This window comes from Aquarana catesbeiana, linkage group LG10, assembly GCF_042186555.1.
Source record: "Aquarana catesbeiana isolate 2022-GZ linkage group LG10, ASM4218655v1, whole genome shotgun sequence".
Classification (NCBI taxonomy): domain Eukaryota; kingdom Metazoa; phylum Chordata; class Amphibia; order Anura; family Ranidae; genus Aquarana; species Aquarana catesbeiana.
In genome coordinates this window covers 32546381-32608622 of record NC_133333.1, presented here as the reverse complement: position 1 = coordinate 32608622, position 62242 = coordinate 32546381, and the positions used below count along the sequence as shown (strand labels likewise).

The window sequence follows — 62242 nt, the reverse complement described above, 5'->3', positions numbered from 1 at the left end:
GTGGGAGAAGCCTCTACCCCTGACCCCTGGCCCTAAGCTCAATGGTCCTTCCTGCTGCCTGGACCAATACTTTGGCTGTGCTGACCATATTGCTGCCTGTAATGACCCAGGATATTATGAACCATGTTTCTTCCTGCTGCTTGGACCAATGCTTTGGCTGTTTTGACCATATATCTGCCTGCTGCCTCTACTGGCTATGGACAGTATTTCTGCCTGGACACCTCTGTCTGCTACCTGGAGCAATGCATTGGCTGTGCTTTGACTGTGCTGACAGTATGTCTGTCTGTGCAAACTATGGACAGTATTCCTGCCTGCTGCCTAGACGATTGCTTGTGCTTTCGCTGACCACATCCCTGCCTGCTGCCTGGACCGATGCTCTCCTCTGTGGGCCACTTCACTACTAAAACCACAGGTAATCTTTTGTTATTTGGTATGTACCTGCTATGTGTTATGCCGCGTACACACGAGCGGACTTTACAGCAGATTTTGCCCGGCGGACGGGATTTCGTCAGACAATTCGATCGTGTGTGGGCTCCAGCGGAGTTTGTTTTCTCAAAAGTTGGACGGACTTAGATTTGAAACATGTTTTAAATGAATCCGTCGAAATCGAGTTCCGGTCGAAAAGTCCGCTCGTCTGTATGCTAGTTCGACGGACAAAAAGCCATGCTAGGGCGGCTATTGGCTATTGGCTATGAACTTCCTTGTTTTAGTCCGGTCGTACGTCATCACGTACGAATTCGACAGACTTTGGTGGACTGTGTGTAGGCAAGTCCGTTCATTCAGAAAGTCCGTCGTAAAGCACGTCGAAAAGTCCGCCGAGCAAAGTCTGCCGTAAAGTCCGCTCGTGTGTACGCGGCATTAGAAATATAAAGGGCCTTCAAAAATGTAATCAGAGTGTAAAAGTCTCAAACATGTGGTATCACCATACTCAGGAGGAGTAGCAGAATGTATTTTGGGGTGTCATTTTTGTTATGTACATGCTATGTGTTAGAAATATTTTATAAATGCACAACTTTGTGTAAAAAAATCATTCATTCATTTTTTTTTCCACTTTTTCCAAAAACTTCTGGAAAAAAATGAATCGTTCAAAAGGCTTATTATGCCTCATAGATTGTATGTTGGGGTGTTTGCTTTCCAAAATGGGAACTGGTGCTCCAGGGCCTTCAAAAGTGTCATAGGTGGTTTAGAAAATGTGATGTGCAATTTACACACGTAGAACGCCTAAAGGTGTTACTTCAATGTTGGGCCTCTGTATGTGGCCAGGATGTGTAAAAGTCTCACACATGTGGTATTGCCATACTCAGGAGGAGTAGCAGAATGTATTGGCTGCACTGTATTATATACTGTGTACACCGCCTGGAGTGTATTAGAAACTATACACACTGTATTATATACTGTGTATACCGCCTGCACTGTATTATGTACTGTACACACTGTATTATATATTGAGTACACCGCCTGCACTGTATACATAGTCTACACTGAATGCACTATATATATATATATATATATATATATATATATATATAATAAAATATATATATATATATATATATATATATATATATATATAGAAGACCGCCTGCGCTTTATATATATATTAATACACTGCCTTAAGTGTATTATATACTGTACACTGCCGAATGCACTGTATATATAGTCTACACTGAATGCAGAGGATATATATATATATATATATATATATATATATATATATATATATATACATACCAGACTGCATATGTATATTAATACACCGCCAGAAGTGTATTATATACTGTACACTAGACATGTGCATTCGTTATCGTCCGAGTGCATTTTTGTAGAATTTCTGGGATTTTCGTGTTTGTTTTAACAAAATGATAACGAATACGCAGAATCCGAAATCCAAAAGATCCAATATAAAAAAATGCGAATGTGCCTAACCTAACTCTATTAGTCCAAGATTATTGGACATAGAGAGAAAAGATTCAACATTATAGAGGCAATAGTAAAAGAGCTGTTAGTGGTTGCTGCTGGAATGGGTGGGGGAAGTAAAATGATGATGATGATAAATGTTATTGGCTGATCAAAAATATGTACAGTATAATACCGCTCGACATGAAGATTCGACGAATCAGTTAAAAACATACGATCGCCGCAAGCGGACATTTACGGTCAAATGCTCCGCCCATAGGCTATAGAAGAATTCTAATGTTGTTTGACTAGTAATAATAATTAATAATTATAATTAGTACTAGTCAAACTACATTAGAATTCTACTATAGCTTGTGGGCTGAGAATTTGACCGGAAATGTACGATCGCGGCATCGTACAGTTTAACTGCTTCGTCAAATCTTTTTAGAACATTTGACAGACACCATAAGCCTGCAATTGACAGATTCAACCTTAATTAATTCGGATTTTCGTACGAATGCATTTTTAAATGAAACAAAATAAATAAAAACGAATTTCGGGAGTAACAAAATAAATGTATTTTTTGGACGAAACTGAAATTCTGAAACAAAATATTTCAGTGTGCACATGTCTACTGTACACTGTCGAATGTGCACTGTATATATAGTCTACACTGAATGCAGAATATATATATATATATATATATATATATATATATATATATATATATATATATATAATATATATATATATATATATATATATATATATATATATATATATACATATATATATATATATATATATATATATATTATGGCTCTCTCAGCAGAGCACAATGTGATTGGCCAAGGCATGCAGGTCAGGTGCATGCTTTGGCCAATCATCAGACGTCGAGATCGCAGTGCATTATGGGGCATTCCGTGGTGCTTGAATTTGCCATGAACGCCCCATAATGTTCGGTATTTGGCGAACAGGCGAACACCCGATGTTTGAGTCGAATTTACGTTTGACTCGAACATCGGGCCCATCCCTAGTTATTAATAAAAAACACTTACAGACACACTCACATTAGTTGGAACTGTCTTCAGTGCATATAAAGAGTAATAAAATACAAGGTGATCACACACCATACGTCAAGAGAGCTTTAGGTGATGTAATCACCTAAGGATTCCTCCCGTCCTGGGCTGGACTTTGTCTGCCATAGATTTGCAAATTTTCTTCTGAGTGCACCGATTTTCTCCTATTACCCCCTAAAATGAACTGCTACCAGTTTGCTTTCATACTCATGAGAGCATGGCCACATGTTCAGGAGTGATAGCCCCTTTTGCTCTTTGACCAGAGAAGCAAAACTGTAGTGCAGGGAATTTTGGGTTGCAAGGTTATCATGTCTTTTTTCAAAAAACGTTTTTTTCCAAGCACATCTCACCCAAGCAGCTTAATTACCATATATACTTGAGTATAGGTGGCCCTATCGAGGCCCTAATTTGCCACAAAAAATGGGAAAAACTTACTGACCCGAGTATAAGAGGGTGTGAAATGCAGCAGCTACTGTAAGTGGAAAAAGAGGGTCAACAATGCCCATCTGCAGCTGTATACCTCCCTGTGTCCTGTGCATGTGTCCTGTGTATATGTGTCATGTGTCCTGTGTATATGTGCATGTGTCATTTTGTATATGTGTATGTGTCCTGTACCTGTGTATGTGTCCTGTGTATATGTGCATGTGTCATGTGTCCTGTGTATATGTGCATGTGTCATGTCTCCTGTGTATATGTGCATGTGCTGTGTGTCCTGTGTATATGTGCATGTGTCATGTCTCCTGTGTATATGTGCATGTGCTGTGTGTCCTGTGTATATGTGCATGTGTCCTGTACCTGTGTCCTGTGTATGTGCCCTGTGTACGTGTCCTGTGTATGTGTGCATGTGTCTGTGTCTGTGTCCTGTGTATGTGTGCATCCTACTTGTGTCCTGTGCATGCCTCTGTGTGCCGCTCTGCACCGATCAGCGTGTGCTATTACTTTTTGGCGGCCATTCACTGTTCAAAAGCCGCGCCTCCTCCTCGTCTGTGATAGGCAGAAAACTCCATTTCCCAGCAGTCAGCCTATCACGGACATTCTCTCATCCTCATACCACAGACGAGGATGAGAGAATGTCCGTGATAGGCTGTACACTGGTTGCTGGGAAATGGAGTTTTCTGCCTATCACAGGCGAGGATGAGGCACGGCTTCTGAACAGTGAATGGCCGCCGAATAGTAAAAGCACACGCTTGCCGCCGTCTGCCTGCATGACACGCTGATCATGTAGGCAGACGGCGGTGACTTGAGTATAAGTCGAGGGGGGCACTTTCAGCCCAAAAAAAGGGCTGAAAATCTCGACTTATACTCGAGTATATACGGTAGGCAAAACTAAAAGTTTCCATTTTGTCAAAATTTTGTGGCAAAATCACTCAGCTTACCCCTATTAGGTGGGAGTTACACTGTATCTAAGCACCACAAACCAAAAATGCTATTTATTTCATTTTTAATACCCAAAGCAAGCTCACCCATCCATCCATGTCTCCATGATGTATTTTGTTGAGAAATAACTGGAGCCGCTAAGATTACTTTTACAGGTGGTGGAAGAGGGCTCTCCCGAGTGATCAGGAAGCCTGGTAAGGTTGCAACCGGCAGCATCCGGTTCCTGGGAGACAGTGAGAGGAACTGATGTTGTTCCTCCCATTCTGTGACTTCAGCGACAAGGATTTCATCCCTTCTACTTTAGTTTTTTTTGGCTTACCTGGCCATTACCGGCCAGTGAAGCAGCCTATCAGACAGGTCTATGTCAAAATGGCTGCATTGGAGGCCGAAAAAGAGATTGCACCCTAAAAATCCCATCCTACACTATTTGGTTTGTTGAATACGAATTTGGGATGTGGTGCAATTATAATTCTATACCGTCAGCGTTCAGGTCTTTTTTCACTATAATACAAGTTATAAAAAAAAAAATGTATACTTTTTATCTACAGTAATTCATTTCTAAAAATAACACTGATCAAAGTAAGTTAAAATGTGTGTTTTTTTTATGTTATGTTATTTTTTTTGATCTTTGGATTGTATAAAAATAAAATCACTTTTGCAAGGCAAGATCACCAAATGGAAGCCTTTTCTATCCTAATAAAAATAATACTGGTATTACGTTGTTATTTTAACCACTTCAATGCCGGGCACTTTCACCCCTTTCTACCCAGGCCAATTTTCAGCTTTCAGAGCTGTCACATTTTGGGTGACAATTGCACAGTCATGCTACACTGTACCCAAATGAAATTTGTATAAATAAGACAGATAGAGCTTTCTTTTGGTGGCTTTTAATTACCACTGAGGTTTTTAGTTTTTGCTAAACAAATGAAAAAAGGCTGAAAAGGAAAAAAAAAAACATTTTCTTTCTTTCTGTTATAAAATTAAGTATTTTTTCTCCATCACTGATGTGCGCTGATGAGGTAGCACTGATGGGCACTGATGGGCAGCCTTTATGAGCAATGATAGCTGGCACTGACATGCAGTACTGATCGCCACTGATAGGTGGCACTGATGGGCACTGATAGTCGGCACTGATGGGCACTGATATGCAGCATTGATGGGCACTGATAGGTGGCACTGATGGGCACTGATAGGCGGCACTGATGGGCACTAAAATTTAAAAAATACTCTGGTCCATGGGGGGCGGAGTTGTACAGATGTAAGAGCTGAAATGGTTAATGACTCGTTAGGTGGATCCTATAACTAAGCCCCGCTGTACAAGGCTAAACACGTCAGTGGGCGTGGTTTCTTGGCAGGGACCTGTAGGCTGAAGCCGTTCCTTGTTGTGTCATGGTGGCTGATCAGAAGAGTGGCGCCTTCTTTCATTGATTGCACGCACTGCTCCAGATGAGCACATCGGCATGCTTGAACCCCTTTTAATCCTGTGGATAATGGGAGCAGAGTTCATGGCTTTGAGTATAAGTATATGCTTAGCTGAAGCTGTGTTCAGATTTGAGAGATCCAATCATGATCAGGGTATTAGCTGTTATAATTGTAGTGAAAGTAAACTCTAGGAGAAACTTAAAGCTGTATTAAACCCAAAACCAAAAATGTAACACATTGCAGCTTAGATGTGGTGGCTGTATTCCTTTTCTTTTTTACATTTTTCCCTCTGTTTTCAACTGTTGATCTGACCAGTAACACACCTCCTGTGTGAGAGTGCCCCCACTCTGGATGAAGGAGCCCAGGGGGCGCCTTTGGACAGCAGCATTATCAGTCGGGGGGGGGGGGGGGAATGTTAGAACTTTAAACACCCTAACAAATTGAATCCAAACCCCAGCTAAAACTTTATAAGTAGCCTCAGGTAAGATCAGTGTTCATGATTCAACAATAAGAAAGAGACTGGGCAAACATGTCATCCATGGGATAGTTCCAAGGCCAAAGCCACTGCTGACCAAAAAGAACACAAAGGCTTGTCTCACATTTACCTAAAAAAAAAAAATCTTAATTATCCCCAAGTCTTTTATTCTGTGGACTGATGAGACAAAAATGTAACTTTTTGGAAGCAGGGCTGGACTGGGACAAAAATTTGGCCCTGGACTTCATCCAGACTGGCCCACTTTGACAGGTCTCTCCCATGCCGGCTTGCCACCCAAGCCCCTGGGGCAAAGAATCAGCTTGGCGCCCCCCCCCCCAATGGGACAAGATTAGGCAGGAAAGTGAGGCCGCCCTCCTTCCAGATCGTATGATGAGCTTCTCAGTGTTGACTCCTGAGCATCATGTCTGTATTCAGGCGCACTGCGTAACTAGCCAGGGAGAGGAGGTGAGCACTGCGGGGGGGGGGGGGCAGAGGACCGGAGGGAGGCAGCGGTCCACTGTCACTGAAATCGGCCCACTGAGCCATCGGCCCACCGGGAAACTCCCTGTAGTCCCAATGGCCAGTACATGCCTGTTTGGAAGGTGTGCATTCCGTTACATCTGGCATAAAACTAATACAGCGTTTCATAACAAGAATATCATACCAACAGTCAGACATGGTGGTGGTAGTGTGATGGTCTGGGGCTGCTTTACAGCTTCAGGACCTGGACGACTTACCATAATTATTGGAACCATGAATTCTGAGCTCTACAAGAAAATCCTAAAGGAGAATGTCTGGCCATCAGTTTGGTTCAAACAAAGCAAAATTTAGGTTTTGGAGTGGCCTAGTGAAAGCCCGGACTTAAATCCAATTGGGATGCTGTATCATGACCTTACACAGGCCGTTCATGCTGGAAAACCCTCCAAGGTGGCTGAATTAAAACAATTCTGCAAAGAAGAGTGGGGCAAAATTGCTCCACAGCAATGTAAAAGACTCATTGCCAGTTATCGCAAACGCTTGATTGCAGTTGTTACCGCCAAGGGTGGCACAACCAGTTATTAGGTTTAGGGGGCAATTACTTTTTCAACTAAAGCCAGGCAGGTTTGGACAGCTTTTTTGCCTAAATAATTGAAACCATCATTTAGAAACTGCATTTTGTATTTACTCAGGTTATCTTTGTGTAATAATAAAATTTATATAAAATAATAACATTTGTTTGATGAGTTATTTAAGTGTGACAAATATGCAAAAAAAATAAAAAATTAGAAAGGGGGAAATACTTTTTCACAGCATTGTACCTATTCCATGGGGTCAGTGGCTTCAGCAGTATCATATTTTAACACTAGATGGCGACATTGTAAAACATTGTCTTCATGCTAGAAAATCGTTATAATGTAACATGTACAGTAATAAGTTTATCTGTCGTAAAGAAATGTAATCTACTAACCCCTCTGCAATAATAAGACACATCTTATTCCTTCACAGTAAGGGCCCATTTACAACAGAAAATGTACGTTTGGTATGTGTTTTTGCATGCGTGTCGACGTGCAGTTTTACACACATTTGCATGTGTTTGCGCTGCACTTTTCCTATGCTGGCATTTCCTTTAAGGTTACTTCTGTCTTCTTTCTTCTTTGGGCCTTTATGTGTACTGCACTGTGTTTTTTTCACATTTATGTGAATTTTTGCGCATTGGGGGTGCGGGAAAATGCAACTTGCCTTACCCTTTTTTTATTGCACTGTAATGGTGTGAACTATGCCCATAGGATACTGTAACTGGTCTGGTGACTGTCCATGCAACAGGAATGCATTCAAAACCACAATCTTCTGCATCTGGTGTGAATGGACTCTAATTGTTTACATTTATTTTTTCTTCTTTAAGCACTTCCGGACCAGCCGCCGCAGTTTTACTGCGGCAGGTTGGCCCACCTGAGCGAACCATCGTACCTCTACTTTGCCCCTTTAAGATGCTGTAGGAGGCTCAGCGTGTGCCCGGAGCCAATGCGAGTGCCTGGTGAGTGATAGAGCGAGAACCGGGATCTGTGTGTGTAAACACACACAGATCCGGTTCTCTCAGGGGAGAGGAGAGAGATCGTATGTTCATACTAAGTATAAACACTGATCTCTCTCTCCTCCCCTAATCAGTGCCATCCTCCCTAGTTAGAACACATCTAGGAAACACAGTTAACCCCTTGATCGCCCCCCTAGTGTTAACCCCTTCCCTGCCAGTGACATTTATACAGTAATCAGTGCATTTTTTAAGCACCGACCGCTGTAAAATTGTCAGTGGTCTCAAAAATGTGTCAAAAGTGTCCAATTTGTCCGCAGCAATATCGCAGTCCCATTAAAAATCGCAGATCACCGCCATTACTAGTAAAAAATATATATATAATAATAAAAATGCCATAAATCTATCACCTATTTTATAGACGCAAACCAATCAATATACGTTTATTGCGTTTTTTTTACCAAAAATATGTAGAAGAATACATATCGGCCTAAACTGAGGAAAAAATGTGTTTTTGTTTTTTTAAATTTGGGATATTTATTATAGCAAAAAGTAAAAAATATTGGGGTTGATTTACTAAAGCTGGAGAGTGCAAAATCTGGTGCAGCTGTACACGGTAGCCAATCAGTTTCTAACTTCAGCTTGTTCAATTAAGCTTTGACAATAAAACCTGAAAGCTGATTGGTTTCTATGCAGAGCTACGCCAGATTTTGCACTCTCCAGCTTTAGTAAATCAACCCCATTGTGTTTTTGTTTTTCAAAATTGTCACTCCTCTTTTGTTTATAGCGCAAAAAATAAAAACCGCTGAGGTGATCAAATACCACCAAAAGAAAGCTCTATTTGTGGGAAAAAAAAGAACATCAATTTTGTTTGGGAACAGCGTCGCACGACTGCGCAATTATCAGTTAAAGTGACGCAGTGCCGTATTGCAAAAAATGGCCTGGACATTGAGCAGCCAAATCTTCTGGGGCTAAAGTGGTTAAATCAAAGTACCAACATAGTGGATTGAAAAATCAGTCAGTATTCAACCCCAAGAAGTCATCGAATCATTTCCTGGAGACGTTTAAAAGCATGGTTGAGCAAGATATTAGGCTCCTCAAAACCAAAAAAGGGAAAAAGAAGGTTAACATACAAAAAGGTAGAGAGGCACTTGAGAAAAGGAAGAACATTGCTATCCGCAAAGCGGATAAAGGGGGGGGGGGGGAAGTAGTCTTAAATAGAGATGACTACACAAAAGAACTTAATAGGTTGGTAGGTGACACTATGACATATAAAAAAATCAAGGGTGATCCCACCAACAAACTCAAAACCCTAGTAAAGGATAGTGTACGTAAAGCTAAAGAAGTAGGAATCCTAAATAAGAAAGAAGCCAGATATCTTGTCCCTGATGCACCTAGACTCCCCATAATTTATCAATTGCCCAAGGTACATAAGAATTCCCAATGCCCACCCGGAAGACCTATTATCAGTGGCATAAACTCAATTTTTTCCAGATTACGTGAATATGTTGATTATTTTTTGCAGCCCATTGTTCAATCTTACCCCTCATATTTGCGAGACAGTAAACATCTTATAAACTTGCTTAAGGATAACCCGGTTCAGGATGACACAATCGTCATTACGATTGATGTTGAATCGCTTTATACTAACCTTGTTCAGAAAGATGTTTTAAGAACCACAAGGAGGGCTCTTGATTCCAAGTCCAGTCTCAAAACCGAACAGAAAGAATTTCTGATTGAGATTTTAGAGTTAGCTATGTCTAACAATTACTTTTGGCACAAGGGGTCTTGTTATAGGCAGGTCAAAGGGGTGGCGGTGGGAGCCAAGTATGCTCCTAGTGAGGCAAATATACTCCTGAGTCTCTGGGAGGACCACAGCATATTTGGAGCCCACATACCTAAGATCTGTCTGTACAAACGGTACATTGATGATATTATGATTCTGTGGAACGGCACAGTGGAGGCATTGGAAATGTTCCTAAATAACACCAATCAGAATTGCTATGGACTAAGGTTCACAGGCAATTGGAGCACAAGTGAGATCAGTTTCCTTGACTTAACTTTGTATAAGAACAATGGGAAAATTCTGACTAATACCCATTTCAGGGCACTGATAGAAATTTATATATCCACGGCCTGCTGCCATCACCCCAACTGGCTCAAAGGGATACCTATGGGCCAACAACTGAGGATTAGACGTAATTGTGATTCTACATCAGATTACATGTCTCAATCCAATCTATTGGTTGATAGATTTAAAGAGAAAGGGTATCGGGAAAATGACCTTAGGCCCACTCAATCACTCATTCTACAAATGAATAGAGACATACTTTTGAAGGATAACATCAAGGAAAAATGTGAGTTGAACTATGTTCCTTTCTTGACTAATTTTAATAGGGACTATAAAAGTGTTGAAAAAATCTTCCTAAAACATTGGCCAGTTTTGTTGAGCGACAAGACCTTGTCCAGATTATTACCGGAACGCCCCAAATTCATATATCGGCGTGCACCAAATTTGCAAAACAAACTGGCCCCGAATGTACTCAACCCCCCCAAGAAAGTTACTACTTTCTTGGACCTTAAAGGGTTCTTTTATTGTAGGAAGTGTAAGGCCTGCAAATTAACTCGGAATAACATGAGAAAAGTGGAAAACTTTTCATCCTTTAGCACGGGCAAAGATTACAAGGTAGATAAATTTATTATATGTAAATCCACCCATGTCACATACCTTATCGCTTGCCCGTGTGGGTTACAGTACGTTGGACGTACTAAGAGAAATCGCTGCACACATATCAATGAACACCTTACAGATATAAAAAATGTTTTTTCCGAAACACAGTCTCTCTAACCATTTCAGAATCCACCACCGTCAGGATCCCAGCTTGGCCCAATTTTTTTGGATAGACAAACTGCATGTTGACTGGAGGGGAGGAAATATGGTTCAGAGAATATAAAAAACGAAACGGAATGGATATATAGATTGAATACACTTACTCCAGCAGGTATTAACGTTGACATCGACTTAAATTGTTATCTGTCCAATTACTGATTTGTATTGTGAAAGGGTAATCCATTTCAGTCTCATCTCTTATTTAAATATTTTTCACAATTTTAACTCATCAATCTTCTAAGATTGAGAATTTAATTCCATCCCAAAATCTTATTTTTCATTTTTTTGTTTTTCATATTTTTGTACATTTTATTTTTATTTCAATTTATCTCCTTTTTCCCCAAAAAGTTTTCAATTATTTTATTAAATTGTGTATTTGGTATTTATCCACAAGATGGCAGTCTAGATGTTTCACTATATATCTGACTTCTGGCCACAAGATGGCAGCCTTTATTAATTTACTGAATGGTTTTCTTCCAGCTTATTCTAATCATAGTAAATTTCCTAATTAAGTGGGATGGCACTGGATTGGATACTCTCCAATGGCGATTGTATTTTAAGGAAGCGACGTGTCCGTCTGTACGACCCCTGATTACGTCAGAATGCACTGATGAAACCGGTCGGATTTACCAAACATGACACGCCACTTCCGCTTGTTGCGCAGCCTTGTAGCTGCATTCCTTGTTTGATTGTCCGCATAGACCCACATGTGGCTCATGCGTTTTTTTAGCCTGTTTTTTAGCCTGTTTTAATACATTTTTGGCTTATTTCACGATGGGAGCCTTCCATTTATTTTCTTCCCATTTATGGCACTAATGGTCTGTAATGACCAATTTCCATCCGAGGGTTCATCTAAACCCATCCAGTGTCCATGCAGTCACAGTGTCCTGATTTCCAGCACCTGGACCAAGCTGTGATCGTGTGAACCTTTCTGGCATGTCTATGAAGCGCTTTTGACTCCTGTAATGGGAGTCACCACAATCTGGTAAGTAGACTGTGTGGCCGGTGATGGTGTTGGATTTCTGTTGCCTTGATGCTTGCCGAATATTAGGAGGATTTATCCAGAAGCTTTTAGAATTTACATCAATTTTTGAACACTATTTGTTTTCAAATTTTTTATTTTTTTGTCTTCACTGCTTGATATTTCAACACTTTGATGCTTTCTGATGTTTTTTGATTAGACTCTAGCCGAAAGCTATCTATGGTTGTCACTATTGACACAATATTTCCTACATCTTTGTAATTACTATTATTTTTTACTTGCATTTTTCACTTGCAATTTTTGTGATTGTTATTTATTTATTTGCACTTGCACTCTAAAGAGAGCGGTTTGTAATTAACTTGTTAATTATTCTCTTTTAATTTACTTTTATAACGTGCTGATCCTAAAATAATTTAAATTTACCAGTTTCCACCTGCACGGGTTGGTGTTTTTTTAACCATTTATAATATATTATCTGAAGTGGTTAAAGTCTGATGTCTGATGAATTTCATTAGAACTATGACCATAAATTCTCAGAATGAAAGCTGTTCCTGATATATATATATATATATATATATATATATATATATATATATATATATATATATATATATATATATATATATATACACACAGTATATATATTTATTGTTTTTTTTTCTAATTTAATTTATTTATTTTGTGTGTTATATTTACTTTTTGTTACCTAAAAATTCATAAAGTCGTCTAGCTATGTATCTATAAGACTAAATAACAATAAATAAATAACCTATATTTTAAAACTATCTTGTTTCTTCCTTAAGAATTATTAAGAATTGATTTAGGCAAGTTGTGATTTGATTTGTCATTTCTTTCTGGGTAAAGGTTAAAACCCATTGTTTATTATAATACGATCCATCAGAATGCTATAGTGCAATGGGGAGAAGTAGACAAGCAGGTTTTTTTGTGAATTGTATTCTTTTAACTTTCATTTTAAAACAAATAATATACCACAACAAAATTGGATTAAAAAAAGAGCTTGAAAAGGAGCATTAGCTTGAAACCAGTTGCTATATTACTTTAATGTGATATGTGTATTTTTTTGCACTTGGATATAAAAGTAAAGAGAGCATGTATTATTTTTGGACTCTACATTCCTTGTTGTGTATATATATATATATATATATATATATATATATATATATATACATATATATATACCGTATTTATCGGCATATAACACGCACTTTTTTCCCCTTAAAATCAGGGGAAAATCGCGGGTGCGTGTTATCCGCTGATCCCCTGCGATCCCCCGCTGACTGAGCGGAGCGATCGCCGACCGCAATTTGAAAATGGCGCCGCCGGCGCCAAAATACACAGAGCCGGTCCTCGGCTCTTCTCAGCCACTTTCGGCTTCACTCGAGCACCGCCCGAACCCAGCCGAGTGTACTCTGCTAGGTTCGGCTAGCTCCGCTCATAGTCACGCCCATCCCGGGCGGGACTACGAGTAGAGCCGAAAGTGGCCGAAAGTGATCGAGAGCCGCCGAGAAGAGCCGAGGACTGGCTCTGTGTATTTCGGCGCTGGCGGCGCCATTTTCAAACTGCAGTGACACTGACATGTCACTGCAGTTTAACTGCAGCCTGGGCAAGGCTTCAAAAGGACTCAGACAAAGCTGCAGATCGGCACTGGCAAAGCTGCAAGGCTGCAAATGGACACTGATAAGGCTGCAAATGACACCAAGGCTGCTGACTGCAAGGCTGCAAATGACTGCAAGACTGCAAATGACACTGGACAAGCATGCAGATGGACGCTGTGCAAGGCTGCATTGATGGGCATTTAAATGTAAGTTTTTTCCTTAAAACATTTTTTTCCTTATAATTCCCTCCTAAACTTGGGGTGCGTGTTATACGCCGGCGCATGTTATACGCCGATAAATACGGTATGTATATATATGTATATATACATACAATATATACAATATGTCAAAAAAGTGAGTACGCCACTCATATTTTTGTAAATATTTTATTTTACCTTTTCATGTGACAGCACTGAAGAAATGACACTTTGCTACAATGTAAATTATTGAGAGTACAGCTTGTATAACAGTGTAAATTTGCCATCCCCTCAAGACAAGGGTGTACTTACTTTTGTTGCCTGTGGTTTAGACATTAATGGCTGTGTGTTGAGTTATTTTGAGGGGACAGCAAATTTACACTGTTATACAAGCTGTACACTCACTACTTTACATTGTAGCAAAGTGTCATTTCTTCAGTGTTGTTCAGAATAAAATATTTTCAAAAATGTGAGGGGTGTACTCACTTTTGTGAGATACTGTATATATATATATATATATATATATATATATATATATATATATATATATATATGTATACACAGTAAGCCTGTTGGGTTGTTTTTGAAAAGCACAAGCTCTCCAGCAGAATGTATCAGTTTTCATGGACGAGACAAACCATTTCCCAAAAGATTAAAAAAAAACGCTGTAACTGATTATAAAGTGTGAGCTGGAGTTTGGCTTCAATTTCTCAGCGTATCTAAATCTGCTTATACGTTTAACACTCCCCTGTCCCTCGACTGACAATGCTCTGCGTTATGTCCCTCCTGTGCTCATTCCTCCAGAGTTGTGTCTCACTAATACAAGAGCTGCGTTACTGGCCAGATCGAGTGAAAAAAACCCTAAAAAAGAAAACGAATGCAGCCGCCACATCTAATGATTGGTAGGCTGTGATATATTACATTTTTGGTTTTGGGTTTAATACAGCTCTAACGGAGGTTCTCTACTCTATCCAATGGCTCTTTAAGGAACAACTCTTCTAGTGACATATGTGAGTTGCTGCAGTGGATTACACAAAACTAAGAGTACTGATAACTAAGTGCACCCCCTGACTTTAGCACAATTGCCTTCATTGTTGGTAACCATCAGTAGCTCAATGATTCTCTTGTCTTCTTACTGGAAATTTTTCTGGCAGAGTTTGGTGTCACTTTGCATAATGTTCTAAAATACTGAGTCATTTTAGTTTAGTCTGTCATTCCTAATTGTATATAAGTCTTTGGCTAATAGTGGAATGGTCCTTCTATAAGACAGGTTAGTAATTTTATAGAGACAGAAAGAAGGTTTATGGAAGGGACTTTTGGAAAGGCACCACTATGACAAATATGTAAAAAATACAAATATAGTTTTTATTAAATACAATCATAGGACAATAATAAAATACATGCAACAGTGAATGCAAATTTTGCACAGAATAATAAGACTTTCTTCATAACAAGAAATGTCTCTAGATCCCAAAAAAGAATTGTGGGTAACCCTACGCGTTTCAACTCAAGGGTTTTCATTTTCATCCCTTCCATAAACCTTATTTCTGTATCTACTTACCGGGATGTGGCACCATCATAGCTACCAAACTGGGTATTCAGATAAGAATTTTTGATTAGTCACTTTTAGAGCTCTAAAGTTGATCTTGATAATTACATAAAGTTTTGTATCTGTGAGGAACAAATAATAAACATTTGCTCTATCTCTGGACAAGGGAGACACCACCATGAAAGAATAGCTTAATGCATAATTTCATTTCAGTTCATTTTTTTTAAATACATTGGCAGAAAATCAATTTGATATACGTAAGAAGGATAAAAACGATTCTAATAAAAAAAGCAAATAAAAAGAAAAAAACTGTAAACACAACCACCCAAAAGACTATGCTTATAATATTAGAGAAATAAAAGAGTAATTTTTTTTTCCCAAGGAGCGATGTACTGATTTAAAAAAAAAAAATCTTTGAAAAGATCTTTATTATCTTCCCCCAAAGTCTTCAACGACTGTTTTTCTTTTTCTGTAAAAATCAAAATAATGAAAAATACTTTAAAATGTGTAAACTTTGATAAATAAAAGTGTAAATAGTATCAAGGTACTTTTTTTTATCATGTTTCAGAAATATTTTTCAAAAATGTTCAGTGGCATTCAGTTAGCAGGCCATAGATTTTTACCAGAGATTGAATGCCATACTACATACAGTATGTATATAAAATAATACAATTCTTCAGAAATATAAAAGTTGTTATTATTAATATTATTACTATTAATATTAATAATATAATATTAATAATATTAAAAATTGCTATTCTGAAATTAAAAAATATAACTAGAGCCCACTACAACCATATTGTTGTTTAAATATAACAAGTATCTCAAACTTAATTCAGGGTTTGTTAATACAATTATATGCACAACATGTAAATCTCTGCAATGTTTAAAATACATCTCTATTTTACTTAAAAAGTTCTTTCCAGATGTAAAATGTATTACAATTCCATCCTATGTAAATGGTAATAATATTACAATGGAATGTTGTATATTTTTTATAATATAAAAAAAAATTGCAACCTCTAAACCTTATTTTTTTTATAATTTTTACAATTTTTATTACATTTTCATCAGAAAAGAGAGACATTTTTTCACAATCTCTCACAAGCTACCTTAAAATACAATTTACACATCTTATAAACCTTTGTTTTGCTGGAAGTGAGGAAATATAATTCCTCCGCATGCCACCCCACAACCCAACAACCCCTGGTCCGCAGCAATCCCATAACCAATCCCATATTTAACACAGCTCTCTGAATTTAGAAGATGCAATTTGAAATTCTATTTCTAATTACTGAGCCTAGCATATACCAAAGAGTTTACATTTCACCAAAATATTGTTCAAAATGTAGAAGATTTTAGAAAAAATTCTCTAATTTGGTAAATGCATAGGAGCAATGGAAATGCAACTGAAAAGGGAAAAATAAATTATAATTAAAACCCCAATTTATTTTCAGTTGTGAGGGGCTACCACCTCTTTCTGGTTTGTGTTGCTGTCTGTTTCTCCCCCGTTAGTGAGATTTATTCTCTCTATTTGTTATGGTGGCCAGGTGCATGAAAATCCAAAATTTTGAGTTGCCCCAGGAACAGCAGTAGAGATGAAATCTTACAATGGGAACCCTTGTTCTAGCGATTACTAAAGGGACATTTCATTTACTTTGGAGATATTTCATCATTTCCTGTTGTGTCTACAGGATGGTAAGTGATTGAAAATTTTGAATTTCTGCTTCACCGGAATTTTGCCCATGCTGAAATTGGTAGTTTGGCAGCACAACAATTTTGCTGATATCATTATGCTTATCCTTACTTTAAACTAAAGGCTTATATTTTTTGAAAACACATCATTCAAAAACACAAGGGTCAAAACTGTATTTTTTAAAAATAATTGCATAGGTGCAGTTTCAAACATTGGGAACAAGGTTTGGGCAACGAAAGGCCAAAATATGCACCATGTCCCAATTTTAAACAAATATGGAGATACAAAAGGTGGCACTTTAAAGGTGCCAAGAAGGAATCTACAACATGATCATATAAAGTAAAAATACATCTTTTATTAAATGTCGAAAATATTAAAAATGTAAAATATTACAATAACATGCAATTCATACAACTGTGTAGCCACTTCTGCTCTACATGTTTTGCCCAAAAGAGCTTCCTCGGGAGACTTAAGAGTGCTATAAGTGAGAAAGACATGAATTCAATACACTTTGTATAATTATTTACGTAAAAACCAAGCTCAAATGACAAAAAAAAAAAATTTATATAATACAAAAATATTTATATAATACAAATGATTGTAAATATTTATAAATGTCTGTCTTTCTCACTTGTAGCATCAACTTTATGCAGCACTCTTAAGTCTCCTGAGGAAGCTCTTTCGGGCAAAACATGTAGAGCAGAAGTGGCTGCACAGTTGTATGAAGTGCATGTTATTGTAATATTTTTAATTTTTTATAATTTCGACATTTAATAAAAGATGTATTTTTACTTTATGATCATGTTGTAGATTCCTTCTTGGCACCTTTAAAGTCCCACCTTTTGTATCTCTGTATTTGCAGTTACAAACATGTCTTAAAATGTATATAAGCTCAAATTCTAACATTGTATCATTAATGTTTTTGTCGCGTAAATGTAGTCATACATTTTTTTTTAAGGTGTGCTTAAATGGCAGGATGAACCAGTAATAAAATGTTCCGTCGGGGGTTCCGGAAAACAAAAACAATCGTGTAAATGCTAATGACTGACTGCGTCATACTGTATGTGCCATTTTTTATTTTGTTCATAATCTCACTTTAAGTGCAGAATTTTAAATAGGCCAATGTCATTCTAAATTAAAATCTTAAAATAAAAAAGGTTAAATCCGGCAAACAAATAGTATTTTCTTCAGATTTTAAAATTGTATTGTATATTATCCTAAAATACTTGTGTGGATTTAAAAATATTCTAATAATTTGAGTCAACAGCACCTAGTCAAAATAGAAAAAAAAAGTGCAAACTTTATATTGATATGTAAATATTTGTTAATGGAAAGACGATAGTCCACTCCCTACATTTCTTCAGGTTGATCAGTACACAAAGTCCCAAAAACCCACACTGCTATATTAGTTCATTTTTTATTAAAATTCTACAAAATATACACCAAAAAAGAAACCATTTTATGTAAACTTGTACGCATGATGGCATTATACACTAAAGTGCTGGATTTTGGATATTTAATTAGGACCAATAAGAAGAATACAAGATCCTTTTTTATATATCATAAAGTGATTTAAAATAAATATAATCATGATAATATTGTGATAAATGAAGGAGAAACATAAGGCATAAGTATAAAATTGTTAAAAAAATAATAATATGATAACAAGATTTGGCCAATCACAATTAGGATCTTATCTTTTGGGGTGCATTAAACTTACATATGCTTAAATCTTATTGGTTACTTATGGCTTCTTCTTTGTTCACTGCCTTTTTTGCTACTTTTAAATGGAAATATAATAATAAATGATGCCAATAAAAATATTTTAGGGCCAGTTTACACCGAAACATGCTGTGGGAGATAATGTTTTCATGTGCATTTCCCACACTAGACATGTTTTGTTTGTTTCTTATCGAATTATCGAATTAATATTCGGACAAATTTTAGTTTTTTGGAAATTCAGACTTATCTGAATTAGAATAGTACCGAATTTTAACGATTCCGAAATAATGAAAAAAGCTAATTTGGACGAAATTTGAATTCAAATCATTTTCAAGTCGTTCTCGAATCATTTTCGAATTAAAATAGTTTGCAAATACTTTTCTGGAAGGCCCAAAAACATTTGCATTTGAATGCCCAGATTTTACTGTGAACCAGCCCTTAGAGGACAAATGCATATTTATTAGTAACAGCAGCTAGGTAGAAATGGCGAGAGGGGGGATGCTAGGTTAGTTAAAGACTAACCCACCTCACTAGCAAGGGTGGACTACTATAATTTTTACTACAAGTGCACTCAACGCCAGGGCGAGGATGCGGAATTGCACCCCCTTTACAGCTGTTGATGCGTGAAGTAGAATAAATGTACCACCCTGTGCCCATTCTCCATTCCCTTGCTCCAGATGCCCATGGCTGGCAAGGAGTGTGCACTGTGCTTGTGTGGCCCATCCCTTGCTTTCTAACAGCTTAAAGGTGGTTGCGCATGCACGCTGTGTTTTTGGCGTCACTTGTAGGTGGCTGGACAGAGAGTAGTCATGTTGGAACGTGATGTGAGCAGTAGCTGTCAGAGCAGACATGAAACATCCCACTGGTTTCCAGCCACTGATCTAGAGTGTGGGTGAGGTCAGGGGATCATGGCTGGATGCATGGTGCTCCTCCTTGCCTCTGAGACCTTTCTGCATCCATGGCCACTGCCCCTCCTGCCCACCCCTTGTCCAGGGCTTGAGTGCACTAGTTCTTTGATATTAGTGGTGGCTGGTGCTCAATATATTTTTGGGAAGGACAGCAAACAAACCTGCCCCCCTGGAAGCTGTCCCTCTGCCCCTCTGCCCCTCTGCCCCTCCACCTACTGCAGCTTGCCGAGGGAAGAGCCAGGACGTTGCTTCTCCTCCCAGCCGAACAGGAAGTGGGTCCTGATACCCGAGAGTCCTAAGACTCCCTGGCCAGATCGGGTCTCAGGACCCACTTCCTGATTGGCCGAGAGAAGCGGGAAGACATTAGCGAATATTAATTCGCTAATGTCACACAACTGGGTGGGCTCAGGGCGCAGTGCTCTGCGCCCTGATCCCACCCTTTTTTGAAGCCAATTAGAGCCTCAGGCTCGAATCATGTGCTCCTAAAACTAAAAAAAAAAAAACCTCACTGAAATCCATGCGTCTGGTGCCCTACATGAAGAACAGGGGCGCATGGACAGAGGGGGGCAGCGCCCTTGCGCTCCTAATGGAGCGGCTGCCACTGTTTGATATAAAAAAAATGTAAACTGTGCATAAGAACAACCTCGAGCATCCACTCTTGTTAAAAATTACGCATTATTTAATCTTATTTAAGTTATATAAATGTTATCAAGCTTTTTATGGAAAAGTTATTTTTGAAGTGCCAGGAAAAGACTTTTTAATTTATAAGTTTTTTTAGGGTCATAATGACAACTAAGCTGATAGAGAAGGCAGAGTAATGAGTTGGGCATCCATTACAGACACATCTTGTGGTAGCAGCTATTTCGCGAGTGGTCGTATGAATGGCAGTGGGCGTGAAAGTAATACGGGTCGTATAATGGGTGGAATTGGAATTATTTGGTGTTGGATTGACAATGTCTGTGGTGACATGGCTATTGGGTACATCACTTGTGTGACTGTTAGCTGCTGTACTCCTAGTGGTTAACTCAGTACTGAAATATTTACTGGTCTCATGAGGGCTACCTGTCAGTGACTTAGTAGTTTCCCCATGGCTAGTGCTGGTGGCTAGCAAGGACTTAGTGGTTTCTGTTTGCTTTGTCTCTTGAGGGCTACTTGTCAGTGACTTAGTAGTTTCCCCATGGCTAGTGCTGATGGCTAGCGAGGACTTAGTGGTTTCTGTTTGCTTTGTCTCATGAGGGATACTTGTTAGTGACTTCGTAGTTTCTATATGGCTAGTGCTGGTGGCTAGTGAGGACTTAGTGGTTTCTGTTTGCTTTGTCTCATGAGGGCTAGTTGTCTGTGACTTAGTAGTTTCCCCATGGCTAGTGCTAGTAGCTAGCGAGGACTTAGTAGTTTCTGTTTGCTTTGTCTCATGAGGGGTGCTTTTTTCTATTGGACTGCTAGTATGTACGGAAGTTGTAATGGTAGTAGTAGTGGTAGGACTGACAGCTTTGTCACATGTGATATTTATCCTGAGCTTCCCGAGAGTGCTGGTCGATGTGGTCCCATTATAGTTTGCGCAGAGGTTTTGCGTGGCACATCCTTCCATGGCCATGTAGGGTTTTGAAGGCACTGCAGAAAGGAACACAAAATTAGGAAATGTATTTTTCAAGCCAACTTCTTCTTTTTCTTTTTTTACATTAAGCCCTGGTTCACACTGCCGCAACTTGTCATGCGGCTTAAGAGTTCAAAGTATACATGTGCAGAACGGAAAAATTTGTTTAGTTTAGTTTCGGATAGATTCGTTATGTAACTAATTTCAATTTGTTATGGAATTTGTTTAGCTTGGTTTCGGTATTAGTTTGGTTTAGTTTTCGTTAAATTTAGTTAAAATTAGTTTCACTTATTAGTTTTCTAACGAATTCCAACTTTTCAGAATGATTAGAATTCGGATTGGTTGAAAAACCCCATACCCATTCACATGGGGGGTGGGTGGGATCTGGGGGACCCCTTGTTAAAGGGGGCTTCCAGATTCCGATAAGCCCCCCGCCCACAGACACCCACAACCACAGCCCAGGGTTGTCTGGAAGAGGCCCTTGTCCCCATCAACAGAGTCCCCCCGCCCCAAAGCACCCACCCCCCCATGTTGAGGGCATGTGGCTTTGTATGGTTCAGGAGGGGGGGAGCTCACTTGTCCTCCTCCTTTCCCGACCTGCCAGGCTGCATGCGCGGATAAGTCTGGAATGGATATTGGGGGGACCCCACACCGTTTTTTTTTTTTTTTATTATTCTGGCGTGGGGTTCCCCTTATGCCCCGTACACACGGTCGGACATTGATCGGACATTCCGACAAAAAAATCCTAGGATTTTTTCCGACGGATGTTGGCTCAAACTTGTCTTGCATACACACGGTCACAGTTGTAGGAAAATCCGATCATTCTGAACGCGGTGACGTAAAACACGTACGCCGGGACTATAAACGGGGCAGTAGCCAATAGCTTTCATCTCTTTATTTATTCTGAGCATACATGGCACTTTGTGCTTCGGATTTGTGTACACACGATCGGAAATTCCGACAACGGATTTTGTTGTCGGAAAATTTTATAGCCTGCTCTCAAACTTTGTGTGTCGGAAAATCCGATGGAAAATGTGTGATGGAGCCTACACACGGTCGGAATTTCCGACAACAAGGTCCTATCACACATTTTCCGTTGGAAAATCCGACCATGTGTACGGGGCATTACAATCCGTACAAGACCCGAAGGGCCTGGTATGGACTGGGGGGGGGGGAACCTTACTCCATTTTCATAACATTTTTCTATTGCTGGGCAATTGCTGGCATTCTTTATCTTTATATTCATCTGTCAGTGGGGAAGCGCTGCTTAACAGCCAGCTATTTTGACCTTGTTTTTTCGACCTATATGAATTCTAATTGTTCTGAAAAGTTGGAATTCGTTATAAAACAAATAAACAAAACGAATTTTAACGGATTTCACCTAAATTCGTTACTATTCGTTTCTATTTCATTTTGAGATTCGGATACATTCGATCCTCCAAATAACCAAAAATTTGTCCGAATTTTGTATTCTGACCCAAACTAATTGCACATGTCTAGTTCAAAGTGGCAAAACAAGTCGCACCCCATTAGCTGCAATGGAAACATTCTAATAGGTGCGACTTGAGTTGGTTGCTGTACTACTTCTGGTCTGACTTCAATACGACTTGCATTGATTTCTGTTAACCACGTGCCGACCACCTCACGCCGATGTACGTCGGCAGAATAGAATGGGCAGGCAAAAGGGTGTACCTGTAAATCGCTTTGAATTTGCCACCTAGCGGGTGCACGCACACACACCTGCCGAGCGCCACGGGAGCGTGCCAGCGGGTCCCGCAAACTCGATGCTCCATGCCAGAAGGCGACTGCGGTGAGGAGAGGCAGAATGGGGAGATGCCAATGTAAACTAGGCATTTTCCTGTTCGTAGCAACATGACAGGGATCTACTGCTCTCTGTCATCGGAAGCAGTGATCTCTGTCATGTTGTAGTGAGCCCATTCCCCCTTCAGTCAGAACACATCCAGGGAACACACTTAACCCCTTGATCGTCCCCAAGTGTTTAACCCCTTCCCTGCCAGTGTCATTTATACAGTAATCAGTGGCTATTTGTAGCTCTGATCCCTGTATAAATGTCAATGGTCCCAAAATAGTGTTAAAAGAGTCCAATCTGCCCCGATAAAAATCGCAGATTGCCGCCATTACTAGTAAATAAATAATAATAATAAAAATGCTATAAATCTATCCCCTATTTTGTAGACGCTATAACTTTTGCGCAAACCAATCAAGATACACTTATTGCATTTTTTTTACCAAAAATATGTAGAAGAATACATATCGGCCTAAACTGAGGAAGGAATTTGTTTTTTATATATTTTTGAGGATATTTATTATAGCAAAAAGTAAAAAATATTGCTTTTTTTCAAAATTGTCGCTCTTTTTTTTGTTTATAGCGCAAAAAATAAAAACCGCAGAGGTGATGAAATACCACCAAAGGAAAGCTCTATTTGTGGGAAAAAAAGGAAATCAATTTTGTTTTGGTACAACATCGCACGACTGTGCAATTGGCAGCTAAAGCGATGCAGTGCTGAATCGCAAAAAATGTCCTGGTCAGGAAGGGGGTAAATCCTTCTGGGGCTGAAGCGGTTAAAGAAGTCATATGCAAGCTGCAATGAAGTCTCACTGCCATGTCGGATTCTAAGTGTGAACTGGGGCTAGTGTTTTTTTTTCTTAACCATATTATTCATTCTGGAAGCCTAAAGTGTTACTAAAGTCAGATTAAAAAAAAAAAAGTGAGTACACCCCTCACATACTGTATTTGTGAATATTTTATTATATCTTTTCATGTGACAACACTGAAGAAATGACACTTTGCTACAATGTAAAGTAGTGAGTGTACAGCTTGTATAACAGTGTAAATTTGCTGTCCTCTCAAAATAACTCAACACACAGCCATTAATGTCTAAACCGCTGGCAACAAAAGTGAGTACACCCCTAAGTGAAAATGTCCAAATTGGACCCAAAGTGTCAATATATTGTGTGGCCACCATTATTTTCCAGCACTGCCTTAACCCTCTTGGGCATGGAGTTCACTAGAGCTTCACAGGTTGCCACTGGAGTCCTCTTCCACTCCTCCATGACGACATCACGGAGCTGGTGGATGTTAGAGACCTTGCGCTCCTCCACCTTCCGTTTGAGGATGTCCCACAGATGCTCAATAGGGTTTAGGTCTGGAGACATGCTTGGCCAGTCCATCAGCTTCTTTAGCAAGGCAATGGTCGTCTTGGAGGTGTGTGTGGGGTTGTTATCATGTTGGAATACTGCCCTCAATGAACTGTAGCTCCCCAGTGCCGGGAGCACTCATGCAGCCCCAGACCATGACACTCCAACCACCATGCTTGACTGTAGGCAAGACACACTTGTCTTTGTAATCCTCACTTGGTTGCCACCACACACGCTTGACACCATCTGAACCAAATAAGTTCATCTTGGTCTCATTGGACCACAGGACATGGTTCCAGATCCATGTCCATAGTCTGCTTGTCTTCAGCAAATGGTTTGCAGGCTTTCTTGTTCATCATCTTTAGAAGAGGCTTCCTTCTGGATCGACAGCCATGCAGACCAGTTTGTATGGTCTGACCACTGACAGGCTGACCCCCCCACCCCTTCAACCTCTGCAGCAATGCTGGCAGCACTCATACGTCTGTTTCCCAAAGACAACCTCTGGATATGGAGCTGAGCATGTGCACTCAACTTCTTTTGGTCGACCATGGTGAGGTCTGTTCTGAGTCTAACCTGTCCTGTTAAACCGCTGTATGGTCTTGGCCACCGTGCTGCAGCTCAGTTTCAGGGTCTTGGCAATTTTCTTATAGCCTAGGCCATCTTTATGTAGAGCAACAATTCTTTTTTTTCAGATCCTCAGATTTCTTTGCCATGTTGAAGCTCCAGTGACCACTTTTGTTGCCAGAGGTTTAGACAGGTTTAGACATTAATGGCTGTGTGTTGAGTTATTTTGAGGGGACAGCAAATTTACACTGTTATACAAGCTGTACACTCACTACTTTACATTGTAGCAAAGTCTACAGTGTTGTCACATCAAACGATATAATAAAATATTTAAAAATTTGAGGTGTGTACTCACTTATGTGAGATACTGTACCTGCTCTGTGCAGTAGTATTGCTCAGAGCGGCTCCAATCCTCCTCTTCTGGGGTCCCCGATGGCAATCTTGGCTCCTCCTCTTCTTTTTATGTCCACCATAGCCAGCCACTTGCTATGGGGAGAAACATCGTTTGCGCGCCCCCGACCTGTTTGTCTATGGAGCCGCGCCTCATAGACTTACATAGTGTGACATAGGTCCGCCCCCCACTTCCTCCTCACTGCAACTGATTGACAGCAGCAAGAGCCAACGGCTCCTGCTGCTTCTTGAATGCAGTGTGAAGAGGAAGTAAGGTAGAAAAGAAGAAGCCCTGCACAGCGCTGATCTCTTCTCCCCTCTCTTACTCTTTACACAGGGAAGGGGGGGGGGGGCACAGGGAAATTGAAAAAGTTTTTTACCTTAATGCAAACAATGCATTAAGGTAAAAAATGTTTTTAGGTTTAGTAACACTTTAAAATCACCTTTTGAAAAAAAGCAGCCTAATGGTGCCCATACACTAGATGAAAAATCATTTGAATATCTGTCATTTGGACCACTTCAGCCCTGGAAGGATTTGCCCCCTTAATGACCAGAACATTTTTTACGATACGGCACTGCGCTACTTTAACTGACAATTGCGCGGTTATTCGACGCTGTACCCAAATAAAATGTATGTTCTTTTTTTCCCCACAAATCTTTTGGTGGTATTTGATCACCTCTGCAGTTTTAATTTTTTGCGCTACAAACAAAAAAACCCGACAATTTTGAAAAAAAAAAACAATATTTTTTACATTCTGCTATAAAACATATCCAAAAAAAAAATGTAAAAAAACTAATTTCTTCATCAATTTAGGCCAATATGTATTCTTCTAGATATTTTTGGTAAAAAAAAATTCCCCATAAGCGTATATTGATTGGTTTGCGCAAAAGTTATAGTATCTACATACTATGGGATATATTTAAGAATGTTTTATGTTTTTTATTGTTTTTACTGGTAATGGCAGTGATCTGGTATTTTTAGCAGGACTGCGACATTGCAGCGGACAAATCCGACCCTAAGTGACACTTTTTGGGGACCAGTGACACCAATACAGTGATCGGTGCTAAAAAAAATGCACTGATCACTGTATAAATGACACTGGCAGGGAAGGGGCAATCAAAGGGTTAAACGTGTTCCCTGCGAGTGTTTCCTAACTGTGTGGGGCAGTGGCGGCCGGTGGTAATTTTTTTTTGGGGGGGGGGGGAGCAAACAGTGCCCCCCCCCCCCCCCCCCCCCCCGGTCTGGTGCACTTACCCCATCTTTTCAGCGCTTCACCGGTGGCTTCCGTTGCTCGGCGGCGGCAACAGCTTTCCCCTCCTCTACTCTCCACGGGCATCGGCGGCTTCTGTTTCCTCCCACCTCGTCGGTGACCAGTCGGGAGACTTCTCTTTTTCAGGCCAATCGGCAAACAGGTCTCAGACCTGCTTCTGATTGGCCGGATTGAGGATCAGTGTTACAACAGCGAATGTTCATTCGCTGTTGTGACACCTGGGTGGGCTCATGGCGCAATGCTCTGCGCTCTGGTCTATGTGGACAGCTTTACCCCAGATGCCTGCATACTTAGATGTGCTGGTTTTAATCATTAACCATGTGAGTTGTTAAATGTTGTACCTTCATTAAATGTAACCATATCGCTACACTTACAGTAGGTGCCGCCGATATTGTGTCAATCTCGCCGCTGTTAGCAGGGATATTGATACCTGCGAGCCCCGTCACGGGAGCCAGCACCGAGCTCTGTCGCTCCTCCAGCTCGCCGCCCCAATGGATTCCTATGGTTGCGCGGCATCTCGTGGGGGCAGCGAGCGCGAGAAGCACAGCCTTGCAGCAGTGATTTCCAGCGCGATCCCATCGCGCTGGAAACACAATATCGGCAGCAGGTACTGTAGCCTCTCTTCTCTTTTATACTCAGTTGTAACATGACGCTACTTGTATATCAAGACATCGCTTTTGAATCAAGGTTTTTACTGTAAATAAAAATTCTGTAGTTTGTAGACACTATAACTTTTGGGCAAACTAATCAATATACACTTATTGGGATTTTTCTTTATCAAAAATATGTAGCAGAATACATATTGGCCTAAATTTATGAAGAAATTTGATTTTTTACATTTTTTTTCCTTCAATATGTTTTTAAAGCAGAAGGTAAAAAATATTGTTTTTTGTTTTTTTTCAAAATTGCCGGTCTTTTTTTTGTTTATAGTGCAAAAAAAATTTAAAAATGCAGCGGTAATCAAATGGCCTGGTCATAAAGGGAGGTAAATCTTCCGGAGGTCAAGTGGTTAATGTTTCATACTAAGCTTTCTTAAAATAGCTGCTCCATGCCGATTGGTGTTTTTTTCATTTTAGTTTTTCATACTATTTGTCCATACTGGCAGTGCCCGGCTCCCCATACCCTTGGTTCAACAATCCCTTGCCTCTTAGCTTTAAAAATAGAGGGAATTCATTTTCAACATTCGCCTCCCACTGACTTCAGTGAGGTTCGTGCTCGCCGAATGTGTCCTCAAATTGAACCCAACCAGATTTGCCCATCACTACTGCTAATGAATTTAGAATTACCTGAATCTGAAGACAATGAGTAGGTGGTACATTGGATCTCATTCCCTGTGCATGCCACTTTACTGGTTGGCACACAAGTTGCAGATGACAATTGGAAGCATGAAGGACATTCCAATCCATTTAGTTGTGTATTAATTGTTGCTAAAAGGATAAAATCAAAAGAAACCAATTAAATAAAGAGACAGATTACTGTACAATATAATTAAAGCAGTAATAAACCCAAAAACAAAAATATAATATATTGCAGTTTACCAATCCTTATATGCGATGGCTACCTTAAATGGGTTGTAAACCCTCATGGTTTTTCACCTTAATGCATTCTATGTATTAAGGTGAAAAACCTTCTGTAGTGCTGCCCCCCCCCCTCCCATTTTACTTACCTGAAAGCTGTCATCTTCTGTCCGGAAACGAGCACACCAGCTCTAGCTTGTGTCTCATGTCCTGATTGGATAGATTGATAGTAGCGCAGCCATTGGCTCCCGCTGCTGTCAATCAAATCCAATGACGCGGCTCCGGGGGGGGCGGGGCCGAGTTCCTGCATTCTATGTGAATGTACACAGATGCAGTGCTCGGGAGCGCGCCCGCACGGGTGTCCACCGTAGAAGAGCCTTCTCCAACGTGGACACTCGATGCGGGGAGGAGCCACCAACGCCGCTGAGGGACCCCAGAAGAGGAGGACCGGGGACACTCTGTGCAAAATGAACTGCACAGAGGAGGTAAGTATGACATGTTTGTTATAAAAAAAAAAAAGGGTTTACAACCCTTTTAAATTGTTTGTTACCCCAACATTTCATATCCCTGCTGCACCATGTACATGTATGAAAAATTGTGTGAATACAATTGTATGTGTGAATTCCCTGGTGTTCCTGGCAGTCCCTCTGCTTTCCTAATAAAAGCTGACCACACTAAGCAGGAGAACACACTGTGGTCAGTTCTCTAGCAATGCTGGGAACTAAGCTTGCTCTCCCTGATCAGCCTTGTCCCGACAGGCCCCCCTGCACAGCCATTAACTGGGAAGCTCAGTTTATTGTGGTCCCCCCCCCAGCTCCTATCCATCTGAGAACAGAGGGGGGGGGGAAGGTATTTAGAATGTTTTTTTTTTAATATATCTATAGACAAATGTTTTGCCTTTTGTTTCTATTTTAACTCCTTTATGCCTAAGCCTTTTTGTGACACTTGTTGCTTACAAGTTAAAATCAGTATTTTTTGCTAGAAAATGACTTAGAACCCCCAAACATTATATATATACTTTTAGCAGAGACCATAGGGAAAAAAATGGCGATCATTGCAATAGATTATATCACACTGAATTTGCGCAGCAATTTTTTTTTGGAAGAAATACACTTTCATGAATTTAAAAAAAAACAGTAAAGTTAGCCCAATTTTTTTGTATATTGTGAAAGATGATGTTACGATGGGTAAATAGATAATTATATAAACAGTTGCTCTAATTCAGGGATATGCAATTAGCGGACCTCCAGCTGTTGCAGAACTACAAGTCCCATGTGGTATAGCAAGAGTCTGACAGCCACAAGCATGACACCCAGAGGCAGAGGCATGATGGGACTTGTAGTTTTGCAACATCTGGAGGTCCGCTAATTGCATATCCCTGCTCTAATTGATGCAATCCATATGTGAAAAATCAAAACAAGACAGTGATATAATCGTAAACAAAGTTCATCCTTAAACCGCTTATTCAATGTATATAATGAACTGTAGAAATATTGTGAATAATCTAATTATAATAAATAGCGTTGCACCGATACTAGTATCGGTATTGGTGCCGATACCAAGCATTTGCATGAGTATCAGTACTTGTGCAAATGCTCTGATGCTTAATCCGATACCTGTCGTATCGGGCCAGGCATCCTCAGTGTAGCAGGGGGCCTGGCATCCTCACATGTGATCAGTGTGGCGGCAGGGGCAGTTACATGCTGTAACCCCCTGTATAGCTTTTCTGACAGCCGCTTCTCCCCCTCTCCCTCCCGCAGCTGTCAGCTGCTTTATTGAGGGCTCTTCCCGGTGTCCTCCCCCTCTCTTCGGTGTCCTCAAGTGTCCTCCCCCTTTCTCAGGTCTCCTCCCCCTCTATCTTGTGTCCTCCCTCTTTCTCAGGTGTCCTCCCCCTCTCTCTGGTGTCCTCCCCCTCTCTCTGGTGTCCTCCCCCTCTCTCTGGTGTCCTCCCCCTCTTTCTGGTGTCTTCCTCCCTCTCTCTGGTGTCCTCCCCCTCTTTCTGGTGTCCTCCCCCTCTCTCTGGTGTCCTTTCCCTCTCTCTGGTGTCCTCCTCCATCTCTCTGGTGTCCTCCCCCTCTTTCTGGTGTCCCCCCATCTCTCTGGTGTTCCCCCCCTCTTTCTGGTGTCCTCCTCCCTCGCTCTGGTGTCCTCCACCATCTCTCTGGTGTCCTTCCCCTCTCTCTGGTGTCCTCCACCATCTCTCTGGTGTCCTTCCCCTCTCTCTGGTGTCCTCCTCCATCTCTCTGGTGTCCTCCCCCTCTTTCTGGTGTCCTCTCCCTCTCTCTGGTGTCCTCCTCCACCTCTCTGGTGTCCTTCCCCTCTCTCTGGTGTCCTCCTCCATCTCTCTGGTGTCCTCCCCCTCTCTCTGGTGTCCTCCTCCATCTCTCTGGTGTCCTTCCCCTCTCTCTGGTGTCCTCCTCCATCTCTCTGGTGTCCTCCCCCTCTCTCTGGTGTCCTCCCCCTCTTTCTGCCTCCCTATCTTTGTCCTGCGTTTCGTCTCCTTGGACATCATCTGGGGGGTCAGACAATGTCCAAGGTGCCGAAACGCATTGGGTAGGACGCCACTGCCGCCATTTTACCTATACAGCGCTGTTTTTTATCTATCTTCATGTGAGTGTATTTCCTTCTTTTTAAATAAATTTGGTACACATTTTTGATATGGGATTACACTATGTGGCCTCTTTTTGTTTCTTCTTGTCCAATGTAATCACCATCCACTGCGGACATCACCCCTGAGGCACACACCGGTCCACAGATCATCTCAGGTTCATCTACTACGGAACTCCATCAGCCGTTTATCACTCAAGCTTGTTTGACCCAATTGAACGTAGGTTTTTTGCTTTCAAACGTTCCGGTAAGCCTCCCTATTATTGATGGTGGTGTTTTTCCATTCCAGATGTCTTCTGCACACTGACAAGTTTTATGTATGAAGTCACACATATACTGAGGACTATTATCTCATTATTCTGTATGATATATCTTTTGAGGACCTTTATTATTTTTGGATATACCTTTTTATGTCCCCCTTTTTTTAATTTGGATTTGCTGATTTGAGGAACGTAATGGCCTTCATGCTACATAACATGTGGTTATTTGATTTTTTTATATTAGCGCTACACTTATTTTGTTATCTGTTTTATGCACATATCCTACTGGCCGTGTTAGCTGCTTGTTTTTTCGGGTAGCACAGAATTATTTGTTATACTCTGTTTGATATCAATATACACTAGAGAACCAGATGCAATGGGATTGATTTACTAAAGACAAATAGGCTGGTCACTTTGCAAGGGGAATTGCAATTTGCAAAGGGATTTCCAATCTCATGCAAGGAAATAAATAAAAATATAAAAAGAACAGCACATAATTAGATGATAGAAGTCAGTAGAGCTTCATTACATACATTAAGCTCTGGGGAAAATTCCCTTCCAAAGTGCAGCTTCCCTTGCATAGTGAGCAGTCTATTTGCCCTAAGTAAATCACTCTTTAACAGTGGCTATGTTGTTTAGTTGGGATTAATAACACTTTAATGGATACTTGCCTGTGGGTTCAGTAGTAATACAGTTATCTGCATTGCAGCAGCCCGTGTTGATATTCACTGTCATGATCTGGTTACGCAAAGTCTTCTGCTCGTTGCACTCCGATATTTGTCCACATCCTCTCGTCAATGAGTAGGTTGTTGATGTTGTTCCAAACAATTCAACTAAAGAAGTAATTACAAAACACAAAGGGATCAATAAAGACACTTATTGTACACTTTTACATCCTCACCATTCACCATCATCTGTCCTCACCATTCATCATCATCATCTGTCCTCACCATTCATCATCATCATCTGTGCTCATCATCTGTCCTCACCATCATTATCTGTCCTCACCATCATCATCTGTCCTCATCAGTCCTCAACATTCATCATCAGTCCTCACCATTCACTATCTTCCTTACCATTCATTATCATCATTGGTCCTCATCATTCATTATCATCATCTGTCCTCACCATTCATCATCATCATCTATCCTCATCAGTCCTCACCATTAATCATCATAGTTAGATAGTTACATAGTTAGTAAGGTTGAATAAAGACACCAGTCCATCCAGTTTAACCCGAGTGAGCACCCACAATTGTCCCCATCCCCACACATTGCGTCCCATTAAGATGCCCATCCACTATATTATTATTTTTTTTTTATATATACATTTAAGGTACCCATGTAGCGCCATCAATCTATGCAGCGCTCCACACACACCCACACTGGTCCCCACCTCCAAGGGGTCTGCAATCCAAGGTCCCCAACTCACACCCAAACACCAGGGCCAATTTTTCGACAGAAGCCAATAAACCTACCAGCATGTCTTTGGAGTGTGGGAGGAAACCGGAGTACCCGGAGGAAACCAACGCAGGCACAGGGAGAACATGCAAACTCCAGGCAGGTAGTGTCGTGGTTGGGATACGAACCAGCGACCCTATTGCTGCGAGGCGAGAGTGCTACCCATTACACCACTGTGCTGCCCAATCTGTCTTCACCATTCATCATCATCGGTCCTCACCATTCATCATCATCATCATCTGTCTTCATCATTCATGATCATTTTTAATAACATTCCATTACAATATGATTTGTGTCGCAATTGTATATGCTATAGAAAATTTCCTTTTATTTGCTTTTTATTCCCGACAAAAGTGTAGTTACCCTTAAAGTGACATTAAAGGTTCATAAAAAAAAGATACAAAACATGTTATACTTACCTGTTCTGTGCAGTGGTTTTGCACAGAGCAGCCCCGATCTTCTACTTTTCGGACCCCCCCCTCCCCGGCACCGCTCCTCCTTTTCATCCAGTGCCCCCAATAGCAAGCCGTTTGGTCTGGGGACACTGGTGCCTGCTCGCTCTCGAGCCCCACTCTATGCTCTAAAACACACAGAGCTGCAGCTCGGCCCAGCCCCCTGCTCTCTACTCATTGGCTCACTGGCTGTGATTGACAGTGGCAGGAGGCGATAGCTCCTGCTGCTGTCTCAGCCAATGAGGAATGAGAGACTCGGGAGAAGCTCATCTCTCATGCACATCTCATGGATCGAGAGGGAGCTCAGGTGAGTATTAGGGGGGCTGCTGCCCACAGAAGGTTTTTTTACCTTCATGCATAGAATGCATTTTTACACTGTAGCTTACCAGTCCTTAGATGTAGTGGCAGCATTCATTTCATGTTTAGACTTTTTTTTCTGGTAATTTCACCAATAGCAAACATCCTATGGACCTTGCTTTGTACACTGGTCAAATCATTTGGTGGAGGGGGGATTATGGTGTGGGATTGTTTTTCAGGGGTTGGGCTTGGCCCCTTAGTTCCAGTGAAGGGAACCCTTAAGGCGTCAGTATACAAATTTCATGCTCCCAACTTTGTGGGAACAGTTTGGAGATGGTCCCTTCCTGTTCCAACATGACTTCACACCAGTGCACAAAGCAAGGTCCATAAAGACATGGATGACTGAGTTTGGGGGTGGAGGAACTTGACTGACCTGCACAGAGTCCTGACCTTAACCCGATAAAACACCTTTGGGATGAATTAGAGTGGAGACTGCGAGCCAGGCCATCTGGTCCACATCAGTGCCTGAGGTCAGGACGTAATCAAGTTCCTCCACCCCATACTCACTCATCCATGTCTTTATGGACCTTGCTTTGTGTACTGGTGCGCAGTCATGTTGGAACAGGAAGGGGCCATCCCCAAACTGTTCCCACAAAGTTGGGAGCATGAAATTGTCCAAAATGTCTTGGTATGCTGACGCCTTAAGAGTTCCCTTCACTGGAACTAAGGGGCCAATCCCAACCCCTGAGAAACAACCCCACACCATAATCCCCCCTCCACCAAATGATTTGGACCAGTGCACAAAGCAAGGTCCATAAGGACATGGATGAGTTTGGGGTGGAGGAACTTGACTGGTCTGCACAAAGTCCTGACCTCAACCCAATAGAACACCTTTGGGATGAATTAGAGCTGAAACTGCGAGCCAGGCCTTCTTGTCCAACATCAGTTGCTGACCTCACAAATGCGTTTTTGGAAGAATGGTCAAACATTTCCATAGACACACTTCTAAACCTTGTGGACGGCCTTCCCAGAAGAGTTGACGTTGTTATAGCTGCAAAGGGTGGGCCAACTCAATATTGGACCCTACGGACTAAAAGACTGGGATGCCATTAAAGTTCATGTGTGTGTAAAGGCAGGCGTCCCAATACTTTTGATAACATAGTGTAATGTTATAATGTACTAGTATGCAGTGTATACTAGTACATTACAGCTTAAACCTGGCAGGGGGGGAACCTGTTTTTTATTTTTTTTAAACAAATAGATTTTACTACCGCTTGCTATGGTTCTGTTTATGGAGGTTTTCTATTTATTGATTCCATTTACTATAATTATTTTTTCTATTGATTGATTTCAGTAGTGGAACAGGTTCATCCAGTGCACAGGGCAAGGATGTAGAACTGCGCCCCACTCCCCTGCTGCTAATGAGTGCCGTAGAATGGGTGTAATGCCCTGTACCCTTTCTCTGCCCCCTGCTCCAGCTGTCCATGGTTGGCATAGAGTGTGCACAACACATGCATGACCAATTGCTTATGGTTGCCTGCCACTGGAGCCGGTGTGCCTATAGTAAGGTCGGTTCACCCCCTACTGCCGCACACGGGGCGCTTGTCCCTCCTGCCCACCCTTTGTTTTGGACCTGGTAGAACTAGATGGACTTTTTTCAACCCAACTATGTAACTGGTAAACTACAACTGTTCTTCTCAACTACATAAAAAGTTATGTATGGTATGGAGGTGAGGGGCAGAGGAGCTGGGACAGCACAGACAGTAACTAGAAACTCTCAGAAGAGGAGAGGGCTATGGCTTTCAATGAGAGAGTTCTGCGCTGAATGGGTCTATCACTGATTGGATGGAGCAGTTCACCCGGTGAATATAAGAGGGTGATTCACCCAAGTGAGGTTCAACAAGATTCACCCATTAGTTACTGTCTGCAAGCACTCTACTTGAAATATTAGTGGAAAATCCTGTGTTGCTGTGGCTTTGCTATAAGTAAAATGAAACAAACATAGGACAAAATGAACATACGTGTGGTTGTAGTGTAGATGGTTGTACAAAGCTCATTGGCACCATTGCATGTGACTGAGGATCCCGTACATAGAGCCTGGGATGAAGAAGTGCAACTGACACAGGTGAGAGCATAACCTAAAAAAAAACAAAAAAAATCACCCATTATTAAGCACATATTTCAATATAATAGAAAAATAAATTTGAATAAATGTGGAATATCATATATTAAACCTGCATAAAATACACGGAAGGTCTATCTCTATCTCTATCTATCCTTCCACGGGTTGGCAGTGCTACTGACCATGACAGAATTTATGATTTCTTGGCCATTTTTCAGAGAATATGAATTATAACACAAAAACTTTTCTTTCACTCATGGTTAGTGTTTGGCTGAAGCCATTTACTATCAATCAACTGGGTTTACTCTTTTTAAATCATAATGGCAACAGAAAATACCTAAATGACCCTGATCAAAAGTTTACATACCCTGGTGATTTTGGCCTGATAACATGCACACAGGTTGACACAAAGGGGTTTGAATGGCTAGTAAAGGTAAACATCCTCACTTGTGATCTGTTTGCTTGTAATTAGTGTGTGTGTATAAAAGGTCAATGAGTTTCTGGACTCCTGACAGACCCTTGCATCTTTCATCCAGTGCTGCACTGACGTTTCTGGATTTTGAGTCATGGGGAAAGCAAAAGAATTGTCAAAAGATCTGCTGGAAAAGGTAGTTGAACTGTATAAAACAGTAAAGGGATATAAAAAGATATCCAAGGAATTGAGAATGCCAATCAGCAGTGTTCAAACTCTAATCAAGAAGTGGAAAATGAGGGGTTCTGTTGAAACCAAACCACGGTCAGGTAGACCAACTATAGATTTCAGCCAAAATTGTTTGGGATGCAAAGAAAAACCCACAAATAACTTCAGGTGAAATACAGGACTCTCTGAAAACATGTGGTGTGGCTGTTTCAAGATGCACAATAAGGAGGCACTTGAAGAAAGATGGGCTGCGTGGTCGAGTCACCAGAAGAAAACTTTTACTACTCAAATGACACAAGGTATTCCGCCTACAATATGCAAACAGCACAGAGACAAGCCTCAAACCTTCTGGCACAAAGTCATTTGGAGTGGTGAGACCAAAACTGAGCTTTTTGGCCACAACCATAAACTCTTCATTTGGAGAAGAGACAACAAGGCCCATGATGAAAAGTACACCATTCCTACTGTGAAACACGGAGGTGGATCGCTGATGTTTCGGGGGATGTGTGAGCTACAAAAGCACAGGAAATTTGGTCAAAATTGATGGCAAAATAAATGCAGTATGTTATATAAAAATACTGGAGGAACATTTGCATTCATCAGCCAGGAAGCTGCGCATGGGACGTACTGCGACATTCCAACATCAGAATGATCCAAAACACAAGGGCAAGTCGACCTGTCATTGGCTACAGCAGAATAAAATGAAGGATCTGGAGTGGCCATCTCAGTCTCCTGACCTCAATATCATTGAGCCACTCTGGGGAGATTTCAAAAGTACCGTTCATGCAAGACAGCCCAAGAATTTACAGGAACTGGAGGTTTTTTGCCAAGAGGAATTGGCAGCTTTACCATCTGAGAAGATAAAGAGCCTCATCCACAAATACCACAAAAGACTTCAAGCTGTCATTGATGTTAAAGGGGGGAATACACGGTATTAAGAACTTTTGATCAGGGTCATTTGGGTAGTCATTTGGGTAGTTTCTGTTGTCATTATGATGTAAAAAGAGTAAACACAGTTGACTGATAATAAATGGCTTCAGCCAAACACTAACCATGAGTGAAAGAAAATTGTTTGTGTTATCATTCATATTCTCTGAAAAATGGCCAAGAAATCATACATTCTGCCAGGGTATGTAAACTTATGAGCACAACTGTAGGTGGCTCTGTTGCTCCTCCATCCAGAGTGGAGCCATCAGAAGACAGAAAGTGTGTTACTAACCAATTAGAAAGTTTACTAAGAGGATGTTTAGTACAATAAACACTGTGGTAACTCAGATGTAAAGAATGACAATAGAAAACAGTCAATGTGTACATGAACTGAGAATTTAATGATCACATGGAGGGTATATGCAGACAGGTGCACAGTGGGACAAATGCTCAATATCATAAAACACTTATGTTAAGCACCTTCCCACTGCAGCCTCAATGCACACCCCAAAACCAAACATATTACATTCACATAAATAGGATTATGCAGTATAATATTGAATCCTATACTCTAGGGCTCCCCCTAGCCTGCAATTCAATGTTCAGAGAGTGTAGTGACACCCTGATGCCTTGCTGAGGGTGACAAAAGTACTTTATCTTCATTTATTCTTCAACTAGCCCTTTGACATGAACTGCAGTTATTTGTAATGCAACATGAGAGAACATAAAGAAACAGACTGTAAAATGATGAGTGTAATAAGAACTATTCCTTTGTTGGTGGTGAACAAACAGCACTTCTTTAACTCTTCCTTGTGAACTGTAATGGCAATAGAGTACCACCTCTACAGCATGGGTTGTAATAAACCCCAGAGTTCCTCTGTGCAGGGCCTATGCCCCTGTAGAAGTCCAAATCAGACGAAACGCATCGGGAAAGGCTCTCTGTTCCCTACATTGTTTTTATAGTATTTTATGTGATCACTTTTTATACCTTTGTATATTGATTGGTTCCAATAAATATTTTTTGACCTGCACTATATTTTTCTTTCCATACTTTTTGGATCTATGAGAAATCGAGACGCTTCCACCAGATGTGCTGCTTCCCTTAACTTGCAGGATATCATCACAGTGGTTCCAGCCCAGAGGAGACACCTTCGGAGAACCTGGACCTCCATTACCATCCGGGAGAACCTTCCATCTGGTTCCTTAAGCCTATTTGATTCGGTGGCATTTGGCATTCGAATCCACCCGCTCTAGTAAGAGTATTTTCACCTTCTTTACCACAAGAGTTAATCTTAGATGAATCTCATGTCAGAAGATTTCCTCAGTCTTATGGGATTTGCCATCCATCTTATTGTTTGGACCTTATCACCTTCTTCATACACATAATGAACTTGATTATACCTTTTATCACTGAACTTTGCTAGTTCATTTATATGTTTTTCATGCTAGCGCAGCACTTTTTTCACATAATAGTATTTGAATTCCAGTCACATTCTAGTGTTGCTGCTTGCTATTCTGTTTTGTTTTATGTTGGGTTAGCGTGTGGGACTACAAGTCTCACCAGTAAACAGTGTATTCTATTGATCTGGGCAAGTGCCCACTCACCACAACAGGCCCAGGTACTGTAGGATTCCTTCCAAACTCCTTTCTTGCGATTTTAGTCTGATCCAAAAGCTGGCGCCGTCACACCGCACCACTCCTTCAGATGGCTGATGACTGGAATACAGGAAAACCCCAGATGTCTTGGGTCCTCAGGCTCATCAACACTCGGATCCAGCTGATTGTGCTCTGGAACTCCTCAGAGGCCGATCGATTCTGCTCCATGCCTTACAGGCCACAGTCTCCCAGCCACACTCACAGACCTCACTGAAGGCAGGTGTTGAATGGCGTCCCAAGAGGCCAGAAACATGCCACGCCTGTCCCTTTTATCTGCTTACCCAGCAGGCTGTTCTGTGACTTGGCATTGTGGGAAGGTGAATTGGGGATTGTGGGTCAGTAGTTCGCAGACTGAGTTAAACACATGAGTCATCTCCTCATTAAACTACTAATCCCATAATGCATTACTGTTTGCTGCTAAAATAGAGAAAAGCTCATGCCAAAGTTGTAGCGGCCACTAGAGGGAGCCATTCCCTTACTTAAGGAACAACACATTACTCAGTAAGATGACTTTGGTAAACCCCTGCGTTACAAACCTAAAAAGAGAAAACTAATGAGGCCACCACATGTACTGTAAGGATTGGTAACCAGCAAAATACATTACTTTTACTTTTTTTTGTGGTTTATTACTTCTTATTTATTATTAACTCAAGTTTAGGATACAGACCTCAAAAAAACACTCACCAACACATTATCCAAAAAAAATCATGCAAGTGCCCTGGCCCAGATGAGCTCACAGCTGACACCAACAATGGGGCATAATTCCTGTATAATTCCTGTTACTGACATCAACAATGGGGCAATATTTCTCCCATTGACACTTATGATGGCGCACTATTCCTTCACTGACACCAACAATGGGGCACTATACCTCCCTCTAATGCCAAAGATGCACTGTTTGCTCCCACTGACACCAGGACAATTTTTAATTTTTTTTTCAAACACTTTCTTTTATTTAAATGCAAAAAATAGCATTTACAGAAAGCTCTATAAACAGTAAAACAGTGAGAATACATGCGGCGTCATCATACCGTCTCTTGGTTCCATCCCTACCCAACTCTGATCACTGTCTCTTGGTTCCACCATCCCTATCCACCTCTGAGCACTGTCTCTTGGTTTCACACCTACCTACCTCTGAGCACTGTCTCTTGGTTCCACCCTATCCACCTCTGAGCACCGTATCTTGGTTCCACCACCCCTATCCACCTCTAAGCACCTAAGCACTGTCTCTTGGTTTCACACCTACCCACCTCTGAGCACAGTCTCTTGGTTACACCCCTATTCACCTCTGAGCACTGTCTCTTGGTTCCACCCCTACCCACCTCTGAGCACTGTCTCTTGGTTCCACCCCTACCCACCTCTGAGCACTGTCTCTTGGTTCCACCATCCCTATCCACCTCTGAGCACTGTCTCTTGGTTCCACCCCTACCCACATCTGAGCACTGTCTCTTGGTTCCACCCCTACCCACCTCTGAGCACTGTCTCTTGGTTCCACCCCTACCCACCTCTGAGCACTGTCTCTTGGTTCCACCCCTACCCACCTCTGAGCACTGTCTCTTGGTTCCACCATCCCTATCCACCTCTGAGCACTGTCTCTTGGTTCCACCCCTACCCACATCTGAGCACTGTCTCTTGGTTCCACCCCTACCCACCTCTGAGCACTGTCTCTTGGTTCCACCCTTACCCAGCTCTGAGCACTGTCTCTTGGTTCCACCCCTACCCACCTCTGAGCACTGTCTTTTGGTTCCACCCCTACCCACCTCTGAGCACTGTCACTTGGTTCCACCCTTACCCACCTCTGAGCACTGTCTGTTGGTTCCACCCCTACCCAGCTCTGAGCACTGTCTCTTGGTTCCACCCCTGCCCCCCACTGTGCAATGTGTCTTGTTCCAACCCCTACCCACCTCCAAGTACCACTCTTTTTAGAGAACACCGAACCAAGTATCATCTTATGGGCAATTTGTATTGAATGCGTTATTGAAAAGAAAAAAAAGCAATAAAATAGATCCTCTGCAGCCAGGACAATAGACTTCCTCCTCGGCAACAATAGACCCACCAGCAGCAATAACTTACCCACAGCAACAGTAGACCCTGCTGCAATTATATATCCTCAGCAGCAACAATAGATCCCCTATAGATAGACAATAGATCAGCCAGCATCAGGAGACTTCCTCCCTCACAGTAGATCCCTCCTGGCAAAAATGTACCCCCCCCAGTAGAATAAGACCCCAGCTAAACAACAGCGCCCCATCCAACAACAATAGATCCTGTTAACAACAATAGATCTCCCAGCAGCCAGCATCAATTGACTCTCCAGCACAGCCCATTTCCTCTTGTGATTGCATACTTTCAGTGCTGGAGGTGCTAGAACTGCGTTCCCCGGTATTCCCACTGAAAATAAGCCCAGGTTACTGCAATGGGAGCAGACAGGAAAGCGGCAGGATTTCAGATAGCACAAATGCTGCCCATTGTTCAGCCTTCTTTAGTTGTTAGATATCTTCCTTTAAAAAATAACTGTATTGACCTTCACTTTCTTTGCTATGTGTGGTTATTGATGGAATTGATATCACAGATAGGAAATGTGTTAAAGTGCTTAAGGATGAATGTGCTTTTCTCACCACAGTACATAATCATTGTTTGCTAGTCCACCACATGTATGACTACTGGATATATTTAGATTTCACATAATAATCTAGGATAATGCAAAAGCCTAAGGATATCTAAAAACAAATATTTTTGTTCAGCATTGGATTAGAGATGGGTTAGAATCCCGGTCAGGTTTTGATTGCTTTCCACACTGGGGTGGGATTAATTCTCTCATATTGTCCTGTGCATTCCGGCCCCTGGAACTGAACTAATGCCAGTACTGAGAGGCTTTGTGATTTGGTACAGTCCCAACGTCATTGGGAAGAGAGCATGGGAGGGTGTTTTCTCTTTTTGGAGGGTGGGGTCAGAAAAGAGAAAACACCGATCACCAATGTAGGGGTCACTATTACTATAACTGTTACTACACTGTTACTATTAATAATACTGTCACTAACCACTGATTTGGGGGGATTGTAATTAACATGGCCACTGGCCATCAATCGGGGAGTGGTTATTAATGCTAACACTAACTTCTAACCTGGGGGGGTTTAATAACTACCACTGGCCACCAATGCAGGTGGTGTTAGTAACACTACCACTGACCCCAAAATCGGGGTGGGGGTAATTAGTAACACTGCCACTGACAACCGATGCAGGTGGGGTTACTAACACTGCCACTGACCACCAATGTCATACCATGGCCATTGACCACCAATGTCATATCATGGCCACTGACCACCAATGTCATACCATGGCCACTGACCACCAAAGCAGGGGGGTTTAATAACTGTTACTAACCATCAATTTGGGGGGGGGAGTTATTAACACTGCCACTGACCACCAATTGGGCCAGTTAATAATGCTATCACTGACCACATAAGCAGGGGGCTCTCTCCGCGCTATAGCCAAAACACAGCTACAGCGCGGGCTTCTAGTTCCGGGACGGCGTCCATAGACGTCCTCCTGTGATCAGACTGCTTGCGCGCCCCTTGGGGTGTGCGGGCGGCACACTCTGTGATCGACAAGTCCTTCGGACTCGGCTGATCACAGAATAGGGTAAAGGGCAAATTACAGCAGCCCTTTACCATGTGATCAGCTGTAAGCCAATGACAGCTGATCACAGAAGTAAACAGAAGGAAGTTATCGCCTTTTTTTTTCTCCTCGCGATCAGCGAGAGGAGAGAAGAAAGCCAGTGACCGGCTTCTGAAAAAGGGACATTGGTCCCACCAGTACTGCTAATCAGTGCTAACCAGTGCCATCTATCAGTGCCCACCAGTGCCACCTATTGGTGCCCACCAGTGCTGCTAAAAGTGCCCACCAGATGCTGCTAATTACTGCCCACCAGTGCTGCCAATCAGTGCCCACCAATGCCACCTATCAGTGCCCATCAGTGCTGCCAATTAGTGCCTCATTATCAGTGTCACCTATCAGTGATGCCTGTCAGTGCCCATCAGTGCCTCATCATTAGTGTCACCTATCAGTGCCGCCTACCAGTGCTCATCAGTGCTGCTTATCAGTGCCCATCAGTGCCATCTATCAATGCCCATCAGTGCCTCCTCATCAGTGCCCACCAGTGCTGCCTCGTCAGTGCCACCTCATCACTGTCTATCAGTGCCCATCAGTGCAGCCTAATCAGCACACATCAATGAAGGAGAAAATTTACCCGTTTGCAAACTTTTATAACAAATTGTTTTTTGGGTTTTTTTTCAAAATTTTCTTTTTTTTTTGTTTCTTTAGCAAAAATTAAAACCCCAGTGGTGATTAAATACCACCAAAAGAAAGTAAGGCCCGGAGCATTACCAAAGAGGTAATTCAGTGCAGGGCTGGCATGACAGGGGTTAATGGGCTTGGTACCTGGTTGAGGTAAGGGGGTGGGTACAGTGAGCAGGGCTGGCAATACAGAGTGGAGGGAGAGGAGCTGGGGAGGAAGTGCGACGGAATGGAAGGGGAGGACACAGTGGGAACACGAGGAGAGAGGGTAAGGAACTTCCCACCTGCCCCCCGCCTTACAATTTTAGTGGATATGGTGGGGGTATGCAGCAGCCAAGGGGGTTGGTTGCGGCAATTTGCAGGGCGCAAGGTTTCTTTTTTGGGTCAGATGGGAACATCAAAAAAGTATGGTGTAGGGACCCGTCTGAGGTACGGCTCCCAGTTGGTATATGGGTACCTGCTAGTTGTCTCCGAGACGGTGGTTCTGCGATTGGAGGCCTGAGAAGTGACTAGCAGCTACAGTTATGGGTTATGCCTATTTGGACATTGTGCTCCATTTTTGTGATAAAACTGGATATATATTAAAAAGGTTTATATTGTTAATTATTTTATATTTTATATTTGGTTAATAAAACGGCTGCTATGGCCAATTTACCCCATTTCAGTGTCGTTGTGTTCATTAGTGAGCAGTGGGGTTAATGGAATAGCAGGCCACAAGCCTTAGTTAATGCCACAGTCAAGCTCTATTTGTGTGAAATTTAATTTGGGTACAGTCAGTGTTGCATGACCACGTAATTGACATTCAAAGTGAGACAGCGCTAATAGCTGAAAATTGGCCTGGGCAGGAAGGGGGTAAAAATGCCCAGTAAGCAAGTGGTTAAAGTTGCTTATTTCTGTTCACTTAGTTCTGAGATTGGCACAGCTCTGACACAAAGCTGTCTAGAAAGGACATGGACCTGACCTTTCTCTATTGCAGTATCACTTTCACTTACCTGTCCCTCCCTCACCTCCACTCCTTGACTGGGCAGTGAAAGGAGAAGCGCCACACTGATGAGCTCATAATTCTGTCACTCTGCTCTGCCCTACAATCAGTATGCTTCTTGCTGCACACACAGTACACTTGGGCAGCCTGCTGTGCTGATTCTACCTCCCCTAACTCAGATACATACACTGCTTGCTTATATATATATATATATATATATATATATATATATATATATATATATATATATATATATCTATCTATCTATATATATATATATATCTATATATATATAGATATATATATATCTATATATATATAGATCTATCTATATATATATATATATATATATATATATATATATATATATATATATATAGATATATATATATGTACCATGCTGATAGACTCATACCCAAAAAGACTGAGTGCTATAATAAAATCAAAAGGTTCTTCAACAAAGTATTAGTGTAAGGGTGTGCACACTTATGCAACCATATTATTTTTGGTTTTTATTTTTACTTCCCTCCACCTAAAATATTTCAATTTGTTGTTCAACTGAGTTGTGCAGTTTATAGGTCACATTAGGAAGGATTTGCCCCCCTAATGACCGGGCCATTTTTTGCGATTCGGCACTGCATCGTTTTAACTGAAAATTGCACGGTCGTGCGTCGTTGTACCCAAACAAAATTGATGTCCTTTTTTTTCCCCACAAATAGAGCTTTCTTTTGGTGGTATTTGATCACCTCTGCGATTTTTATTTTTCGCGGTATAAACAAAAGAAAAGTGACAATTTTGAAAAAAAAAACATTTTTTTTTACTTTTTGTTTTAATACATATCCAAAAAATATCTAAAAAAACTAATTTATTCATCAGTTTAGGCTGATATATATTCTTCTACATATTTTTGGTAAAAAAAAATAGGCGTATATTGATTGGTTTGAGCAGAAGTTATCACGTCTACAAACTATGCGATAGATTTAGGGACTTTTTTTTTTTTATAGTTTCTACTGGTTATGACAGCAATCTGCAATTTTTAGCGGGACTGCGACATTGTGGCGAACAAATCTGACCCCAAATGACACTTTCTGGGGACCAGTGACATTATTACATTGATCAGTGCTACAAAAATGAACTGATCAATGTAAAAATGACACTGGCAGGGAAGGGGTTAACACTAGGGGGTGATCAAGGAGTTAACTGTGTTCCCTCAGTGTGTTATAACTGTAGGAGGGGATGGGCTACCTGGGACATGACAGAGATCACTGTTCTCGATCACTGGGAACAGTAGATCTCTGACATGTCCCCTGTCAGAATGGGGATCCACCTTGTTTACAAAGCCAAATCCCCATTCTGCCTCTGTATTAGGAGATCGCGGGTCGCTGGCAGACATGGAGTCCGCCTGACCCGCGGGAACGCTCCTCAGCATACAGTGGGCCTGAGAGCGTGCCGGCGGCGGCGCATGCCCGCCTGCAACTGCGCCTGCGCGAGTCGACATACAGTGACAGTGGTTCGCGCAGGAAAGCCGACCTGCCACAGTACAACTGCGGTGGGCGGTCATTAAGTGGTTAACGGTGGAAAAAGTTCTGAAATTTATTTTATTTTTTTTTTCCCAAACAATGAAATGATGTATCTTTGTTTCATTTTTTTACATTACAGAAACCTAACATTTTAACAGGGGTGTGTAGACTTTATATATCCACGATATATATCTATATATATATATCTTTATATATATATATATCTATATCTATATAGATATCTATATCTATATAGATAGATATAGATATCTATATAGATATAGATATATATATATCTATATCTATATAGATATATATATATCTATATATATCTATATATATATATATAAAGATATATACATATATATAAAATATATATATATATATATATATATATATATATATATATATATATATATATATATATATATATATATATATATATATATTTTTTTTTTTTTTTTATTATATTTAAATTTAATTATTTTCATTTGTATTTTCTATATATCCCTGGAGTTCAGATTTAAATATTCTCCAGATCTTTTCTGCATCTTCTTTTATTCTTTTATTTTGTGCATTTTTTTTTTTTTTTTTTTACTTCCCCAGGCTTCGTTTGACAAGAAGTTTGGGTACTTTTTGCTAGTTATGAATCGTTTGTTCATTTTTAAAACCTACAATTGACAACTCTCTGAGCTGTCAATGGTAGGAGTCACTCTATAGAAATACATAAAAGGGTCCATATCATCTAAGGAAAATAAACGACTTTATTGGTGAAAATCCCCCTTAATGTGTCCAAATAGTTATAAAAGTTGAACGTCCCCATGTGCTGCCAGCGTTGAGGGTGTATATTGTATTTAGATTACTCATTCCCATTACAACACACCTCTATTTATTTAGAAAGGATTACAATACCATGTCGCCAGTGTATATTAACTGGCAGGATACAGTATGTCCTGCTCAACGTGTTCTACATCACTTAACACATGTGTTTAAAGAGACCTTGCTACCAACTTAAAAAATGCAGGTAAAAGCACAAAAATCAATTATTTGAAATGCTTAGAGCATTTTTCAGTAAATTATTTTGCATTCGCTTGCTGTAAAAATTGACCAGTCTATTCCCTAGGACATTCCCCTCCCTTCTTGCACAGCATAGTCTTGGAATATAGTCTATTTTTTAGTAACTGCCGAGGGAATAGAATCTGGGAATATTATACAATGACAGCCCTAAGTCTACGGGGCTGCTGACATCACATCCAAGACGGAAGCACCCATTGGCAAAAAAAAAAAACGCCACAGTTTAAACAAAGGTTTATATTAAAGTTATAGGGTAATTGTGCATAGGAGTACTTAAAATAAAGTTAAAATAATAGTATACTTTTATTTATTATTATTATTATTATTATTATTAATATTTTTTTTTATTATTATTATATGTTTATATATATATATTATTATTATAAATTTTAATATATATTTTTTATATTATTATATATTTTTTATATTTTTTACTAAACCACAACATTCAGCACTGGGTACATAGTTACATAGTTGGTGAGGTTGAAAAAAGACACAGTCCATCCAGTTCAATCTATGATGTGTATGTGTTTATGTCACTAGTACATTGTATACCCCTGTAAGTTGTGATCGTTAAGATGCCCATCTAATAGTTTTTAGAAACTATCGACCCTCCCTGCTAATACCACTGCTTGTGGAAGAGAGTTCAACTGCTCTGACAGTAAAGAACTCTCTACGCAGTTTAGGGTAAAACCGCTTCTCTTCCAATTTTAGTGAAAGGCCACGTCTTTTTAAATTCCCTTTTACTGAAAAGTTTTTTCCCTATGCTAGGGTTGTCAGTACGGTATTTGTATATCGCTATCATATCCCCTCTCAAGCATCTCCTCTCCAGAGAGACTAAGTTTAATGCTTTTAGTCTCCCCCATAGCTGAGATCCTCCAGTCCCTTTATTAGTTTTGTTGCCCTTCTCTGGACTCTCTCCAGTTCCAGCACATCTTTCCTGAGGACTGGTGCCCAGACCTGGAGGGAATACTCCAGATGAGGCCGGACCAGAGTCTTGTAGAGTGGGAGAATTATCGTTTTATCTCTGGAGTTGATCCCCTTTTTAATGCATGCCAATATTCTGTTATGTTGGCTTTGCTTGCAGCAGCTGGCCATTGCATGCCATTGCTGAGCCTATCATCTACTAGGACCCCCAGATCCTTTTCCATCCTAGATTCCCCCAGAGTTTCTCCCCTTAGCGAGTATCTCGTACTTTTGTCACCCAAATGCATTACTTTTTTTTCAACATTAAACCTCATTTGCCATCTAGTTGCCCACCCCATTATATTATTTAGGTCGTCTTGTAAGATTTCCACATCCTGTGCAGAAGTTATTGCCCTGCTTAAAGAGGAAGTAAACTTCCTCTGAAAATTTTACCTATAGGTAAGCCTATAATAAGGCTTACCTATAGGTATTGAAAATAAACCTTAAACCTGTACATTTTAGGAGATATTTCCATTGCATGCAACCTGTTACATCACTGGTGCATGTGCTCTGAAGGAACGGCCCACGTATGCCATTCCTTCCAAGCAGTGGCGGCTGGTGCTCAAAATTTTGGGGGGCGCAAACTGAAAAATTCTGAAAAAAAACATCAATTGCAGCCTCACTGTACCATCAATTGCAGCCACTGTGCCCATCAAACGCAGCAACTGTGCCCATCAAATGCAGCCACTGTGCCATCAAACGCAGCCACTATGCCCATCAAATGAGCCACTGTGCCCATCAAACGCAGCCACTGTGACTTCAAATGCAGCCACTGTGCCCATCAACTGCCACCACTGTACCATCAAACACAGCCACTGTGCCAAATGCAGCCACTGTGCCCATCAAACGCAGCCACTATGCCCATCAAACGCAGCCACTGTGCCCATAAAACGCAGCCACTGTGCCCATCAAATGCAACCACTGTGCCCATCAAACGCAGCTGCTGTGCCCATCAATTGCCACCACTGTGCCATCAAACGCAGCCACTGTGCCAATTCAAATGCTGCCACTGTGCCATCAAATGCTGCCACTGTGCCCCATCAAATACAGCTACTGTGCCCATCATATGCAACCACTGTGCCCATCTTATGCAGCCACTGTGCCCATCAAATGCAGCCTCACTGTGCCCATCTAATGCAGCCTCACTGTGCCTGGTCTAATGCAGCCTCACTGTGCCCGGTCTAATGCAGCCCTGAGCCTCACTTACCTTACAGGCAGCTCCGCTCGCGCCGTGCGTTCCACGGAGCTGCCAACATCACTTCTGGGTTCCCTGAAACAGGGAAACCGGAAGTAACCTCTTCACTTGAATAACAAAGCTCCCGCTCGTAGTAATACTACGGGCAGAAGCTACTCTGTGCTTTGGATTGCGCCGCAAAGCAGGTCAAAAGCCTGAAAATTAAGCGCCTCGTCTGCAATCTCGTGATTGCATTAACGTGGCACTTCCCATAGTGCACTGTGTCCGGCGCCTGAACACAGTGCACTTAAAGAACTTTTAAAAAAAATAAAAATTTGTGACTGCAGAGTGGGGGGGGGGGGGGGTGGCGCCCATGCGCCCCCTACGGACCGCCCGCCACTGCTTCTGAGCCTGTGCCATGAACGGCAGCTCCCGTGCACATGCACGGGAGTGACATCATCGCGGCTCCAGCCAGTCACAGCACCAGAGCCCGAAAACCCAGAAAAAGCTCCGGGAAAGATGTCGCCCGTGACAGCGGTGTGCGGGTACCGTGGCAACAATTTTGTTTTAATGTAACTATTTCATAATGAGCTAGTATGCGATGCATTTCACAAAGGAAGTATTGTGGTGAGGTTATGGTTATCATTTAACCTCCATTACCCATAGGTCATTTATTTCAGATCTCATTGAATACCAGGTATAAGGTTTTCAACATTGTTTGACATTGTGTAGCATTGGGTGTAGCTCCTTTTTTGTGTTCTTGTCAAATGTTATCAGTAGCTAATCACACAAATGTACTTACTATGTTGTACTACTGCGAAGGGTGATCTCCTTATCTTGTAGGTGTTCTACATGAATCATATTGCACAATATCAATGCACTCTTTTGGTCACTCATTTAAGCCTCAAGAAAGGTGTTGCCACCACACCCAATGTGCTTCTAAACTACTAATATCAAGTCTATCCTTAACTGATGATAAGTGGATTGTAAATTGTTGTTTTTCTATCCACATTTTTCATGAACTGGTGCATGTTAATGGTAAAATGTCATCATGAAATTTTCAAGTATTTAATGATTTGCAACATTGCCTGACCTCACGTAATATTGGGTGTAGCTCTTGTCAAATGTTATCAGTAGATAGTCACACAAATTTACCAGTACTGCTGGAAAGGGTGATCTCCTTATCTTGTTGGTGTTCAATGGTGAATCATATTGTGTAATACACGTACACTCTTTAGGTACTATTTTAAGCTGCAAGAATGTTTTTTAATCACCACACCTTATAAACTTATACTACTAATATCTCTACCATTAACTAAAGCCTTGTACACACGATTGGATTGTTGGTCAACAAAACCATGGACTTTTGTCCGAAGGGCGTTGGCCCAAACTTGTCTTGCATATACACGGCACACAATTGTTGGCCAACAATCAGGAACATATTGATGTGCTACATGGTTTCTCAGCTCTTTAGCGTCACCCTTTGGGCTCCTTCTGCTAATTTCGTGTTAGTAGAAGTTTAGTTAGTGTTGATTCGTGCTTTCTTTTCGCGCTTTTCATTTAGCGCTTTCCAGTTTGCGCTTTTCATTTTGTTATTTTCAGTTTGTGCTTTTCATTATGTGCTTTTCAGTTTGTTTCTGAACGGCCGTTTGTCAACCAGACATGTTGCGGAATCAGAGGAGATAACGTGTTATTTATTATTGGCCTTGGAGTTATTGCTTTGACATTCATTTTTTGGTTGAATAATAATGATTTGATTTGGTTTATTTTCTATATTTTTGGATGCATAGAATGTACTTTTTGGTTAAGTTCTATTGGCAGATAGCATGTCTAATTTTATTTGTTTTCTTTTTTTAATGCACAATAAAAAATGGTGTAGAATAATACTTGGCTACGTGTTTTACTTCAAATGACAGTTTGGGAGTCGGCAGTTACATTTTAAAAAATACAATGTAAAATGAACAAGGGACATCAACATAGTTGTATCTTTGATCTTATAGACTACGGGATAATGGTGATGTGGTAACTTGACCAAATAAAGAAAAAAAAAAGCATAATAATATTATTCTTGATCACTAGTAAAAAAAAAAGCCTTTGAAAATTTGTTTGCAATAACTCCATTACCAGCAAAGCAGCTTCATTATTATCCCATTAAAGAAGAAGAGAATTGTGCGCTGCATTTAGAGATTTCATAATTTGCCACGTCACAAATGTTAACTCTCAATTACGACCGCTAGTTTACAAGACCGACCGCTTCCGGCTTGTCCTTGCTTCCGAGCATACGTGTTTGTACTTTGGACTTTTGTCTGACAGACTTGTGTACACACGCTCGGAAAATCCGACAACACACATTTTTCAGCACAAATTATTTCATTAAACAATGCACTCTTTCTCCACCCCACCATTTACAAGAACATTGAAAAATTGCCCAAAAAAATGTTGGTTTATCACTCAAGTGTATTTTTTTTTTTTCACCACTAATTTTCTTTTGTGCTGAGTTTTAAAAAAATACATTGATAATGATGTAGCACCCTGATGTTTAGGCAGGGCTGCTATCAAATTTAGTTGCCAGGCGATAGTTGCCTTGGCCAATTGTCAGGAGACCAATTTATTTACCCCTAATTCTGGAATTGCTGCACTTCTCCCTTCTGTCACTAGATGGCCGGGTATCTGGTGACATTGGATAAGACAAGGGTATAGCAAGGACAGATTAGGAATGAATGGGGTGTCTCAGCCAATGGGGAGGTATTTTCTTGGGTCCCTTGGCCTGCTGGGAGAGCCTATTTATTTGGGAGGAGTCAGGTGATTGGGGTTCTGTGCCACCTGGATGGCTGTCTGGGTGGACGTGTATTGTGCTCCCCCGGGCTGCTAGGCCATAAGCCCGAGGCCTATCCCGGGTACATCTGGCTGCTAGGCTGTCTGAGGGCCTATCCAGGAAGATAGGAAGATACTGACGTGACGTGAGGAAGATACTGAGTGCTAAAGTGAAAAAGCTCAGGGGATCCAGTGGCTAGTGGATCTGAAGTCTAGTGAGAGACTGGGAGCTCGTTGAGTGAAGACCCCCAGTGAGTGAGTGTGGGGTAAGCTGAGAACTGTTTGTGTTGCAAATAGTTGAATACAATTACCGTTAGTAACAGCTACAAGATTGTTGCCATAGGAAACAGCTGTCCTACCTATAAAGAAGGGGTGTCCAGCTGGAGGCCTTCACCTGTATGGCTGTCTACCTATAGAAGTCTCTGAGTCTGCTAATTATCTTTGCAGCTACCTAAAGGTGTCCTGGCCCAAACCCTCTCTCCCACAGTTCTGTTTAAGAGACAATAAATCTCTTTGCATTTAAAAAGTGTCTGGTGCCCACCTGTTCACCTTGCATTACACCCACCCTGCCTTCTAACCCACTCTACACGGAAGGATGTCAGCTCTCCCTAACTCTGGAGATCACATTAGGCCTAAAGAGGCCCGGGACTTTTCTACAATTAAATAATGCATTTTTTTATAGGGGTCTATAATTTAGACCAAAAGGAGACACAACTAAGAAGGATCAAGAAACAGAAATATTTACTCTTAAATGAGTGACAATTGGGAGATATGATGAAAGGTAGCAAGTGCCCCAGTTGACTGAAAACAATTCAGAACTGAAATATGACTTTGGGATTAATTTGACTCTAACATTATATTTCCCTGTATGTATTTTTTAGTTGTTCTATGCAGTTTGCTTCTGTCACTGTTTCAATGCCTACTGAAACTCAAGAGATATCTTTGGGCTTGAAAACAGAAATACTGGCAGTATTTACAATGCAAAATGTACTAAGCTAGACAAATGACAGATATAATTGCATTTATTATGTACAGCCATTCAGCCACCATATTTAATAAATAATAATTACTGGATATTATGTGTCCATGCAAACACAGAAGTGTCAATGCTATTGTGCCAATGCAGGTATAGCATCCAGACATGTTTTAAAGCTGTTTTAAAGCCCAATTCAACTTTCTCAGAATACTACAATGTAAGGCATTAACTTTCGTTTTGGGCTCCTTGAAATCCCGTCTGCCCAAACACACTCTTTACCTTCCAAAGCCCAAAGGGGGACTAGGCTTTTCTAATTTTACTAATTTTACCACCTATTACCATGCAGCTCAATAAGCTTATAGCCCTAAATATCACGCAAAACATGAAATTCCGCTTTGGGATGCACTGGAATCAATAGATTGCGACCCACTTTCAATAACCAATCTCGTATGGTTTAATTCCTCCAACCGTAAAAAACTCAATAATCCTATAACTAAACTTACATTAGCCATTTGGGATCAATTTACATTAGTAAATGGACTACAATCTCCCCATATACCTCTTTTATCATTTCTTAAAAATCCACTTTTCTATCCTGCTTGGTCTTCCCCTAAATCTTTTAAAGCATGGACCTCCACTAATTTAACTCAACTCTATGAACTAGCATCCTCTACTTCATTCAAAACTTTCCCTGACTTATGTGAAAGTCACAAACTTCCTAATTCAGAGCTCTTCCGATATCTTCAGATTAAAAAAAATGTTTATGCCCTATGTACAAGGAAGACTTAATTTAGATAAATGAACGTGCTGTGAAAATATATGTAAACGTGACCCACACACTAAGGGACTTATTTCAACTCTTTACTGTCATCTTTTTTACTAAACCCAACTCAGACTCACCACTTATGTGGCTAAGTGGGAGATGGATCTTGGGTTTTTGTTGGAAGCACCCGATTGGGATAAGATTTGGATCACAACTAATGCCGTGTACACACGGACGGACTTTCCGACCGGACTGGTCCGACGGACCGAATCCGGCGGACAATTCGACCGTGTGAGGGCTGTATCGGACTTCCGACAGACTGTTTCAGTCGGAAATCCGACGGACTTTAGATTTGAAACCTGCTTCAAATCCTTACATCGTAACTCCGCCGGACTCAGTTCCTAACGGAAAGCCCGTTCGTCTGTATGCTGGTCCGACGGACCAGATACGACGCAAGGGCAGGGTACTACATCTTGCGCTCGCTACAATAGGAAAAACAAATTTTCCTATTGCGGCGAGCGCGGGGGGGAGGCGACGATGTCCATTAGGTCTGGTATGGATTTTAAGGGGAACCCCCTATGCCGAAAAAACAGCGTGGGGTCCCCCCAAAATCCATACCAGACCCCTATCCAGGCACGCAGCCTGGCCGGTCAGGAAAGGGGGTGGGGACGAGCGAGCGCCCCCCCTCCTGAACCGTACCAGGCTGCATGCCCTCAACATGGGGGGTGGGTCCTTTGGGGGAGGGGGCGCCCTGCGGCCCCCCCACCCCAAAGCATTTTGTCCCTATGTTGATGAGAACAAGGGCCTCTTCCTGACAACCCTGGCTGCTGGTTGTTGGGGTCTGCGGGCGGGGTATTTTTTTTTATTTTTAAAAAAAATTTTAGCGCGGGGTTCCCCTTAAAATTTAGGTCTGGTATGGATTTTGAGGGGACCCCCACGCCATTTTTTTTAAATCTTGGCGCGGGGTTCCCCTTAATATCATTACCAGACCTGAAGGGCCTGGTATGAAATTTGGGGGGACCCCCACGCAATTTTTAAAAAAATTTTGGCGTGGGGTTCCTCTTAATCTTCATACCTGACCCAAAGGACCTGGTAATGGACTGTGGGGGAATCCCATGCTGTTTTTTTCAATGACTTTTATGTGTATTGCAGAGACCGACAATTCATTAATAGCCGAGAGTACTTTTAAATGACCTTTTTTCCTTTAGAAATGTCATTTTGTGCAGGGACTGTTTTAAACACGAAAAACATGCGCCACTTTACAGGCATACTATAGACACTCCCTAGGTACGAAAGTTAAAGGAATATTTCACTTTCATTGTTTCACTTTAAGCATTATTAAAATCACTGCTCCCAAAAAAACGTCCGTTTTTAAAACTTTTTTTGCATTGACACATATCCCCTGGGGCAGGACTCGGGTCCCCAAACACTGTTTATGACAATAACTTGCATATTAGCCTTTAAAATTAGCACTTTTGATTATTCATGTTCGTGTCCCATAGACTTTAACGGTGTTCGCACAAATTTTTTGCCTGTTCGCATGTTCTGCTGCAAACCGAATCGGGGGGGGGGTTTCGGCTCACCCCTAGTTCTGACATAGTAACATTTATATAACAATAGTATACTTATCATAGAGGGGACTCTACCACCAGATTCAATACAGATTTGCAAGGGTAAAGTGGACCTATATTATACACATCATCACAGTAAACCTTATTGAGTCTTCTGAAACACTTAAAGAAAATGTTTTGAAACCCTGAGGCTCAAATTGTTGGTGCAAAGTGCAAATGCTTGTTTTTTTGGCCATCATGCTGTCTTCAATACTTTCACAAACCCCAGACAAGTATGCAATCAAGGACTTCTAATTCTATTCTGACTCGTGAATGCATAATTCTGGGTCAGTGACTCAAAGGATCAGCATAACAGAGAGGAAACTTGAATTTTCAGAGGGACTTCGGTAATAGAAGCCTCCTTATTTCACTTAAGGGATTATTGTACTTGCTCTCCAAATCCTCCCAATCCCTTTGGCTGTTACATTAGAAATGTCTAGGCACTGGTTATGGGGTACCTACTGAAAGGCTCTTAGGAAGTAGAATTCTTTCAAAGCTGGACAATCAGCCTTAACTAGAAGGGATTACTATACCAAACTGAGATGTGTTGGGTAAAGAGATCACTCTGTGGTGTTGCCAGTTGTTTAACTTGACTTTTTTAAGTCCTGAAGTGTGCAGTTTCTATAACCTATGGCCTGCAACTCTGTCTCTTTCTTCTCATTAAAGATTCCAACCGTAGGGCAATTTCTAACATCTTGGGAGATTAGAGCAGCCTTTGACCATAGTTTGCGGAACTCAGGTGGGAGACGTTTTATTAGAGATAAGAGAGGAGATCCAAGCCCTCCCCCCTAAACACACCCCAACCATACCAATTCTCTTCCCAGTTGAGGTCTCCATAGAAATATACCAATGAGTAAATGGTTCCACTCCATATTTATATATCGTAAGGGAAGGCATACCTTCACATTTTGTTGTGGTATCAACTGTAACATTTTGAATTTCCCATCATGCTGTCCCATGAAAATGGTCATGATGACAAATGGTGAGGGACCATCTCTCTAGTAGAGACACAAATAACAATAAATAACCTGGCAGATGTTATAAAACTTCTGGCTATTAATATATATATTTACTGAACTTTATCGGCATGTTGAATGTTCTGGCAGGCATGATATATCTATGTTCATCCAAATCTTCCCCTTTGAGCAACATCAATATGTTTGCAATTTTTCTTTTTCTCTAACTGCTGTCTGCCTATTTTTCACCGATTTGTAAGAGGATCTGAATTCCATTGCCAAATAAAATCTCCTTCCCACAGATCCCTTTATCCCCCTTTCCATATTTCTACCACACTATATGACCTTCCTTTTTCCCATGTGCCCTGCTTGTCCCACTGCCATATCCGAAGTACCTTCTCTCACAGTTCAATTCTACCTAACTTCTCATCTCTTCCTCTTTAAATACTCCACCCTTCCCCCCCTGCCATTGAAGGAATGGGCACATTTTAGTAACCCGCACAATGCAATAAGTAAAATTATTTAATTTTCCTTTGAGAATGACAAATATATAAAATAATAGGAGCGTATAAATAAATAAATTATACAATTAAATTTCAGTAAAATAAAGCTAAGGAGAAAAAAAAATAAAAAAATTGAATTTTACAAGTATTGTCTTAAAATATAACTTTCAGATGGTGAGAGTATCTGAAGTTTACTAGTCATACCTTTAGATATGAATCCAAAGAGAAGGCAGACCAGGGCGATGGACAGCTTCATGGCTAATGGAGAAACGTTCAAGAGATGTTGATTGCAGGAAAATCTTTGGATGTATGAAGCTCAATGATTGAAGTGTAAATTTAAACTTTACTATGTCATAGAGGAAGGAAGGGGAAAGGTGCTGAATTATGTCACTTTTACAAATAAAAGGTGAGTCTGTACTCTGTAAATAATTAATCGAAACCTTTCCATTTCAGGGTCTGAGTAATATATATCTTGTAGATTGGCCATATCATAAAGCAAATACTAGTAACCGCAGAAAATTTCTCCACAGCTACTGTACATAGCTAAGTGCCGTATCTGAAATTATTTTTATCTACATGGGTCAACTTTGAGGACAAACTTTCCAGAGGTCCACTCCCTTCTTCAGATTCAAGAAGAGATACACCAAAGTTTAGCAAAACACAAACAAAATATAATATCTATAGTTAGGATTACAAGTAGGGATGAGAGAATATGCCCAGGTTCAGTTTGCCATGTCATTGACCAAATTTGGACATCCTGGATGTGGAATTGTAAAGGATAATAACTAATGCGCAAAAAACCACAATAAAAGATAAAGTGGACAAGGAGCCGCCCACATAAAATAGTGTACTCACATAACCTTACTCAACAAATGATAAAAATATGTAGCGCTACCTTAGTCACAACGTGAAAAAATAAATGAAATAGAAGCGTCCAAGGCTTAGATAAACACAAACAAGCAAAACTAGGTACAACAATAATGTGTACGTGTAAAGTGCAAAGTGAGACACAAAAAAGGTAATCCAATCTCACATAACAAGTGAGTGGAAAGGATCAATTATAAACAATGTCACCTAATAATATAGTGAATAATCCAGCCTCACGTGACAAGTAAATAAATAAAAGATGTGAATAATGTCACATGATAATAGAGGTGTCCAATCAGTCAATAATGAACATCTAACATACAAATAAGCATCGGAGAATTGCTAATCAAAATAATAACGATGTAATTCACAGACATGCGATTCACAAATGCGATTTAACAATGCGACTTCCCAGAAAATATTTACCAAAGTGCAATGTGCGTGATCAGAAGATAATGCTAATAAAAAACTAATAACGATATAATTCACAGGCATGCGATTCACACATGCGATAATTGAATGCGACTTCCCAAAAAAATTATTTATATTCTTGCAAAGTGCAGTGTGCATGTAATCAAAAAATATTTTAAAATAATTATGCAAGCAGATAAATAAATATCAGTGATACCATATAGTAAAATAAATAAATATCCAATCAACTGTGAGCTCACATCTCAAGATAAAACGATATGAAGGGTGAGAATAATCAAGTGCAGTCCAAACACATGCAAATGCGACTTCTAATACAGCTCCCAATGTGAAAAAACAGGAATCTTCTAAAGGTGAAAAAAGTGCTGGTGCAGTGGTAGCCAAAATTATCTATAAACAGTTCACCCAATCCTGTTCCAAAGTGCGATGTGCGGTGACCGTTTCCCCCAGCCTCTCACCTGTAGTAGCGGCCCCCAATGGGCCGAGTCACGCTTAAACCCACAGGTGGGTAGGGATATGGACACTGGATCTTTGTTTTATCTTTGCTGCTGATTGCTGTGTATTTTTTATGTAAGTGACATTATCGTTACATTAAAATTTATTTTTAACCTACTACACTATGGAGCCCATTTTTTCTTTTCCATTCTTCACCTGAGAACACCGATTAAGTGAGGGCGAGTATCATTCCATCCTGCACCAATCCCACTCCTACGGGAGCTGGCATCACGATTGGAGGTCCATTTTGGAAGCCGTTCCAGTGTCCATATCCCTACCCACCTGTGAAAATCCGACCGTGTGTACGCGGGATAAAGCTGTCCAGCCGCAGGACAATTCTAAATAACAAGGTTAAGCTGAAATTTTCTAGAGAAAAAGATTGCAGGAGATGCTGTAGAATTTACATCAGTGTAAAATTGGACAGAATAAACTTTTAATTAAAAATGCTAGGCCCAAATTTAATAGAGACAAAGAACAAAGGGTGTGGTTTTACTATAAGAATTAAAATACTGCAGGAGATATAGCAGTGTAATATTGTCCAACAGCAGGAAAGTTTTAATCAGGGATCATAGGCCTAACAGCATGCCTCCCAACTTTTTGAGATGGAAACAAGGGACACCTATTAGCAAATGTATGTAGGCATAGGACACACCCCCTGCCACGCCCCTTAAAGGAGAATTGTACAAAATAAATGATTGGGTAAACCCACAAGTGTTTTTTTTTTACCACTACTATTTCTTGGCTTTTGGAATTTACAAATGCAACCATTTAGAATTTGGATGAAAGGCTTATCACTGTAAACCTTTTTTCTGAATACTTTTGGATAGAATTTTATATACAACTATATAGATCAGATCAAAAAGGAGGAAAAAGGGGCAGAGGGACTTTGTTTCAAATTAGTTATATTAGTTATATAGTACATTGTGAGGTGGTTTGACTGCAAACTGTTCTTGCCCCTAGTTTTATTTTTCCTTCAAATGCAGCGGCATGCTAAGATCAAAAAGCAGTTCCAAGAACAGATGGTCAGGAACAATTGAATGCTGTGCTTTGAGCATGCCAAACCTTTAAAAAAGGTCCCATCAACATAACATAAAAAACAATATATTCCCAAAATGTATGAAAACCATTAAATAATATTCCCTTTCCCTGAAACAAAATCCCATTATTTAGGGAAGCCTTTCTGCAAAAAGACAGTATCCCTAAAAACCCTATCAACATAAAATAAATAATACTATACCCCCCATATAAATGAAAACCTTAAAATATTAACTCCTAAAATATCTACAAAAATCTTCCAGTAAAAAAGAAAAATGTCTACGACTGGACAGCAGCTAAACATTACCGCTACCTTAAATCAGCCACAAAATAAAATAAAAGGCAAAAAAGCTTCCCCTCCCAAAAAAATAATAATTAACAAATATATAAATAAATAAATAGAAAGAGCTATCGTGTTTCCCCCAAAAATAAGCCCTACCCTGATAATAAGACCTAGCGCTATTTTCCAGGAGGGCTGCAATATAAGCCCTACTCTACCCGGCCCCCCTCCCTGCATTGCTCAGAGCGGGAAAGACAGCTCGGGGTGGGCCATGGCAGCGCCGAGAAGGGCTCAGCTGATCTCCTCTTCTCTTGCGTGTCAGCTGGGGATCTCAAACCCCCTCCCTCTGCACTAATCGTAGCTGTGGAAGATGGCTCAAGGTGGGCCATTAAAGCGGGTGTCAGCAGGGGATCTTGCCTCCCCTCCGTCTGCAGTGCTCGGAGCGGTGGAAGACAGCTCAGGCAGGCCATGGAAGAAAGTATTTGCACTGTTGCATTGCAGAAATGCACACCTTTTGCATTATGTGATCCTGTGATAGAGGGGATTTTGTAATTTTGCAACCACTGGGAAGACAGCATATTGCATGGCAAGCCCTACCCCGAAAATAAGCCCTAGTGTGTTTTTGGCTAACAAAATGAATATAATTTTTGGGTAAACATGGTAGTAATCAGAAGTCCAGTTGCCTAACTGACCCCAATCTCTGTGCAGTTTGTCAGCTTTCCCTATGTTTTTACTATATCAGTTTTCAGTACCCTGATTCTATAGTTGCTCTGTGCCCCCCCCCCCCCTTACCTGTATATAGTGAAGGGGCTTGCTTATCCAAACACCATCTTAGTCTAAGCCTGTTGGTCTTAGTCATACAGCGCATTGTGGTTGCAAACTATTCAATATGGAAAATTCTTGCATTTATTGTTGGGACCATGGATTCTAAACCATCAGACTTCAAGTGATTGTAAAGGTTCTAATTAAAAGAATAAACGAACATGTCATTCCTGCCTGCTCTGTGCAGTGGTTTTGTACAGAGCAGTCCTGATCCTCCTCTTCTTGAGTCCCCCCGTCGGCGCTCCTGGTTCTTCCCTCCTGCTGATTGCCCCCATAGCAAGCCGCTTGCTCTGGTGGCACTCTTGCGGGCTCAGTCCTGATCCAGCTCTGTGTGTCCATTGACAAACAGAGCGCAGCTTGGCCCCACTTCCCACTCTCTCCTTACTGGCTGCTAATGACAGCAGCAGGAGCCACTGACTTCTGCTGCTGTGTCTGAGTCAATGAGGAGAGAGAGAGAGTGGAGGGAGCCACTGCTCTCATGAATATTGCTGGATGGAGATCTGTCTCAGTTAAGTATAACGGGGGCTTGAAGGGGGAGCTACATACTGAAGATTTTTTTACCTTAATGCAAAGAATTAAGGTAAAAAAGCTTTAGCCTTTAGCAGTGGCGTCTCCAGTTTTCATATTTAGGGGGGGGCACATGGGGGACAGGGACAAAAGTAGGGGGGCAACTATAAAACTCATATATATATATATATATATATATATAATATAATATATATATATCCTGGGGCCCTTTACTACGACCCCACAACGGCCATTTCACATGTTCTACAGTGAGCTCCCTTCCTGCTGTATTGGGGTCCCCCAGGGTGGCAGAAAACAAGATATATATGTCACCAGCATACCAAGAAAATATAAGGATCCAAAGCAGTGGGAGAACTATCAGGGTTGCAAAGGTTGTCTTGCCTCCGGGCCCTGGTGTTCTGCCACTGTGGGGTTTCCCAGCCTCCTCTTGCTGTCCTGCCCCTGCTATTGACTGCTCTGGTCTGGCATCTCTTGGAATTTACAGGCTGGTTCTCCTGTCCTAAGGATGGGAGAAATCAGTCTGTTTTTTCAGTAACTGAGAGTCCTGGTGGAGTCGCTCTTCTCCCTGCCAATGAGGATGCAGGGCAAGGAGCAGCTCGGGCGGCCGTGGTTGTGTGAGCGCTCGCATTATGCATTGTCAGCAAGCAGAGGGAGGGGGGAGGAATCACCCGCAGAAGCTGACTGGGGACTCTCTCCCTCTTAGACATTGATTTTTTGTAAAAAAAAAAAAAATTTTTTTTTATTGGGGGGGGGGGGGGGGAGGGGGGGCACATGGTGGGGCACAGCATAATGTTGGGGGGGGGTCAGGGCCCCCTCTGGCCCCCCTAGGGACGCCATTGGCCTTTAGAATCACTTTTGCGGTGTGGGGGTCCTCCTAAAGTATAACGAAAGGCAAAATGTTTTCTTTTAGTTTTGGATGGAGTGGAGAGGGGTTAGAATGCTTGTCAGTTTTTACTGCTGTCTGCAATGGGACAAAGAGGGCAAAAAACCCTACAGAGGTTATAACCCTCCCTTACTCTATTCAAAATGAAAAAAAAAAAAGTTTTGCCTATGGTTCTACTTTAAAATCCATTCCAGACTCTAATCCTTGATTAAGATCTGGTATGAATCTTGAGAGGGACCTCAAACACACACACACAAAAAACAAAATGTGTGAGATCCTTAAAATTCGTTATAGATTCGAATACTTGATGTGTCGAGAATGTGTTGTAAAATTTTGGATTTCCCATTACTTTTTTGTCTCGGCCAATAACCTGCATATAAGCCTTCAAAATGGGGACTTTTGATTTTTCAATTTCGGGTCCCATAGGCTTAAATGGGATTCGCGGTCCAGGTCCGAACTTTTGCGATGTTCGAGAGTTCTTGTGCAAACTGAATAAGGGGGTTTTCAGGCCCATCTCTATTTGGAAGACATTTCTG

The 62242-nt window shown here is 41.1% G+C and overlaps 1 protein-coding gene across 1 annotated transcript; it reads right to left on the bottom strand.

The window, feature by feature from the left end:
• Positions 1-15676: 15676 nt before the first annotated feature.
• On the bottom strand, positions 15677-56725 carry LOC141110553 (phospholipase A2 inhibitor and Ly6/PLAUR domain-containing protein-like). The gene is made up of 6 exons (XM_073601950.1): positions 56572-56725; positions 35410-35526; positions 31851-32012; positions 28082-28222; positions 21304-21428; positions 15677-15960 (listed from the first exon to the last, which is right to left on the bottom strand). Exons 1-6 carry the CDS (start codon positions 56621-56623, stop codon positions 15940-15942), a joined length of 618 nt encoding a protein of 205 aa, XP_073458051.1. The 5' UTR covers positions 56624-56725; the 3' UTR covers positions 15677-15939.
• Positions 56726-62242: the final 5517 nt, after the last annotated feature.

Bases quoted from the DNA above. Each gene is read 5' to 3' on its own strand.
- LOC141110553 (XM_073601950.1), bottom strand. From the start codon at position 56,623: ATGAAGCTGTCCATCGCCCTGGTCTGCCTTCTCTTTGGATTCATATCT. The intron at 28,223-31,850 runs GCAAGTATCCAT...TTATCCTTTTAG, and splicing joins TATTACTACTGAACCCACAG to CAACAATTAATACACAACTA. The intron at 15,961-21,303 runs GTCAGTCCTACC...TGATTTTTACAG, and splicing joins ATATCACATGTGACAAAGCT to AAAAAGAAAAACAGTCGTTG.